General features: G+C 37.3%; 1 protein-coding gene across 2 annotated transcripts; it reads right to left on the bottom strand.

Annotated features, from left to right (window-relative positions):
• Positions 1–25136: 25136 nt before the first annotated feature.
• On the bottom strand, positions 25137–36826 carry LOC141724092 (ATP-dependent helicase BRM-like). Of its 2 annotated transcripts, XM_074526078.1 has the most exons (15): positions 36404–36826; positions 34313–35581; positions 32888–34195; positions 32664–32776; positions 32255–32342; positions 32058–32144; positions 31411–31503; positions 31251–31334; positions 30970–31173; positions 29827–30069; positions 28191–29753; positions 27555–28094; positions 26821–27066; positions 25433–26085; positions 25137–25313 (listed from the first exon to the last, which is right to left on the bottom strand). In XM_074526078.1, the coding sequence occupies exons 1-14, from the start codon at positions 36503–36505 to the stop codon at positions 25441–25443; spliced, it is 6585 nt and encodes a 2194-aa protein (XP_074382179.1). In that variant the 5' UTR covers positions 36506–36826; the 3' UTR covers positions 25137–25313; positions 25433–25440. The 2 variants fall into 2 exon arrangements, with proteins under 2 accessions (XP_074382179.1, XP_074382178.1); XM_074526077.1 differs by having other exon boundaries at positions 25137–26085.
• Between the last annotated feature and the right edge of the window lie 35263 nt (positions 36827–72089).

Here is a 72089-nt window from a genome sequence, read left to right on the forward strand (position 1 = left end):
GAGGAGGAATGAGGTGGAGAGAATTGGGTTTTCCAAACTTTTTGGGTTTTCGGGTTCGATGTGGGTTAGAATAAAATAGGGTCTATAATAGTGTATTTATAGGCAAAATTTTCAGCTGAAATTTTCCTATAAATAATATTATTATTATCCCATTTATTATTCTCATTAATAATTAAAACACATTTTAATTATTAATCCTTTTTCTAAACACTTTAGTAATAATTCTCTCTCTTGATTTAATTTCCAAAAATTAAATCCTTAATTAATAATATTAAGAACTTTTCTTAATTAATTTATAATCAATTAAATCTCATTTAATCAATTATTAAATTTGCCAATTATTTATTTCACAAATAAATAATTATTAGCCATTATTAATTAATTCCTCCACCATTAAATCATTCTCTTTTTATGGTGTGACCCTGTAGGTTCAATATTAAGCCGGTAGTAGAAATAAATAATAATAAAACTATTTTATCATTATTTATATAAATTCTCTAATTTATTAAATATGATTAATTAATTAATCACATTTATTCTACATCGTGAGTGATGCTTCTCAACATATCGCGACTATCCGGATAATATGAATTCACTGCTTAGAATACCAAGAACCTGTCAGTGAATAGTTACCGTACAATAAACTCCTTCTACCCTACAATGTTCCGATTAAATACAAGGCATGGATCTCGTGTCAAGCCTATCTAATTCAATCACTTGCTTACCATTTACTATGCGTAGTTCTATGCAAATTAGAAACTCCTTTCTAATTTCATTCACTCTGGCCAGAGATTCCTGAACTAGCATAAGTGGATCAGTCTTGAACATTCGCTTCCTTCACTGGAAGGGGTAGATACTTTATTGATCATACACTATCTTCGTGTACAAATTCCTATACTCAGAAGAGCCCTAATAATTGTCCCTGGAGACTAAGAACTAAACCAAAGCATAGTTCAATGTACACAAGATGACTATGATGACCTCAAGTCTAAGGATACTTGTACAACTATCACTATGTGAACAACTGCTGACACGTGAGTGAACTCCATCAGTTGTTCAGCTGTGCGAGTCATGTTCAGTGAACTTATTCTATAATAAGCACCTACATACTAGCTATAGTGTCACCACACAAATGTCTATGAGAACAGACATCCTTCATAATGAAGCAAGCATAGTATGTACCGATCTTTACGGATTATTAATTACCAGTTAGTAATCCTATGACCAGGAACTATTTAAGTTTAGAGTTATCATCTTTTTAGGTCTCACTATTATGATCTCATCATAATTCATAAAAAGCTTTACTCTAAACTATGGTATATCTTATTTAAACACTTAAATAGATAGAGCCCGTAATAAAACAAAATAAGTCTTTTATTAATATCAATGAAATCAAAACAGACTACATAAAAGTTATTCCTAAATCCTAATACCTGATTGGACTTAGGACATATTCCTTTCACAAGCTGCCTATGAAAAGCAAGTTAAAGGTATTAAACTTCGTTTGATGTCTTAAAGTCTTAAAACATACACCACTTTTAATGTTTATATAACTATATGGTATGAAACATGATTGAAAATATTAGTATTGTTTAATGCTCATTTCCTGCACTTGAAAACAAAGTTCTGCTTAGCAGCTTGATAACTCCTGGTGGCGGGGTTGCTCCTTCGATGGCGTCCTGGATCCTTCTCCGTTGTAGAGGTGTAGCTGTGGTTGGGTTCCTACAAAACAACACCAGAAGGGGGGTTGGAGTCGCGCCTCCGGCGTGAGAGTAAGAACTAGCTTTTTGGGAGGATGAAGATGAATATGAATGCATGGTGGTTGTGGGTGTATGTGAGTTTGAAAGAATGATTAACCCCAAAACCTCACCTTCTTGGGATATTTATAGCCCAAGGATAGGGTTTTGGGGTTGACACCTTTGAATCGTAGCCATTGGTTCTGGGAGCGGAGGACACCTGGCGGGAGTGGATGTTTTACACGTGTCAGTGCGGGACTGGCCGAGGAATGTTCTGAGGATCCTCTGACACGTGCCCTGATTATTCCCATGATTGATGTGTGACAGTTGTCCCCGTCACGCGCTTGGGCCAACGTCTCACGTGCTGGGGTTTGTCAAGGTTATGCTTGCGGGACTGAGCTAGTTAGGAGTGGTAGTGTGCGGGACTACTCCTTCCCGGAGCTGCGTGAAGTTAGGGGCCTAGGAGTAGCCTTCCAAGGAGCTGCACGGAGTTAGGAGCTTAGGAGTAGTCCTTCTAGGAGCTGTATGGAGTTGAAGGCCTAGGAGTAGTCCTCCCAGGAGCTATATGTACTATCATGTTAGTCCTTCTAGGAGCTGTATGAAGTTGAAGGCCTAGGAGTAGTCCTCCCAGGAGCTATATGTACTATCATGTGGCCCCCACTCCCTTATGCAGATTTTCTGGATGGGGGAGTGAATTGGGGTATGTTTGTAGAACATGAGCTTTTGATTGTTTTGTTAAAAGAATTTGAGCTTTTCTTGGCCCCCAGTCTGGATTGTCATGAGTTCAGCAAATCAAGACTAAGGTGGTTGTCCTTAGCAGGAGTTGAGTTTTTTCTTGCCCCCCAGTCCGGAGTGTGCTGAGTTCAGCGAATCAGGACTAAGATGGTTGTCTTTACCAGGAGTTGAGCTTTTCTTGGCCCCCAGTCCGGATTGCGATGAGTTTAGCGAATCAGGACTAAGTTCATTGTCCTTGTCAGGAGTTAGGCTTTTCTTGCCCCCCAGTCCGGAGTGCGCTGAGTTCAGCGAATCAGGACTAAGGTGATTGTCCTTGTCAGGAGTTGAGCTTTTATTGCCTCCCGGTCCGGAGTGCGCTGAGTTCAGCGAATCAGGACTAAAGTGGTTGTCCTTGTCAGGAGTTGGGCTTTTCTTGCCCCCCAGTCCGGAGTGCGCTGAGTTCAGCGAATCAGGACTAAGGTGGTTGTCCTTGTGACTAAGGTGGTTGTCCTTGTCGGGAGTGTAAGTCCGGAGGGGCTCTGGGTTGAGAATCTCGGACGTCAATCATAAGCAGTAATTATTAAAGAGTAATTATTAAAGAAGGCAGCGCCTCCTTTTATAGGGGGTTAAAAACTAAACAGCCATGCCACGTGGCATGATCCTGGACGTCAATCATAAGCACTAATTATTAAAGAGTAATTATTACGGCACGTCTCTCCATATCCTTACAGCTATAATAATTCAAATAATTGGGGGGAAAACCCCAAAACCGTTTCAACTTCCAAGTCCGGACTCCTTCGCACTCAGCAATCCGGACTGGGGGCAAGAAAAGCTCAACTCCTGACAAGGACTACCACCTTAGTCCTGATTCGCCGAACTCAGCGCAATCCGGACTGGGGGCCAAGAAAAGCTCAACTCCCGACAAGGACAACCACCTTAGTCCTGATTCGCCGAACTCAGCGCAATCCGGACTGGGGGCAAGAAAAGCTCAACTCCTGGCAAGGACAACCACCTTAGTCCTGATTCGCCGAACTTAGCGCAATCCGGACTTCCAGGAAGGTACCATGTAGTCCGGAGGGGCTCTGGGTTGAGAATCTCAGATATTTCGTTACGAAGAATGAGGAGACTGAGGATAGTTTTTATTATAGGAGTATTATAGGGGCTCTGGGTCCGAACTCAAATGACACAGAAACACAAAACACCAACCAATTACAAACTCCAAATCCTAGACTATGAGTCCAGACTAGGTATCCAAGTCCGGACCCTAACAGAAAACCCTAATTCCAGAAACACAATTAACACAGATCAAAAACCAAAACATGCCCACAAACACGTATATATACACATACATACAGCAAAATAACAACAATAAAATGGAAGAACGCAGAAACACTACAACCAAACAATGAGGGTCAAGGAAGAATCAGAGTAAAGACAGAAACAGAGAAAGAGAGCAACACTTACGAGATTGATATAACGGAGCGACTGGGGACGACCAAGAATCAACCACAGGCCAAGCTACAGTGACGGCAATAACAGCAAAGAAAGACCTCGAGAGAAAGAAATAAAAAGAGAAGAATTAAAGAAGCAATAAAAAGAAAATAAAGAAGGCATCGCCTCCTTTTATAGGGGGGTTAAAAACTAAACAGCCATGCCACGTGGCATGATCCTGGACGTCAATCATAAGCAGTAATTATTAAAGAGTAATTATTACGGCACGTCTCTCCATATCCTTACAGCTGTAATAATTCAAATAATTGGGGGGGAAACCCCAAAACCGTTTCAACTTCCAAGTCCGGACTCCTTCGCACTCAGCAATCTGGACTGGGGGCAAGAAAAGCTCAACTCCTGACAAGGACTACCACCTTAGTCCTGATTCGCCGAACTCAGTGCAATCCGGACTGGGGGCCAAGAAAAGCTCAACTCCCGACAAGGACAACCACCTTAGTCCTGATTCGCCGAACTCAGCGCAATCCGGACTGGGGGCAAGAAAAGCTCAACTCCTGGCAAGGACAACCACCTTAGTCCTGATTCGCCGAACTCAGCGCAATCCGGACTTCCAGGAAGGTACCATGTAGTCCGGAGGGGCTCTGGGTTGAGAATCTCAGATATTTCGTTACGAAGAATGAGGAGATTGAGGATAGTTTTTATTATAGGAGTATTATAGGGGCTCTGGGTCCGAACTCAAATGACACAGAAACACAAAACACCAACCAATTACAAACTCCAAATCCTAGACTATGAGTCCAGACTAGGTATCCAAGTCCGGACCCTAACAGAAAACCCTAATTCCAGAAACACAATTAACACAGATCAAAAACCAAAACATGCCCACAAACACGTATATATACATATACATACAGCAAAACAACAACAATAAAATGGAAGAACACAGAAACACTACAACCAAACAATGAGGGTCAAGGAAGAATCAGAGTAAAGACATAAACAGAGAAAGAGAGCAACTCTTACGAGATTGATATAACGGAGCGACTGGGGATGACCAAGAATCAACCAAAGGCCAAGCTACAGCGACAGGAAACGACGACAATAACAGCAAAGAAAGACCTCGAGAGAAAGAAATAAAAAGAGAAGAATTGAAGAAGCAATAAAAAGAAAATAAAGAAGGCAGCGCCTCCTTTTATAGGGGGGTTAAAAACTAAACAGCCACGCCACGTGGCACGATCCTGGACGTCAATCATAAGCAGTAATTATTAAAGAGTAATTATTACGGCACGTCTCTCCATATCCTTACAGCTGTAATAATTCAAATAATTGGGGGGGAAAACCCCCAAAACCGTTTCAACTTCCAAGTCCGGACTCCTTCGCACTCAGCAATCCGGACTGGGGGTAAGAAAAGCTCAACTCCTGACAAGGACTACCACCTTAGTCCTGATTCGCCGAACTCAGCGCAATCCGGACTGGGGGCCAAGAAAAGCTCAACTCCCGACAAGGACAACCACCATAGTCCATATTCGCCGAACTCAGCGCAATCCGGACTGGGGGGCAAGAAAAGCTCAACTCATGGCAAGGACAACCACCTTAGTCCTGATTCACCGAACTCAGCGTAATCCGGACTGGGGGGCAAGAAAACCTCAACTCCCGACAAGGACAACCACCTTAGTCCTGATTTGCCGAACTCATCGCAATCCGGACTGGGGGGCAAGAAAAGCTCAACTCCTGACAAGGACAACCACCTTAGTCCTGATTCGCTGAACTCAGCGTACTCCGGACTGGGGGCAAGAAAAGCCCAACTCCTGACAAGGACAACCACCTTAGTCCTGATTCGCTGAACTCAGCGCACTCCGGACCGGGAGGCAAGAAAAGCTCAACTCCTGACAAGGACAACCACCTTAGTCCTGATTCGCTGAACTCAGCGCACTCCGGATTGGGGGGCAAGAAAAGCTTAACTCCTGAGAAGGACAACCAACTTAGTCCTGATTCGCTGAACTCATCGCAATCCGGACTGGGGGCCAAGAAAAGCTCAACTCCTGGTAAAGACAACCACCTTAGTCCTGATTCGCTGAACTCAGCACACTCCGGACTGGGGGGCAAGAAAAAAGTCAACTCCTGCTAAGGACAGCCACCTTAGTCTTGATTTGCTAAACTCATGACAATCCAGACTGCGGGCCAAGAAAAGCTCAAATTCTTTTAACAAAACAATTAAAAGCTCATGTTCTACAAACATACCCCAATTCACTCCCCCATCCAGAAAATCTGCATAAGGGAGTGGGGGGCACATGATAGTACATATAGCTCCTGGGAGGACTACTCCTAGGCCTTCAACTCCATACAGCTCCTAGAAGGACTAACATGATAGTACATATAGCTCCTGAGAGGACTACTCCTAGGCCTTCAACTTCATACAGCTCCTAGAAGGACTAACATGGTAGTACATATAGCTCCTGGGAGGACTACTCCCAGGCCTTCAACTCCATACAGCTCCTAGAAGGACTACTCCTAAGCTCCTAACTCCGTGCAGCTCCTGGGAGGGCTACTCCTAGGCCCCTAACTTCACGCAGATCCTGGAAGGAGTAGTCCCGCACATTACCACTCCTAACTAGCTCAGTCCCGCAAGCATAACCTTGACAAACCCCAGCACGTGAGACGTTGGCCCAAGCGCGTGACGGGGACAACTGTCACACATCAATCATGGGAATAATCAGGGCACGTGTCAGAGGATCCTCAGAACATTCATCGGCCAGTCCCGCACTGACACGTGTAAAGCATCCACTCCCGCCAGGTGTCCTCCGCTCCCAGAACCAATGGCTACGATTCAAAGGTACCAACCCCAAAACCCTATCCTTGGGCTATAAATAGCCCAAGAAGGTGAGGTTTTGGGGTTAATCATTCTTTCACACTCACATACACACACAGCCACCCTGCATTCATATTCATCTTCATTCTCCCAAAAAGCTAGTTCTTACTCTCACGCCGGAGGCGCCGCGAGACTCCAACCCCCCTTCCGGTGTTGTTTTGTAGAAACCCAACCACAGCTACACCTCTACAGCGGAGAAGGATCTAGGACGCCGTCGAAGGAGCAGCCCCGCCACCAGGAGTTATCAGAACTCTTTTTTTTTACTCAGACTTAACTTAATTTTAAGTCAGTCGTACTTTCATCCGTTATCAATGCATAGAGTTTAATTCTTGTTTGGATAACCCTCAATGAATAATAGCTACTAGTTCATAATAAAGCTATTGATTCTAATCCCTTATCAACCCTTTGAAATGATTCACTAGATTCGTTTCACCTCTCTTGCTCAGGCAAGTTGTTTTCTGTAAGACATCTTTGTTTGATTATATAGCTCATTTAGATCCAGTACCACATTATTCCTTCTTCAATTAGTAAGATCTGTATTGGAATTATAAAATTTTACTATGTTACCGTCATCAAGACGAGAGAGGACCTCTTCTGCCCCATGTGCTGGGACCATATCTTTTAGGGAAATCGTGTCTCACTTAGCTAACATACACAACTATCATATTTACAGCCTATTAAGGACCTCTCGTGTCTTCGCACCATATGGACACATCTCTGTGTTTGGCATTTCCACATCGCACACTTGTACTATATCCTTCTGCAACAGGTTTAAACTCCTTCACAGATTTGTAATTAAAAATCCGTTATCATTTCTTTGACCTTCAGAAAATTGCAGACTTTCGCCCCAATCCCTCCATAGAAGTTTGATCCCTAACATTTTATTATCTAGAAAAGAGGGGTATTCTTGATACACAGTGATGGTTCTTCAATCTGACAAAAAAAATTGATGGTTCAACTTTTCGTGCCAACAGAAGTAAATGCTCAGTTACCCTCTTTTATCCAAGTTATTTCTTAATAATATTGTACTGACTTTTACCGACATTGCCTCTCCCATTTGTATGCTTCTCGAGGTCCTCCTATTTTAGACTATTTGCTTAGGCAATGTGGAGCTTACTCATTGACACTTGCTTTCTATATATTGAGAATATTAAGCTCCGTCCAACCATAATTATCTTAATAATATCTATTATCTTATCTTGCTATGCTGTCATGTTTTGCAGAATAGTTTATTATTTTAAATTTTGTTGCTAATATTGCAGAATGAAATATTAGTATAACAACCGGAGTAATCTAAACATTGTTAACATGTTCAATGTGAACTTAACCAATGTATAAGTCTCAACTCATGGCACTTTATAACCAGATCTTATGTGACAGTACATCTGTATACAACCAAAAAATTTTAGACTTTAATCCTTGTCCAGAATACTGTGATAAATATGCCAAGGCGGAAGATGTGGGAGAGGCCCCAGAAGAGAGTTCGAGTGATGAAGAACTGAGTGATACTGAATCCTACTCGAGCGATGAAGCCATGGCTGGTCCAGTTCTTCCTTAGCTACTTAGCTACTTGTTTTGGGGTCATGTATTTATACATTCTGTCCGGGCTCCAGCTCAAGCCACAAACTTAGAAAATATGTGTAATAGTATTATTTAGCAAATGTAGATTTTACACTTGGTTATGTTCTGTATATGCCCCTTTTTCTAATTTCTATTATGGGAAAATTTTTATTATCTCAAGTTTTAGTATAACGATGTGCATTTTTTGTCAATATTGTTTGGATTGTATTAGGGTTAAGTTTTGTTACCTTTTGTTTAGATTACTAACTGATATGCCTTAATAATATTATTAATAACTAACACTAACTTTGATGAGCCGTTTTTTTACTTAATTTGTCAACCCCTTTAAATGAGATTGTTGTCTTATATTTATACCAAGTCCCAAATGGGCTTTATCTTACAAAATGGGCCTTCTTGGGCTTTACATTATATTCCAAAATTATCCTAATTATAACTCCTTTAGGCCGTATTGTCTTGTTCCAACATTTGTCCCCCTCCTGGTTCGAGCAATTATCTTTTAGATTTGCGCTTTATTTGTTTCGAGACCCGGGGATTGGTTCAGATGGGAATCTGAGCAAAATTTTGAAATAAACACATATATAAAAAAAAGTGTTAGGAAAAAGCGGGAAAATAAAGACGAAGATAAAAAAAATAAGAGTGAATTTTTATTTTCGTTGTCTGTTGTTTTTTATTTATTTTTATTTTATTATTTTTAAAATGTATAAGTACTTGAGAAAAAGTCTTTTTGACTTGTTTTGCTTTTATTTTCTGGGAATTATTGATTGGAAACTTGGCTGTTCAACTTCTTCCCCCTTTATCAAAACTGCAGCGTTTGCCCGGAGAACTTCACTCAGCCTCTAAAACCCGGTTACTGTAGCAAGTATCTGTAAGTTCATCCTCTTACTTAACTGTATTACTTTCTGTTTTTGCGTTTTATTCTTGATTAGCTGCTTCGATTTCCACTTTCATTTATCCATGGATCAATCTAGTTCATCTTCAATTCGTACTGTTTCTGATCGAGATCCTGGTAAGCGGCCCCTCGAGGAAGGTGATCAAGAATCCTTCTTAAAATCTGAATAATTTGGCGATTCCTGACTTAAAGCGGTGTGGGTCTTTTGACTTTATAAACGAAGACGAGTTCTTGGGGGGTATTCCTATGGGACCCCTTTCCTCGCCTCCTTTGAGCCCTGGAACATTAGAGAAGAGGCGACGAGTTGTTGAGGATAGTCTTCGTTTGGGTATGGAAGAGTTTGGGGGTAAGACAAGTCTGAACTATTTAAGCTATTATATTACGAAGGACCCTCTGCTGAGGAAGTTGAAGTCGTATGTGGATTTGTCGAATGGTTACCGTTATCGAGTGCCGACAGCTGATGAGCGGGTGCGGATGATGCCAGAATTTGGGATGCACGGGATACCGATAATACTTTTCCTTTTCGGCCTCTGGTTGCCTATGCATCCGTTTTTCTTGGCGATGTTCGAGGCTATTGGATGTGGGGTTAATGTTATTCCTAGTGGACTAACAATGAGATTTACAGAAGGGGGGTTGAATGTAAATCTCAAAACTTTTTCAAGTTTTGAGCAGTTTATGAAAGTTGTGTGTTCAAGAAGAACAAGTGTGTGAATTGCTTTAAGCTAATACAGACAGATATATATTCAAGCACAAATGTAAAGAACACAACAGACCTTAAAAACTTTTCTGGTGGATTTGTTGTTCCACCAGAGATGGTATTTTAGAAAATCTGTGATTAAACAATGTTGATCACAGCTGCATCCTAGTACAAACTAGATGAATTTTCTCTCAATATTTTTCTAAACAGCTCTGGAAAATCTCTCATCTGATTACTAGCTTCTACTTGGTTTTTATATTACCAAGTGTACAAGTGAAGAACAATATAAAATACAGTAATAAAATAAGATCTTCACTTGCTTCTTTTCCTGTTCACTCCAGTACTTTGTTGACTATTGCATCTTTGTACTAGAGAAGAACGGCTGCTTTTTCTGTTGTTCCTGAAATTCGGCTACCACATCTCAGTTGTCTCTATCAACCCATGTGCCTCTGTTTGTAGGTACAACTACCCCTTATCAACGGCTAATCATCAGAACATCCGTTGAAGCTTTCATCCGTTGATGCACTCATCCGTTGAAGGATGTTATCCGTTGAAGCTTTCATCCGTTGATGCACTCATCCGTTGAAGGATGTTATCCGTTGATGACTTTATCCATTGAAGCTTTAGAGACATCCGTTGAAGCTTAGCTTCTCATCCGTTGAAGGTCTTTAAGTCATCCGTTGATACCACTTCACTTATACAAAATTACAAGGCATGAAGTATTTACAATTGGCCTTCCTATCTGCATATCATCTAGTAGTCAACATGACTCATAGTTTCTCTCAACTTCCAAGAATTACATTTTAAATACAGAGACTGAAATATGCTACAACACTAGACTTATTTCTAAGTAAAGCTACACCATCAACGGATAGCCAAAGTGGTCTTATCCGTTGAGGCTACAGACACTAAATTTCTACTTAAGGATTTTGTTAAACATATCATCAAACTAATGCACATACATTCCTAACAATCTCCCCCTATTTATGTCTATAAGAATTGTAGGCATAAATTCAGGGTTAACTTGATGATAACAAAACACTTAACAGATATATGAATTGAAACTAAGTAGAAATTTAAAAATGCTGCAAAAGTGTATGTACTAGGAGATAATTGAAGATTTACAGTGTTTCCAAGGACACTCCTTTAGTCTGAGCAAATCATCTTTTTCTTCTTTGTTCCCTGGTTTTCTTTCCTAGCCTTTTGTCATTTTCCTCAATTTGGAGTTGGAGTTGTCTGAAGAATTCAGCTTCATCTTCAACACTGACATCCAACTTAGATTGCATTTCTTTGAGAGTTTCATTGCTGGCAATCTTGAGTTGGTCTTCAAGTCTGAAAAATCTTCTGACTCCTTTATCATCTCTAAATTCCATCAACCAATGAGGTGATTTGAGAATTTTCATTTCCCTTTCTTGAATGAGTAAAGTCCTGGGTAAAGCATTGGGCTCCCTCCAAGTTTTCCTTATATTGGCTATTTTGTTGAGAATTTCAGTCTTGGCAGTTCTGGTAAAGCCAGAATCCTTTTGTATAGCTGAATAGACTCTAATCAAGGTAGAGTAGCCTTCATCCAGAATCCTGTGGAGAGGCCATGTTCTTTCCCCAGCTCCTTTATATCTGAACACTAATCTCTCTGGTAACTGTCTGTAGGCAGCTATTCCCCTTACATCCTCCAGCTCATCCAGATAGAGTTCAATGTCTGAAATTTCTTTTATGTCACAGATGTGAACATAATCATCTTTAGAAATGGGTGACTTAGGCTTAGGTTTTTGTTTTTGAGTGAATTTCTTAGAGGTTAAGGGAGGTGTAGATTTTGGTTTTCTTTTCTGTTTCTTTGGTAGTGGAAGAGTGGTTAGAAAGGTAGGCAATTTGATAGTGTCCCAATCAATAGGTTCCTCTTTTGGAATGATTGGTTCACCATGGATGTTTATTGTGGGATCAGCAACAAGGGGTTCAGGTATGGAAGGTAGTGGTTTAGATATAGATTTGGTTATTTCAGTGTTATCTCCACTCCTTTTATGTGCCTTGGCCTTTCTTCTGTTTCCCTTCTGCCATTCCTCTCTTTCTTCCACACTCTCACCAAATATACTCCCTAAAACCTCATCTAGGTTTGTAGTCTTGTCTTCACCCCTGACTTCAATCCCTTTTTCTTTTTCAACTAGACTTGACTTTAGCTGTTGTTCAAGCTTTGCTTGTGCTCTTTTGTCAGCCTTTAATTGCTTGTCTTCTTCCTTCTTGGCTATTGAGAATTTGGGATGTCCTTGCATCACACATATGCTCTTTCCCTCTCTAATGATAATAGCTCTATTTCTCCTTACAGCCTCATCCATGGTCTTTTTGAGATAAGCAATACTTCTGCCTAAAATCTTGTTCTCATCAGCTTTTGGAGGAGGAAAGTCCACTTCTTTTAAAGGATTCTTTGTTGAGTCCTTATTGGATCTTTCATTGGGCTTGAGAATTATAGCTTGTAGTTCTTTGGAAGAAGCTTCTCCATCCTTATGACTCCCTACTGGCATGAGCTCCATGTTGATTGGTTCAATTTTTGTGCTGTATTTCACAGATGTTGATTTGTCTTGTGTAGAACCAAACAACAGTTGCAACCTTTCATCAATTCTCCTCCTTTGCTCTTTCACTTGAATTTCAGCTGCTGCTAGCTGAATCAAATCAATTCCATCAGGCTTGCCCTTGATTTGAATGATTGGAGAAGTAGTGATGGCAGGAACTAGCACTTTAGATATGTTGACTTTTGTAGATGGCTCTCCTTCCCCTTCCCTTTTACTCTCCCCCTTTTTGTTATCATCAAGGAGAGGGGTCAAGCCTTGTGCTTTTGCCAGCTGCATTAGGAGACTGGTTTGAGATTGTTGATTGTGAAGAATGGTGGCCACAGAATTTTCAATAACTTGAACTCTGTCTTCTAACTTGGCCAACCGTTTTTCAGTAACAGATTCTTTCTTCAATCTCAAAACCAAGTCCTGCAATGTACCATAGGGCATGACTGAATCCAATTTTTCTGAAGTATAGGTTTTCAAGTCAGCAATATCCTTCCTGAGATCATCCATACTCAGATTCTGCTTCACTTGCTGCAGCTTCATGAGATGCAGTGAGTCCAGGTGAGCTTGAAGGATAGCCTTGATACTTGCATGTGAAGTATTCTGAATGGCCTGTTGAATAGTGTTGATTTGTTTGACTAAAGAGACATTGAATTCCCCTGATCTGTACTCCTTAGTCAAGGCCCATTCAGGTAGATTTGGAATTGAACTAGGGCCTTCATCTCCCCCTAAGTTCATGCTTCCATAAAAAGAAATAGAGTCATCATCATCAGAATTTGCTCCAAATTCCTCAGATGGCTCACCAGCTGTAGAAGGCATTTTGTTAATGGCAGCTTTATCCCTTTGAAGAGATTCTGTTGTGTGCACTAGATGTAGTGACCTTTCTGCTTTCTCATTGCCCTGAGCAGCCAACAGTTGATAGGCTGTCACAGGATGAGTAAAAGTGTCAGCATCCAAGGAAATGTTATCAATTACAGCTTTGTAATGTTGCTGAAATTGTCTTTCCTTTTCAGCATCATCCACAATCATTGACTCATTAGCAATGGCTGGTTCCACCCTTGTATCTACTGTACCTGCTTTTCTCTCTTTTTCTCTATGTTCTTGCATCAGGGGCTCCCCCTGGCTCACACAACTCACTCCCTCACCTTCACCTACTAAGGTGGTACTCCACTCACTTACTTTTGCCATTCTGGAAGAAATAGCATGCATTTTTGAGCTCTCAATCTCTCCTTTTGCCTGGGAGCAACCCAGCCTCTCACTCAAATTGTCACTCCCTTCCCTCAATCCTAAGAGTGATTGCACAGTATTCATGTCTTCTACACTTGGGATTAATTCAGTTATTTGTGTAGAGACTGTCAACGGATGTGGAATATCCGTTGAAGGTGAAACTGATGTTATCAACGGATAACTGCTGTTAAGCTTATCCGTTGAAGAACAACCACTTGTCAACGGATGAGTGATATCCGTTGAAGAAGGAAAAGAAGTTGAAATTGAAAGTGATATAACTGTTGAATCTGTGTAGATTGATTTGAGATGTGGTGACACAGATCCTTCAATTATATCTGAAAGAATTTGCGGGTGATCCAACAAATCATCCAAGAGATGATGATCACCTGTATTTGAGTGGGGCTTCTCCCTGAGTTGTAAAGAGGGAGAATCAGGAATTGATGGGAATAACATATCCACATCCAGAGATGGTGATGAAGTGTTTGGTGATTGATGTGTGTTTATTGTGAGAGAATGGGGCTGTGACTCCACATTTATTGGAGTCACATCAAACTGAGTTTGAGAAGGCATAGATACAGATGGATGTATCTGTGCAGTGTGTGCACCCTGTGTAGAAGATTGGGTTCTAGCCTTCTTTCTTCTAATAAAGGCTTTTGTTGGTGAGTGTTTGGCTTTAGTGTCCCTCCCTCGTTTGTTCTGTGTTCCTGGTTTGGAACTATTTTCAATAGTAACATCCTTTTGGGAGGATGCTACTAGGGATGTGCTAGATACCTTTTCAACCACCACAGCTTTTTGAGAAACTGTGGCTTGGCTAGCTTGGGAAGCACTCAACTTTCCTTCCTTATCCTGGGGGTTTCTTTGATGTTCACCCCTCCCCTCACCACTCACACCCTGTTCACTCACCTCAGGGTTAATAGTTGGTGTTACAACTGTTGTCTTTTGAGAAACAACAGAGGTGGATTTCTTTGTCTTTGATTTTGAAAGTTTAGTTTTGGTGACCTTGGTAGAAATCTGTTGGGGCATCACAGATTTCATGGCCATACTAGAAGATAAAGAAATAGAGGGGTTGGAAGAAGTAGGAGTTGTAGAAGCAATTACCTCACCTACCTGAGGTGCATTCATGATTGGTAAATATACCAATGATACACTGCTGTTAAGATCCATTCTCATCAAGTCTGCAAGAACTCTTTTCTCTTGTGCCCAGCACTTGAGTTTATTATTCTCATTGATTATGACTAAACCTTCAGCAACATGGTTAGCCAATAACATAAAGAATCTAGCATAATAGATGTTATTAGGTCTATTAGCTTTGTTACCTAATCTAGTACCTAATTCTAGCATCACATAGTTGCTAAAGTTAAAATACCTATCAGAAACAAGCATATAGAGCATATTAACCAGAGATGAAGTTATGGCATCAAAATTACTAATTTTCCCAGAGAAAACCTTTATAAAGGCATCCCCAAGGAAACTCCATTCTTTCCTAAGGCCTTTTCTTCTAATACTCCCTAAATTAGCAGAGTTAAGAGAATAACCTATGGAATCTAACATGCTGGATACATCACTATCAGTGTGTGGTGTCATGGCATTGTTCTCAGGCAATTTAAAATATGCTTGTAAATCATCACAGTTAATACAGTGAGTTTTACCTTTGAGAGTGAAGGAGATAGTCATATCCATGGAGTTGAACTCAGCAGTTGTCCAAATCTCCTCAACTACTTCACAGAAAATTGTTGGGGCTTCCAGCATTGCATAGCTAAGTTTACAGTTTTTGATGAAGTCCATCATTTTGTGATAGTCTGAGTGGGCTTCATTCTTTTCTACCAAAGCTATGAAATTGTTCTTTTCATAGATGAACCCAGATTGAGACATAATCTTCACGACTGGTGCCATTGTTGTGAGTAGAAATTGCAGAGAATAACTTGAAGTTTTTGCAGAGAGAAAATGGTAAATGCTTGAAATTTTAAGAAAGCGTAAAGTAAAAATGAACAATCAGAAGGACTTATATGCTTTCTCAAATTAATAAACAAAAATATAAAATAAAGATTTATCAATAAATATGCGTTAGTGAATTTCAGCCGTTTTAAGAATAAACTGTAAGTATTCTAAAAACTACCTTTAAAACCAATACATACAGATGTATGTATGAGTATCAACGGTTAAGAGAATAGAATCAACGGCTGTTAAACACCTGAATTGATTGATGTGACATTTCAACGGATAAGGCAAATTGTCATCCGTTGAAAGGTACTTCAGTTTTATCCGTTGACGGATAAAAATTCCAGAAATGTATTTGTCTTTCAACGGATAATGATTATCCGTTGATAGAGCAATTTTGACTTTCAACGGATAGGGAACATCCGTTGATGGAATAAACTATGTTAAAAGTCAAATTTGTTCTTAGCAACTAATATATTTCAGGCTTCAATTCAAATTGCAATAAAGACATGAATTTTAAGAGTAAATAAGCATACCTAGCTCACTTACCAATCTTGTGAATGTTGATTCATCAAGTGGCTAGGTAAATATGTCAGCAATTTGTTGTTCACTTGGAACAAAATGTAGTTCCACTGTACCATTCATGACATGCTCCCTAATGAAGTGGTACTTGATATCAATGTGCTTGGTCCTTGAGTGCTGCACAGGATTCTCTGTTATGGCTATGGCACTTGTGTTGTCACAAAAGATAGGAATTCTATCAACATGAAGTCCATAGTCAAGGAGTTGGTTCCTCATCCATAACACTTGAGAACAGCAACTTCCAGCAGCAATGTATTCAGCCTCAGCTGTAGAAGTAGAGACTGAATTTTGCTTTTTGCTAAACCATGATACAAGCTTGTTTCCCAGGAATTGGAAGGAGCCTGTTGTACTTTTCCTATCTATTTTGCAACCTGCATAGTCTGCATCTGAATAACCAATTAGATCAAAGCCAGATTCTCTAGGATACCAAATACCTAAATTTGGTGTACCCTTGAGATATCTGAAAATCCTTTTGATAGCAATTAAGTGAGACTCCTTAGGATCAGCTTGGAATCTAGCACATAGACATGTAGCAAACATTATATCTGGTCTGCTAGCAGTTAAATATAAAAGTGAACCAACCATGCCTCTATAACTTGTAATATCCACAGACCTTTCAGTCTTATTTAATTCAAGTTTGGTGGCAGTGGCCATGGGAGTTTTTGTAGATGAACATTCCATTAAGTCAAACTTCTTTAAAAGATCATAAATATATTTAGTTTGACTAATGAAAATCCCATCACTAACTTGTTTAACTTGTAAACCAAGAAAATAGGTTAGTTCTCCCATTAGGCTCATTTCATAATTACTTTGCATTAGCTTAGCAAACTTTTTGCAAAGTTTATCATCTATAGAGCCAAATATTATGTCATCTACATAAATTTGAACAAGTATACTAGAGCCATTAACATCCCTAAAGAAGAGAGTTTTATCAACAGTACCTCTAGTGAAGTGATTCTCCAAAAGAAATTTTGATAAGGTTTCATACCAGGCTCTAGGTGCTTGCTTCAGTCCATAGAGTGCTTTCAACAGATAATACACATAGTCTGGAAAATTTGGATCTTCAAATCCTGGAGGTTGACTTACATAGACTTCTTCCTCTAATTTCCCATTTAGAAATGCACTCTTGACATCCATTTGATAGACTTTGAAATTGGCATGGGCTGCATGGGCTAGAAATATTCTGATGGCTTCAAGTCTTGCAACAGGAGCATATGTTTCATCAAAATCTATTCCCTCTTGCTGAGAATAGCCTTTAGCAACCAGTCTGGCTTTATTCCTTACGATAATGCCATTTTCATCCATCTTGTTTCTGAATACCCACTTTGTGTCAATAGGACTCTTGTTCTTTGGTTTGGGTACTAGCTTCCATACTTGGTTTCTCTCAAATTGGTTCAGCTCTTCCTGCATAGCTAATATCCAATCTGGATCCAATAGAGCTTCTTCCACTTTCTTAGGTTCCTCCTGAGATAGAAAACTACTATACAGACATTCATCTTGAGTGGCTTTTCTTGTTTGCACTTTAGATGATGCATCACCAATGATCAGTTCAAAGGGATGATTCTTGGTCCATTTCCTTTGTGGTGGAAGATGTGCTCTAGATGAGGTGGCCTCAGTATTGTCATGATGTGAGACAGAGTGTTGACTAGTTGAAACTCCCCCTGAGTTGTTGGTCCTTTGCAGGGAACTTGGAGTTCTATCAACTGATGATGTAAATCGATTATCCGTTGATGAACTATGATCAACGGATGCTTCATTTTGTACTTCAACGGATGATGCACTATGTCTTTCAACGGATACTGCATTATTTTGTGCATTATCCAAGGGCATGTTTTGAATCCCTTTTGAAGTGTCATCTCCATCAGTCTCTTCTTCACTATCATCACAATATATCTCAATGTTGTCAAATTTGAGTCTCTCATTATGTCCCTCATCTGTTAGTCCATCAATCTTTTTATCATCAAACACAACATGCACAGATTCCATAACAATGTTGGTTCTTAGATTGTAGACCCTATAAGATTTTCCAGCTGAGTAACCAACAAATATCCCTTCATCAGCCTTTGCATCAAACTTCCTTTTATGGTCAGATTGATTCCTCAGTATAAAGCATTTACATCCAAAGACATGAAGAAAGTTTAGAGTTGGTTTTCTTCTCTTGAACAACTGATAAGGAGTCATGCCTTTAGCTTGATTGATCAAAGAAATATTCTGAGTGAAGCAGGCACAATTAACAGCTTCAGCCCAGAAATATGTTGGTAACTTTGATTCTTCAAGCATTGTTCTGGCAGCTTCAATTAAAGATCTGTTCTTTCTTTCAACAACCCCATTTTGCTGAGGTGTTCTTGGAGCTGAGAACTCATGCATGATTCCATTTTCTTCACAGAACAGCCTTAATATTAAATTCTTGAATTCAGTTCCATTGTCACTCCTGATATTTCTAACCTTCATGTCAGGATGATTGTTGACTTGCCTGATGTGATTGATAATGATTTCACTTGCTTCATCCTTTGATCCAAGAAAATAGACCCATGAGAACTTTGAGAAATCATCTACAATCACTAAGCAATATCTTTTTCTTGCAATAGACAATACATTGACTGGTCCAAACAAATCCATATGTAGCAGCTGTAATGGTTCATCAATTGTTGTTTCAAGCTTCTTTTTGAATGATGCTTTCCTTTGTTTGCCTTTCTGACAAGCATCACACAAACCATCCCTTGAGAATTCAACTAGAGGGATTCCTCTAACTAAGTCCTTTTTGACTAGATCATTCATTGTCTTGAAATTCAAGTGAGATAGCTTCTTGTGCCATAGCCAACTTTCAACTGTGCTTGCTTTGCTGAAGAGACAAGTAATGGATTCTGCATCTGTAGAGTTGAAGTCAGCTATGTACACATTTCCTTTTCTAACTCCAGTTAGAACCACTTTGTTGTCTTTCTTACTAGTGACAACACAGGCTTCAGAATTGAAGGAAACTGTATTCCCTCTATCACATAGTTGACTGATGCTCAGTAAATTATGCTTGAGACCATCAACTAATGCAACTTCATTAATGATGACATTCCTTGTTGAAATCAAGCCATATCCCATAGTAAACCCTTTGCTGTCATCTCCAAAGGTTATGCTAGGGCCAGCTCTCTCCTTGAACTCTGTGAGCAGGGAGAAATCTCCTGTCATGTGTCTTGAACAACCACTGTCCAAGTACCATAGATTTCTTCCATTTCCCTGCACACCATAAAATCAATCAATTTGATTTTGGTACCCAAGTTTCCTTGGGTCCATTCTTGTTAGCCTTTCTCCTAGACTTCATTCCTCCTGCATCTTTAGACTTAGGTAAGTTTGAGTCAACCTTGGTCTTAGATGTAGTTGGTTGAGGTGTAGGGTTAGTCACAGAATCATTTAGCACATTTGTAAAATTATTAGGCATTGATTGTGCAAACATGTTATTCCATATGGGCATATTGTATGGCATTTGAGGCATACTAAATGCAGCAAGATAAGGATTGTTAAAATATGGCATGTTTACAAAATGTGCATAAGGATTTTGTTGAGACATAACAGGCATAGCATGCAGAGGTGATGCAGACATATTAGGCATAGAAGAGGGTACATTTATGGGAGTCTTCTTAATGGATTTACAACTAGCAGATAGATGATTAACACTACTACAATGCACACAGCTTTTTCTAGGAGCATACCTATCAGGTGTGTAATTGTTGTGTTTATTAACTCCTACCTTCCCATTTCTGTTGGATTTTCTTTTAGATTCCTTTTTATCCTCAACCATCTTGAGCCTATTATTTAACTGTTCTAAGGTCATGTGCCCTACATTCACCTTACTGACATCTTTGGATGTGCTTGCTTCTTCTTTGACAAAGTTCTTTGAAGTTGAACCAAACTTTTTGTTGAGTTTCTTTAGATTCTCTCTTTTAGAAACATCTGCCTGTTTTGATTGAGGAACCTTCAACGGATGCTCCTTTTCTTCCTTCAACGGATAACTTTCATCATCCGTTGATTCCACATCCGTTGATAGCCCATCAATTAATTCCAGTTTCTTTTTATTTTTATCCCAGGCAGTTTCACAGAATGATTCAATTCCTTGGACCTTAGCAATTTGAGCACTTACATCCCTAGATGTCTTCCAGGCTTTAATCACCTCTTGCTCTTTCTCTAATTGATTGGAAAGTATTTCTACTTTCTTAACAGATTCAGCTAGTTCATTTTCAACAGATATACAATGCAACTTTGTTTTCTCTAGGTCAATCATCTTATCTTCTAACAAAGCATTTCTATTACTTAAAAACAGATTGTTCTCTCTAATCCTACTATTTTCTTTAGCAAGAGATTTAAGAGACACACGCAAATGATACAATTCGGTAGACATGTCATTAAAAGCATCATTGCACTCTTCTTTAGTAAGCTGTGTTAAGTCAGTAGTGATTACCTGATTGCTTGATGAACTAACTTCATTTTCTTCAGAATCAGCCATGAGAGCAAGGTTGACATACTCCACATCTTCATCCTCTTCATCTCCATTAGCTGCCCAGTCCCTTTCTTGAGTAATGAAAGCCCTCTCCTTTTGCTTGAGTAGATCAAAATATTTCTTTTTGTAATCTACTTGTTCAAATTTCTTCTTTTCAGAAGTTGGCTTTCTGCACTCACCTGCAAAGTGTCCACTTATACCACAATTGAAACACTTGAACTTGGATTTGTCCACAGTGTTTTTGTGAGGTTTAGTGGCTCTAGTGTTTTTCTTTAATTTCATCTTTGCAAATCTTCTGGACAGAAATGCAAGATGCTCATCAATACCATCTGAGTCATCTTGGATGGAGTTGTCTTCATTTTCAGCAACTTGCTCTTTCCCCTTGCTTGATTCCTGATTTCTTATACCATCTTTGGAGTTTGATGTAGATCTCGCAGTTTCTTGTCTGCATTTCCTCTCATCTTCAGCTACCAATGCAACTGAACTTCCTTTCTTTCTCCCCTTCTCCAATACCTCATCCTGTTCCAGCTCTAGTTCATAAGTCTTCAAGATTCCATACAATCTTTCAAGAGTGAAGTCCTTATAATCTTGAGAGTTTCTTAAGGAGACAGTCATGGGTTTCCATTCCTTTGGCAAGGATCTTAAAAATTTAAGATTTGAATCCTTCACCTGGTACACTCTTCCATACAGCTTCAGTCCATTCAACAGCTTTTGGAACCTATTGAATGTTTCATTTAAAGATTCATTTTCTTCAAAATGAAAGTATTCATACTGTTGAATGAGAAGCTGCATTTTGTTTTCTTTCACTTGTTCTGTACCTTCACACAGTAGTTGAACTGTGTCCCAAACCTCTTTGGCAGTTGTGCAATTTATCACATTATCAAACATATCCATGTTAAGACCATTAAACAAAATGTTCATAGCCTTCTTATCCTTGTGGACTTCTTCTGTGTCTTCCATTGTCCATTCTGCTCTAGGTTTTGGAATGGATTGACCAACAGCAACTGTGGCTGTAGCAACTGTTGCTACTTTGTGGGGAATGTGAGGACCATTCTCAATGCAGTTTACATAACCTTCATCTTGGGAGAGTAGATGAAGGTGCATTTTCACCTTCCAATGGTGATAACAGTCTTTGTCAAGAACTGGGATCTTTACTCCAATATCCTTCTTACTCATCTTTGTTAGATTCCAAGATCTTTAAACTCTTTGTATGTCAAGAGCCCGCTCTGATACCAATTGTTATTCCTAGTGGACTAACAATGAGATTTACAGAAGGGGGGTTGAATGTAAATCTCAAAACTTTTTCAAGTTTTGAGCAGTTTATGAAAGTTGTGTGTTCAAGAAGAACAAGTGTGTGAATTGCTTTAAGCTAATACAGACAGATATATATTCAAGCACAAATGTAAAGAACACAACAGACCTTAAAAACTTTTCTGGTGGATTTGTTGTTCCACCAGAGATGGTATTTTAGAAAATCTGTGATTAAACAATGTTGATCACAGCTGCATCCTAGTACAAACTAGATGAATTTTCTCTCAATATTTTTCTAAACAGCTCTGGAAAATCTCTCATCTGATTACTAGCTTCTACTTGGTTTTTATATTACCAAGTGTACAAGTGAAGAACAATATAAAATACAGTAATAAAATAAGATCTTCACTTGCTTCTTTTCCTGTTCACTCCAGTACTTTGTTGACTATTGCATCTTTGTACTAGAGAAGAACGGCTGCTTTTTCTGTTGTTCCTGAAATTCGGCTACCACATCTCAGTTGTCTCTATCAACCCATGTGCCTCTGTTTGTAGGTACAACTACCCCTTATCAACGGCTAATCATCAGAACATCCGTTGAAGCTTTCATCCGTTGATGCACTCATCCGTTGAAGGATGTTATCCGTTGAAGCTTTCATCCGTTGATGCACTCATCCATTGAAGGATGTTATCCGTTGATGACTTTATCCGTTGAAGCTTTAGAGACATCCGTTGAAGCTTAGCTTCTCATCCGTTGAAGGTCTTTAAGTCATCCGTTGATACCACTTCACTTATACAAAATTACAAGGCATGAAGTATTTACAATTGGCCTTCCTATCTGCATATCATCTAGTAGTCAACATGACTCATAGTTTCTCTCAACTTCCAAGAATTACATTTTAAATACAGAGACTGAAATATGCTACAACACTAGACTTATTTCTAAGTAAAGCTACACCATCAACGGATAGCCAAAGTGGTCTTATCCGTTGAGGCTACAGACACTAAATTTCTACTTAAGGATTTTGTTAAACATATCATCAAACTAATGCACATACATTCCTAACAGTTAGTCAATTGACGCCCAATTCCCTTGCCCAGCTTAGTGGGTTCGTCGCTTTATGTTATGACAGAAACCCGGTTCCCTCTTTTAAACTTTTCTTCTCGATCTATGCTGTTAGGTATCACGACGGACAGGTTTATTTCGATTGTCCTTACAAAAGGATTTAGATCGTCAGTGTTCGATCCTCTAATTCGGGATATCATTCTAAGTGGTTGTATTTTGGAGGACCAGATTTAGAATTTGTAAAGCCATGTGGGAAAGTAAATCAGCTTACTATCGATTACTTAAATAACCTCGAAAAGTGCGATGCGGGGTATTTGAACAGGTTTCACGGATTGAGGTCGATGTATACTCATTTACAGTTAAAGGAACCTGATTTTTTGGAAATGTATGATTGTAAGGGGGGATTTCCAATGATTGATCTTTTTTGTTATCTCTTATTATCATTACATTATTTTATCTCTCCCCCCTTCTCTCTTCTTCTCTTTTTTTTTATATTTTTTTTTGTTGTTTCTTGTGTCGATACTTGTTTATTTCACTATTTATTTACTTGCACTGAGCTTTTCTTTTCATTTGTTTTGCATTAGTGGCGGGAGCCTCGTTGCAGAAGATTTTGAACAGCGGGGTTAAGGAGGAGATGGATAAAGCTATGTTGTTGCTCCTTCAACGTGCGTCGAGGAAAAATGCCGACGGCACACATGCCGGACCCTCGAGAGCTGGGGCATCGGGTGTTGGTCATTCTGTGTCGATTGAACTGTTAGAAGATCAAGGAAATAAAGTTATGGAAGACTGTTATTCCCTAACAATGCAACAAGAATTACAGAAGGGGGGTTGAATGGAATTCTTGAAACTTTTTCTGAATTATAAAATGTTCTAACTCAAAATATATATGTGAGTGTTTTGATTTGCAAAGTGCGGAATGATAAGTTAAAGTGAATCAAAACATAAAGTAATAAAAACACAAGTCTTTAAAACTTTCTGGTGGATTTGAATGTATCCACCAGATATATATATATATATATATAAATATATATATATAAATATATATATATATATATATATATATCGAGAGAACCCTGTGAAGCTTGAATAGCTCACAGCTGCTTACAAGTATAAACAACTAAACTTACAGAGAAATGCTAAGGATACAGCTTACAGTTGTTTCTCTGAGAAAAATACTTGCTTAGTCTTATTTTTGTTCTACTTGCTACTCTTGGTTTATATATCACCAAGATTACACAGTAATAAGACAAGATAATAAAACAAAACCTATCAAGTCTAATACTATGCTGCTTCATTACTCTATTGTAGTATCTTTGAATATCTTTATTATAGCATGGAAATGGCAATGATTCTTAGTTCTCAAACACAATTATCCTAATTATAACTCCTTTGGGCCATATTGTCTTGGTCCAACACTAACGATACTAATCAATTGACATTTCAGTTCATGATCAAACCACCTTCGATCCTTTATGATAATTATATATAGAATAAAATATAATATAGTCTGGTCTAGAATGTCTATAATTTAACTAGATATTAAAAAATAATTTCAAAATTCTTCACAAATGAACGTGGTAAGACAGAATTAAAATTGAAGTCTAGCCTTTTCCGGTGAAATAAGTCTAACAATATGAGGGTGGTGTGACTAAATGTCACTTGGGGGTTAAAAATGGCCCTAAATGTCACTTCAAAACGGTACATCGTGTACCATTTACGTAAAACACCCAACACGGAACTTCGTGTAACGTTTTGACATTTTGAATTTTTTTATGCGCAAAACGGTAGATGAAGTTCCGTTTTGATACAAAACGCTATATGATGTACCGTTTTGAGCCAAAATGCTACTTCAACCACCGTTTTGCACATTAAAAAAAATAAAAAAATAAAATAAAATACCAAAACGGAACACTATGTATCATTTTACATTAAAAATACAAAACAGAAGACGAAATACCGTTTTGAAATGATATTTTGGGCTATTAGAACTCAAAAGTGACATTTTGGACAATTTAGTCCATTGTTCACAATACGACATATCTAACACATCATAACATATACGAAATATTTTACAAGCAACCAGTAAGTTCGATTTTCCGTATAAAGGGTGATACAAATTCATTATTACATAACACAAAAGGTATATTTGTACAAGCCTTGCCATCTCCCGGGACACTGTCATTGGATTGTAAAATTACAAATCAAAATAATACAGACATGAAACTAGGACTAGATTCTCAGTAGACAGCCTGAAAGATCTTCCAAAATTCGAAGAATTATAATCACTGACAAAGGCATAATACTATATATTAGTATATTGACATATGACTGGAGGATTGAGCCGATTTTATTCACCATCGGAAACAAATAACAACATTTATTTTCTTTTACAACGAAAACTAACCTATCAAGTTACAAATGGCTTGGGCGCCTTTTTCCAGCATCGGTTCTCATTTTTTTCACAGGATTTGCCCAGACAATTCCTCCGCTACTACTGCCATTTGTCTGTTGAGGGTGCTGATTAGACTTTCCTTGCTGTTGGGAAGTCCACTGAATCAATCTGGTGTCCTTTGACAGTGAGCCTGAGCCCGGGCTTCTAATATTACCACCAACACTAACAGGTGACGCTGGGCCAGCAGATCCATGTCCTGGCTTCACGGCAGACATTTCCCTATCTTTCCTCTTCTTTTTACATTTGATGAGTTCTCCTGGATGAGCCAAGAGACTAGAATCTTCCTGCTGGCCCAACTCCCTGTTGCTATTTCCGAACCTCGTCTCCCTATGAAGCGCCTGGCTTCTAACCTGGATTTCTTCATTACTACGGGGTACACGAGAAAGTGACTTCTGTTTAGGGCTAAGATCAGGGACCACCTCATTACATTGTTTAGTTCGCTTGCCTTGACCAGCAAGAATTTGTCTTGAAGGTGGAACTGAAGTAGAAGCTACGTGCCCCGAAAAAGAGACAGCACCCCTGGCTTCTAGGAAATCCATTTCTGGAAAAATCATCTTTAATATATCAAAGAAGAGACCGTGTACCTTTCTTGCTTCAGTCCGAACCTGTTCATGAAATAGAAAAACTTAGAATCAAATTACGACTTTGTTGGGAGTGAGCTAAAGAGATGTATTATTTATAAATTCACTTTTTAATCAGAAAAAATGTTCTGTGGGAGCGAGAAAACCCTTAGACCTATACTTAACCAAGACAGTTATCTAATAGTGTTAAGAAACACTCATTAAATCCGGAATGAATTATATTTCTCCATGGAACTCAATACCCAGAAAAAACAATTGCAATTCAATTTTCTAAGGTTTTTCAATCTTCCAAACATAAAAGCAGCACCAAGGGATATTTACTGTAACATGCCAGATTTAAAAAGAAACAGTACTGGACCAATACAGAAGAATTTGAAATCAGTGTTAAACATGAGTTCAGATTAAACAATGAATTGCTTAGTTGCTAAGCCTGATGCTCTTTCTTGTTTGCTACATCAGAGCCTGTTCTGATACTAGTATAATCAGGGTAAGCCTCATTTAATTACGTTCTTTCCTTTTCTTGATAAAATTACTTATACAGCAAAGAACACTTATTTTATATACTATTCAAGAATAAACTTGATAGAAGATTTCTTAAATATTGACTTATTACAACACTGCATACTATATCATCATCAGAACATATTTTATCTCTCTTCAAGATATGCATTTAATGTTCCTAAACGCTAAAAAGAAAAATAGGCCACAAAAACTCAAACAAGAAAATGCATGCACAAATGTCAAGTCCAGAAAACAAACCTCATGAGAGAACCCATAATACTGAACGGAACCTTTTAACATAAGCTGCAAATCGGAAACAAACTCCATTACTCCATTATAACCAAAGTTTTCAAGCCGCTGGTCAATCTTTCTTATATGAAGCTGACAGTTCCCACTCATGTAACCAGAACTTTCACTTTTCTTCCAGAGTTCTGTTAGAAGTGGTACTATTCGATGACCTTCCTTATCAATTCTCCTCTGGAACTTGTTCATCACATTCTTGCACTATTAGATGAAACACACGTAATTATGAGTAACAGACAACATAAAAAGCGCAATAGATTAAGCTACAAATATTTGCAAAGCACACACGTGCACATAAGCACAGCACCCAAATTTTGAGTACGAATAAGTACATAACTAAACCTGGTCCACAAAACTAGCATTCACTTAATGGATAGGATGCAGAAGAGAAATAATTCATTGAAAAACAAGTTGAAGCATGACAGAAGAACAGAAGATCAAGTGAAGGAAAATAATAGAGGATCAAAGAAAGAAAACATATAGTCATATTGAGAATATATGCAAGGTAATTCTACCCCAAAACCTTGAGAAACAAATGCAAAACTGATATTCAATGGTCCCTTCACTTAACAACAGAGAAAGGCAATGCGCTGTGTAAAAGATATTTATGCAATACAAAAGAAAAAATGCAAGCAATCAAATTGTACGACTTCGAAATAATTTCATTAATTGCTATTTAAAAGGCATACCCTGCGCTGAACTCCATCAGACATTCTATGGCCAACTAAATTGCCAGCTCCATATGTTGCTTTGCTATCCCTACTTTCTGTATAGTGTTCAGTGGCATCTTCTGATGGCGCAGACAAGACATTGACTTTGCTAGGTTTTTGCGATGCGTGCACTTTTCCAGAATTTGATTTTTCCAATATATGTGAATCCCTACTACTTTTCAATGATATATCACTATTTTCCAGCTTCTGAGAACTGGGCTCTACAGTCAGTTTTTGTTCCCTGTCATTCTTAAACTGAGACTTATATTTATGATCCATCTGTGATGGTACCTGAGATGAATCACCGCGGCGTAGAGATAATTTCTCACTGGATTTCCCTTCAGGCTTCTCTGTTGCAAGACGTGGTCGAATTCTGATGCTTCGCTTTCGTTTTATTTTAGGTTGCACAACCTGTTCATCCTCGCCTTCATTACGATCATGATTCCAACTACCAGAATGCTGGCGGCCCATAAGAGAATCTCCGGAGAGGGCAATCTCTCCTTCCTCCAAGTCATCAGGCTGAAAGTTCAAAGTAAAACAAACAAATAGATAAAAAGATGGTGCAAATTGCATAGACCATTGTGCTAGTACAAATTTTAATAATGAACAACATACCAGCCTTCCGGAAACAGATCCTGGCCTTGCATCTAGCGCAGAGAGTGAGGCAAACTTTTGAGCAGAGATAGAAGGCGAATCCATTTGAATTAATCTTTGACTGCCTGAAGACGACCCTGATGAACCGGCTTCTTCTGGTGTAAGATCAGTTTTACGACTTCTTAAAGGTCGAGGATCCTCAGAGACCTCAGTGGTAAGTGGACCATCTTCCAAGGGATCCTCATCTCCAAGAGGTGAGTCAACAGAATCAACAAATTCATCATCTTCCAGATCGCCAATTCCTCCTTCATTACCGGAGTGTCCATTCTTCTCTTCTGAACTAGCCTCTAAAAAATCATCATTTTCGTCATCCAATTCTGTGTATACAGGAAACTTTTTACCCTTAGTCCTTCCCCTTTTACTCTTAAGTTGAGTAGATACTTCAGAAGTAATTTCATTGGATTCCCCTCCTATGTTGCCCCCAAATAATGACTTTTTCTTGGAAGATTTTGTAGCAATTGTATCATTCACTTCTTTACTACTAGCATGAAGCCACTTAGGAACCTGGTCATATCTAGTCATCTCTTCTTCCCAATCAAATTCCTCGTCCATCTGATCAAAGATTTCTACCTCTTCTTCACTTCTTGCTATCATACGATTAACCTCCTGAAGTGAAGGAACATCATGAACAGTTTCTTGATATCTCTCCTCATCATGTAACATCGACTCTAAGGTTAATCGTCTCTCTTCATGTGTTGTCCTCTGGTCAAATCTCCCAGCATTGATGACTTCATCAGCCATGTCAATCTTATACTGTTGAATATTATTCCGTATGAGACCCTCAATAGATCCTATATATCGATCCTTCCCAGCAAGGTCATCCTCTGAATCAACCATACCTCCTCTCCTGTATTCATCTTCTTTCTGATAGCTTGAAATTTTATCAACCACGGCTTCTAAATAAATTACTTTCACTTCTCGCTGCTGCCCAATGCGGTGAGCTCTGGCAACTGCTTGCTCCTCATTCTTAGGGTTTGGATCTGGATCATATATGACAACGGTGTCAGCAGTCTGAAGATTCAACCCTCTCCCAGCAGCACGAATGCTTAGTAAGAAGATAAAGCAATCAGTTTCAGGACTATTAAAGTCCACAATAGCTGACTCTCGATCTTCTAAGCTAGTTGTCCCGTCTATTCGGCGGTAAACAAGTCTCCTCCACTGTAAATATTCTTCTAAAATGTCTAGGAGTTTCGTCATGGTACTAAAAAGCAATACCCGGTGCCCTGTCCTCTGAAGCTTTATTAGGATCCTGTCCAGGACAAACAATTTCCCACATGATCTGACAAGAAAGTCCTTGGAGAGATCATTATAATATGGGTAATTGAGTAAAGGGTGATTGCAAGTTTTACGAAGTTCCATACACCTATTAGCTAACGTTTTAAATACTTTAGCTTGATACATAGGTTTTCTCTGACTCATCAGCTTTTCATCTTCAGGGTCAACACGTAGAGTACCAGTAGCTTTGATCCAATCATAAATGGCACCTTGCATAGCTGACATTTTACATCTTAATATAATTGACACCTGCAATCAATAATATCATCAGTAAAACTACACATTCAGAAGTTGACCAGCACAGCCTGCCATAATTTCATACCTTTGGGGGAAGTGAACCTTCCACGTCTTCAACACGGCGTCTGAGCATAAAAGGCTCAAGTATTTGATGAAGCCGATGAATAATGATTACCTTCTTCTCTGTCTCAAGCCAGTCATCCTCAACATTATGTCCAGGGCCTTCTCGTTGAAAAGGTTTTGAGAACCAATCATGAAATGCTTTCCGATTATCAAACACTTCAGGAAGGAGTAGATTCAAAAGTGACCACAGCTCTTTAAGATCGTTCTGCAAAATGATAAGAAATTCACCACACAAAATTGGAATAAAAAATAGAGGACAAATAATTAAAGAGTTGACCATAAAATAAAACACACATCTTAGTAAACAAGTAGTAACTTTAACCTCATGTTATCAGTGGCACAAACTAACATCCTTGGTATTAGCATAATTCACAAACAGAGCTATTGTCCAAAAACTATAATTCAAAGATTGAGACCCTAGCCAAAAGACGTTTCAATACAGTCTGGAGTATTAGAAGGTACTTGTTTTTCTATATATAGGTTAATGGAAATGCGATATTACTTCTCCTGTTCCCAGTGATCCTGACAAGATTGATCTCCAGTACATAACTACCTCTTGTTGTCTCGCACACCCTTGCCAAAGTGGTTTAATGCCAATAAAATAATTTCAAAATATAAATGTGAGGTAAGGATTTAATAACCATGGTAACGGTATGGTACTAAGTCAATTTTGAGACGATGATAATTTCTACTATGAGTTTGTAACATGGAATGAGCATGAAAATTTCTATTAATTTTTAACTTCCTAAGTATTGGCGTAGGCATACCGGTTACCAGTAATTACAGCAGAAAAAAGAAACAACCTTTTCAGGCCCCTCTCTTACTCCTATGTTCTTTTTCCAGAACTCAAAACAAAAAATATCGAGAATATAATGTTTTCAAATCACTACGAAGCAATGTCTAAATCATTAAAAAAACCAAAATATTACACTGGCAACATGGATAATCAAATAAGACTTATATGTTTGTCCATAATAACCAAGTACAAGTAGAAAAAATAGTTATTTGTACATATTGCAAATCCAACTTTATTTACACAGCATAAGCTAGAGCCAAACAAGACCGTAAATAGGTTCTGAATGAAAAGTATAGCAACATAACAGACCTGCAAGGGCGTTCCTGTGAGGAGCAAGCGCCTTTGGCAGCGATATTTATCAAGATCACGGGCAAGAACAGATTCTCTGTCCTTCATACGTTGTGCTTCATCAATTATAATGTATTTCCAATCAACCTTCGAGAGTTTTGAACGATCATGCATGACAAACTCATAGGTCGTCACAAGCACATTAAACTTCATAGCACAGACCTCCTAATTGTACATAATAAAAACAATTACTCAGACATTACAAATTTACATGGTCAGAATATAATGTTGAGAAATCTTACTTGTGAAAATAGTTTTATGCGCTGATCCTTGTTACCAACGTAGTAAATACAGGATACTGATGGTAGCCAACTGTGAAGCTCGCTCTGTTAAAGAAAGAAAGTTAGCCAGTTCCAGAAATAGGAACAAGGTACTCTATATAGTTTAATAAAAAAGTTAAACCTTCCAGTTGACCAACACAGCATTAGGAACAATAATGAGATGTGGGCCATAGTTCCCTTTGAACTCCATCAGATAAGCAATCAATGCCATGACCTGTATATCAAAGATCAAAAACTTGAGATAACAAGTTTAACATTATTTTTGCTAATAATTTCAGAGCTTGAAGGCTTACCACAGCGTAAAAACTCAAAAAATAAAGATAAACATGGAAGTATTCAGAACTATTTGTTTTATAAACATATTTAGGTTAACAAATTGAAGAAACAGAAAAGGATTTGGATATCAGGTCTTGTAAAAACGAAGTAGCAAGAGAAGGCACTTTAGCTTCAAAAAAAGTGTATAATTTGTACCTCTACATTAAATTAAAACCATTTTTGTCACTTTAGGAAGAAATACATAAGAATTACAGACAGTTACTGCTTTCACTACCAATGTCGCGACTCACCCATCAGAACAACAATACCGAGCTAACTTTTTTCTTATTCAAGCAAAAATGTCAGCCACCAGTCATCAACACACTTTTTGATGTGACTGGAGGCTGCTTATCATTAATGTCAGATGATTTCCTCTTAACAAGCAGTGCACTTTTTGAGTGAACATAGAGTGCATAAATAAACCAATAAGCTGCCAAAGTGGTAATGATCTACCTGTACCGTCTTCCCTAGACCCATCTCATCTGCTAAAATTCCATTGAGCTTGTTGTTGTACAAAGAAAGCATCCATTGCAAACCAACCTGGATTGTCAATCACCATATTAACAAAAAAGAGCTACTTACAAAGAAATAGACAAGAAATTAATGAAAAAATTTAGTCAGACAAGCCTTCTCAAAAGAACACAACATACAATCTGATAATCTCGTAAAGTCCCAACACGTAGCATTGATGGCTGCCTGAAAACTTTTTCGTTCACCGCGTGTGCAAGATTGTAATACCTGTAACCACAAATAATGCATTTAGGTACATACCAAAGAAGTGTAAGAAAAATCCCAATATTAATTTGGAAGAGTACAAATATAGTATACATATATGCATGTTTATGTGTATTTACAACTAGTAAATTGCATACTCGCATACTGTAAACTAGTGGAGTAACTTCCTATTATTTGGTACTTAAAAATGATTTCTACATCTCGAATAGCTACAGCCCAGAAAATTACAAAATTCCGGAATTCAAAATTGCGATGTTTTTTATAACCAACATCAGTAACCCAAATAGTGAATCTAAACATCTGAGAATACAGTAATGAGCTTACTTGTTGACAGATGAGCTATCTCTTGGCGCATTCATCTCAGTAAAACGATTTCTTATTGCTACTTCCTCTCCAGCACAAGCTGCTGCAGCTCTTGCTTCTTCTTCTGAGAGACCCTGTTAGCAGCAAACATTCTAAGAAAATAGTGATAAATGAAAGCAACAGAATACACACACACACACACACACACACACACACACAGAGAGAGAGAGAGAGAGAGAGAGTGCCTGAGCCCTTGCAGCAGCTGCAGCAACGCTTGCTGCCTCCTCAACCTCCTGCTGACTCTTTGTCGCGGTTATTTTACTACCAAGTTTGTGAAGGTACTCTTCTGTCTGTGACAAAAATGATGAAAGGACAGCGTATCGCTCTGCACCATCACCAGGAATACTAGTTTGTTTCTCCAGTAGCATCTCCCTATACCTTTCAACGTCATTATTCTTCAGAGCCTCCATTCTTTTACTGCGATCATCATCCTTCTGTTTTGAAAACTCCCTCAACATTCTCTCATGATACTTGGCAACTCCCCTATTACGAGCAGTTCGAGCATCACGAATGCCCCAGTGAGCCTCAAGTAACTTCTTACGCCAATGGAATATTGCTTTCAGTTGCTTCTCCCTATTGGCTTTTCGAGAGGCATGAACTTGCCTGCTGAGATCTGCACGTTGACGCTCACAGAGCCGTACAAATTTCCGATATGGCCTGTCGGGCATTGCCATTATTTCCTGCTGTTGTTGATCAACTTCATCCCTCAAGCGTGCCTGCACATCCAAGAGCCTTAGCTTCTTCTCCTCAATTTGCAATCGTAACACAAGATCACGTCTGATTCTTTTCCTTTCTAAGTTTACTGCAAGTAGATCACCGATCTTCTTTATATTCTTTGTCCTTTTTTTGTTAAGAACCTCCTTTCCTTCCTCCAAAAGAAGATCCTTCAAATCATATGCTAAGGTCATATTGTTATTGCTGTTCACTTTTGCTGCTGATCCATATGAGTCATGTTTTCGAGTGAAGAAGGGAAAATCGAACAGTGGTCCGTGATACTTTCTAGTAGTTCCAGCATCTTTAGGTTGAGGTGTGGGGCTTACTTGTAGGGGTTTTCTCACCTGCACTGTCTCGTGGAGAGAAGCTGCTGTAGAAACCGCCTTACCCTTATTCATATGCATATCACTTCTTGTAATAGTATCTTCTTGAATCCCATGATCTTCCGCTTCCATTTTAGCAGCAGGAGTAGTTTGATACTCTTCTTCCCGAAAAGGTTCTGATGATAATGGCTCTTTCAGTACAGCTGGTACAATTTGCCTAGATGAAATTTTTTTCTCATCTTCTGCAACAGCTTCTCTTTTCACATTATTAAGTCCAGCATTAGTAAGCAGATCTTTCTCACTGCAATCCAAACTTTTAATATGATCTTCCGTATCTACATTTTTCCCAGCAGACGCATCTGTTAGCCCAGGTTGTGATGCCTGCAACATCTGTTCCTCAAGAGTTGGGGGAGCAATAGCCTGTAGTAATTCATGTGGAAGCGTTCCATCTCCTTTCTGCAAGCAAGCAAGAAAAAGCTTACATTAAAAAATAAATTTAACAAACAGGAATAATTCACCAATGCTGAGAGGGATTTTATTAAACAAAAATAATTATAGTAATAATAATAACACCTTTATACGCCTAAAAGCCAGTATTTGAGCTTTGAGAACATGTAATTGCTGTTTGGTAAATCCTGATTGTTGTGGCAAGTGAGGGAGCATACCACCCTGAGATGATGAAGGATTTATTACACCCCCTTCACTCAGTGATGCTGCTGAGAGTAAAGAAGATCGTTGGATTGGCTTAGTATATTGCATCTGAAAAGCTTCTGGACCAGATAATTTGCTTTTACCAAGTACTGAATGATCTACACCTTGGTTCAGGCTTACAGATGTCTGTGGAGGATGCATGGAAGGAACTTTATTACCTGTCATGGTAGGCTTTTTTAATAGCAACTGACTATCACTACTACAACCAGAAAATGGTTGCGCTGGATGGTGGTCGACATTGGGTACTAGGGAAGCAGTTGATGCACCAAATAAGCCAGGTTGACTTGTTTGTCTCATTACTCTACCCAGAGAAAAATTCCCTGACACATCACTGGAAGAGTTACCACATGGAGAATTTTCATTTGCAACTTGTGGGGAAGTCACCTGCTGCTTCGGCATTGTAACGGATGAAGACTGTGCATCGATATTGGTTTCACTTGGCATATGCTGTGCAACCATCCTGGATTGCATGAGTGGAATAAGTTGTGCCATCAAATTTGCATTTGCAGGAGCAGATAGATCAATATTACGATCAAGTGCCAAAGCCTGCATTGCCTGCATCTGTGCGGCCATTGCGAGCTGGTTACCTATATTTTGGATGTTTTGCTGAGATTGTGGTATCTGCATAGGCCTTGACATGTTCCCAGGCATCAATTGTCCGAGTGCTGTTTGAACAGGGGGTTTTGAATCACTTCGCTGATCAATAATCTGTTGATGTTCTTCAGTTATCTTCTCGCCATGACCAAAATGCTCTGGCTGCTTGTTTGATAGCAATGCTGAAGCCTGGGTAGCCTGAATGGACATAAGATCCTGCATCTGTATATTTCCCATCCGCATGTCATGGTCTTGCACAGAAGGCATTTTGTTCGGGTGCTGAGACTGCATTTCTGGAGCTGACTTCTGTTGTGCCGAATGATATTGCAAGTAGGCTTGCTGTGCTCGGTTCAGCATTTGTTGGTCAAATCCATGACTCCTAATTTGTGCTTCCTCCCTACTTCTAGGCTGTACAGGAAGTTGCATAGAGCCAGAATTTGACCCAAAGTTTCCTCCCAACACTCCATGAAGCCCGCCCTGGAATGTTAACATGGCTTCATTCCCATCGGGTTTCCTAAGCAACTGTTGATGGAAGGGCTACGCCATGATATACAAAGGTAAGTATACAATAATTAGTAGTAAGAATTTTGGGCTATGAAGCTGTCTGTATTGAAGCCTCTAACTCTTTGAGTCCAACTACAGTTATAAATATTACATTACTCCTCCATATTGACATTTTAATAATTTTTAGTAACCAATGTTATAAGTTAAACAAATCTACTTTCAATGCCCCGAGATCAGTCAAATAATGCATTTCACAGTAACTGTAAACAATATAAGTCCAAATATACAGCCAATGAAGACTACAGTAAAGGCACAATGGACATAAACTAAAATTAAAAGCACAGAGTCGCTAAAGAAACGTCTTTTTTCTTTAATTAACATAATTTTCGATACAGTTTAGCTATATAGTATAAGCACTCCCTACCTAAGTGACAACCGAAATATGACTAAATTAATCAGAATCTAATAAAATCACCAAAACTACTTCTACATAGATTTTCCGCAAATAAATAAAGTTCCTTATCATCAATTACAACAGTAGAAATAATACGTTTAAAAATCAGCAACAGAATTTGTTATCCGTACTTACGAGTGCAGAATCATCTCAATTGCCATCTACATAACTAATAAGTACCTACTCTACTCTATCCGCAACACGAAAAACTAATCCTATATACTAACGTCCGCAATTAAACAACTAAAAAAATCAAAACATTTCTCCGAAACTTCCACAATTACAGCGCTTACACATTTCTACTTGAACTCAATTCGCATAAAACTATCTCAACAATTCAAACATACAACAGTAATACAGGCACTCTTAACATAAATTTGATTCTCTAAAATACAACTAACCTGCTGATGTATCTGTTGATCCGGAACGGCGGAGGACGGATGCGACGGCGATTGGGAGTCAGACGCCGCCGCGTGGCGTCCATGTCCACCACCGGATTGCATAATTGAGCTCAAATCAAACAAAATAATAAAAATTAACACCAATTGTGAATTTCTGGAATTAATTTTAAATAATTAAATAACCTAGAACCGGTAAATTTGAAAAAAAGGCAGTGCGATCTGGAAAAGTTTGAAAATAATAAAAGGGAGGGAGGGGGGTTTATGTATTATTTAAGGAGGGAATAGTGGGGCCATCGATCTGGGTGTCGCCGGAGAGGTAACGAAATTGGTGGGATCATATAGGTTCAAGGACACGCGCGATAAGCATGCACGCTCTCCACTTATTTCTCTCTCATCTCTCTCTCAATCTCTCTCTGTTCTGTGTGTGGGAGAGATTTTTTTATACGTATTTTTAGTCAAACTTCTGCCTTTATTTATGTTTCAATTTCAATGGATGAATTCCAAAAATTCTTAGATTTTGCTAATTAATTCCCTATTAATTTTCTATTATTTTTTTATAAGTTAAGTGATCGATCTGATTTATTTAAAATTTTAGGATTTAAAATTTTAAATTTAGGGTTTAGGATTTGGGGTTTGATATTTAATTTTTGATTTTGGCTTTCAGATTTCGGGGTTTAGGGTTGCAGGGGTCCATCGAATAACTTCATGTTAAATTTGAGATTAATATAATTTTTAATGTCAAAATTTAAATTTAATATAGTTCTATTCGAATTTAATAAGATTTGAACTGAATTCAAATCATTATTATATATTTTCTTGTCCAAACAAAATAGTATGTTATATAGTTAGAATATTATCCGGTTAAAATTTAATTCAGCCATAAGGTTTCATAATCTACATGATAACTAAGTAAATTTATTGGTCTCTACTTTGGGTATTTGATCGAATCTAAACACAAACTAAGTCCAAGAGGGGTTCATTTTATTAAAATAATAAGAAATCTGATAGAAGACTTTTAAATAAGTAAAGAAAATAAATAAATAATATTTATTTTTAGTATTCAATAGTTTTTCAATATTTTATATAAAAACTATCGACAATACAAGAAGGAGATTACGAGGTTTGATAATAAATCTTCGATGCTTCTATTCTCTAATTCCCACTGTATCTCATCTCACTCTCTTTAAATTCCTGCAATTTTAGTTTAATTCTAAAATCTTATTATTCCTCTATCATTGATATCAAAGCATCACCCATCCACACTTCCTCACCGACGACGCTAATACTTTGATTTTCTTTTACATTCTCAAAAATCCTAAAAAACATATATAAGAATCCGATCGGACAAATTAGTTATGACTCATTTGACACGGAAAGCCGTATCTACAGAGTATCAAATCAAAATCTTAGAAAAGAAACTAGAACAGAAAACTAGTGTACCTAACAAAAAATTTGATGCACCGATAGCTATGATGATAAAATTGAAGGAATTAAATATATTTCAAAAAGATAACACAGTTTCGGGGAATCTTACCGAGAATCAAATAACAAAGGTTCAACTCACAACAAAAATTATCTCGGTTATGTGCCTAAGTTGAAATTTCCAAGAACTGAGGGTTCTAATCCACGATTATGAGTTAAAAAATGTTACACGTATTTTTATTTGTGCAAAATTCCAGAGGATCTGCGTATTGATTTGGATTCCCTATATATGATTGATAAGGCTGAAAACTGGATCTCTGGCTATTTTTTAGTAAGGAAATTTATGAATTGGAATGATTTTGTAATAGATTATATTCATGGATGAAACTAGAACCAACATGATTGCGCAGTTCAGTAAGCTACTACAGCATGACTTTATTGAATCATATCTTGATGAATTTTAAAATTTAAGCGTCACAATGCTGCAAAACAACAATGTATTTCCCGATGCATATGTATTGAAGATCTTTATTGGGGGGTTAAACCAGTTGTTAAACCCTTGGTGAGAGCCGTTTAGCCAGCTTTCATGGCTAATGCTGTAGAAATTGCTAGATCACAAAAGGGATCACTTAACATTGTCAATATAAAAACTGTCAGGGCAGCTATGCACATCAGTTATACCCTAAAACCTCCACAGTATACAACCTTGTTAGCTAACACTAAACCACCATTATTGCTAACACCTAGACCCAAACAAGTCATTACACCTTTCACCAATCAAACTTCAACTCCTCCTAAAAATTTTAAACACATACATGTTAATGTGAGAGCCGAAAAGATTACAAAGGGACTGTCTTACTACTGTGATCACCCTTATGACGGGAATCATAATTATAAATTCAGAGAACCTCAATTGTTTACGGTAGAAATTTCGGGAACAGATTCAGATAAGTGTGAAGATATGACAAATCAGGAAGAAGATAGTAATATGTAGGGTGATCTTTTCCTCTCAGTTAATGCTCTAACAGATAGTCAAACTTTCCAAATAATGAGAATTCAAGGTGCAATGAACGGAAAATCATACATATTTTAATAGACTGGGGAAGTACTCATAACTTCTTGGACTTATGACTTGCTAAACAATTGGGTTGCGAATTGAAACAAATTAGCCATCAGTCTCTCAATGTAGTTGATCATAGTCATCTTCCTTGTCAACATGTCTACAAAAACTTCATAGAGAGATACAAGGGTCTGAATTCAGCATGGATGTGATGCTCATACCTCTAGGAAGTTGTGATATTTGTGTTGGATATCCAGTGGTTGAGTAAACTTGGACCTATATTATGGGATTTTAAGAATTTGGTGATGCAATTTAAAATAGGGGAAATGGTTCATCCTTAAGGGAAGTTGACAGACCTAACATTAAGTTGTATGATAATTAATATTTTTATTTTGTAATTGTATTCCTTGAGTCTGTAAATATGTTTAGTAGATTAGACTAGGGGATTTTTCTGCGAATAATTTTCAATCTAAGGAATAAACTCTGGAAGAAGATCAAATCATGATCATGCCTCAGAGAAAATTATAGCAACTTGGAGTTGAATAATGCTATTTTAGGAAAAATGTTCTAAGTCAACATATTGACAACATAGAGCAATGGATATCGAGAAGTCTGTCGAGAAGTCCAAAGTGACATGTAGAGAAGTCCCAAGAGATATCGACAAGTCATTTATGTATGTAGAGATCTCAGAGATATTGTGACGGCCTCAACCTCGGGGTCAGGAGTTGACGTCACCAACACAATTACCAAAATATAAACAACAAGATTATTATTAATATCTACTAACTTGATCCCAACCAAGATCCGATCCAGGTTCAAGTATGATTCAGGTTCATATTATTACAACCCATTTATTCAATATCTAATGCACTCTAACTTTATTCAACAACTCGTTAGACCGCATGTGGCCTGACAAACACTACCTCAGAGGAGTCGGGTCCTGAAGGGGCGGAAACACGGGTATGTCTGACTGGTCTTCTAGGCATCTGCGATACATATATTACAGTTTGCAAGGGTGAGCATAATCGTTCAGCGGTACCAATATATGAATAATAGAATAAAAACAGTAATATAAACAATAATAGGAACAGAGCTGTAATCATGTCAACAACATTATATAATGAAAAACTGAGATAACTGGATATCACTGTCTAGCATGCTTTCGATAAAACAACATAGTATTGTGTTGTATAAGTACCAGAGTCCAATTTTAGCATGCTATGCACATTTATAAAACCGTTGTATCAACTACGTATACCCTTATAGGAATCACAAATCCAAATCAGATAAATAACGGATATGTGAAGACAGCTGATCAGGCTATCAACACCAGACGTGTGGCGCCCTCCAAACCCGGGTCAGAAGTTTGGGGTCCACACACACACCTTAATTATAACCTACTTATAGCAATAATAAAGATAATAATAATATATGCAATGACCCTACTTACCAATCACCACGGACCGCAACAGGTTAAAGTATGCACACAAGCCAAACACACTAATATATTACAAACCGTTCAAATCCCAACTATTTCAAATTTAAACTGAGTATTAAACATTATTAAAACTTTTACAAACTTAAATTATTCTAAAAGAAGCCTACTAGCTCAGCTTTCTCAACCTGAACCCCTAGCTCTCGCGCTGGACTGGGGATCCTCTTTACCAACTGGTTCCTTTTTAACTGGAAAGAATATAAACAACATCGCACGAATGAGCTAACTAGCTCAGCAAGTCACAATGACAAAACTGAGAATAATGATCATCAGGTGAATATGTTTATGATATCAAGTGAACAATGGATTAGGATTTAGAATTGGATATTATATTTTTAATTTAAAAACCAAGGTTAGGCTGCTGATCAGTCACGCACTAACCCCGAGCAAGGCACACAGCATTGCTCTAACTACTGGATCCAAGGCACACATTGGCCTAACTTGACCATTATATGGTCTGACCACGAATCTGGTCCACAATTTTATAAAAACAATCCAATTCTAACATAATAACAGAATATGCAATAGTAAACAATAACCGAAATCATTAACAACAATAAATGTTTAACAATGAAAGGGTTTCAATCCTTGTAAGGATCAATAAGGCAATTTAAAAGCTTGAATGCTGGGTAATGAAAGAATTGGATAACAAAGGAATCAACGTTTCAAGGTTTCAAGGATTCGATCTTTCAAAGTATAAGATACCATGGGTTGAGTATATAATAGTTCATTTCAGTGTTTGGTATTTAGTTTGTATGTATTTGTAGAGTAGTATCGTAGATTTGTGGTTCTTGTTTGGGTATACAATAATCAATGGATTAGAAAGAATATGATTCATGGCTCAAGGACAATAACTGAAATCAGGATTTAGGTTTTTGTGCTTCAAAGCACTTGCAATATCACAGGATTATCAAGTACTACAATATCTCGAGAAAGTTCAGAACACTTGCCTGGTATTAGCTTACTACACTGCACTCGCTTCCAATCACAACCGTTTTACTCCTCAACTACCTGTTTCCCTTTCCTACGTCTTGCCTCTTCTACTCACATATCATAAGCATCTATCAATAATTTACTCATGGAATTCTATTAAACACATACTTCTATCTACCCTTCATTTTACCCAAATCCGATTAACGGATTGAAAGTTATGCAATAATCAAGTAAACACCGAATATATAGACCGATAGTCAATTAACAAATCACATGTAGCACATAATACATCACGTAATCAATGATATATTATTTATAAAGAAGTTTCGGGGTCATAAATAGGCTTTCTGGTATTTAAAATGATTTTTAAAACATTTTTCGGAATTAAAACAGGTCGTTGGATCAATTTCGGGTTAATAAACAGGGTTCGGTTGGCCCATTCTGGCTCCGAAATAATTTTAGAATAATTATCAAGCCTTGGAAATAATTTAGAATAATATTTTAAAGCTCGAAACTATTTTTCAGAATTTTTAAATCATTTTTAAATAATTAAATCTAATTAAATAACTAATTAAAATCAATTATTAATTAATTAAATCAATTAATCAATTAATTTTCGAATTAATTGACCAATTAATCAATTATAAATTAACTGAAATTAATTAACTAATTAATTTAGATTTATTTGTGAATTAAAAATAATTTTCAGAATTAAAATAATAATTTTTAGAATTTTCAAAAATTAAAAACGAATTTTTATAATAAAAATAAATAGGAAATATGATTTTTAAACATTTTATAAACAGGAATCCTAAATTTGCAAAGTCTGGAAACTTCAGGGACCTAACTGTATCGTCCCCAAAAGTCCAGGGACCAAACTGCAATTTTACACCCCGTCGCCGGAAAACAGTCGGGTTCGCCGGAGAACACGATTCCGACCTCCTCACCTTACCACAAGCTCCAGATCACATCTACAAATTACCAGGAATACAATTATGCAATCAAAACAACCTAACAATCCCTGAGTTGGCCAGAATTTGGCCGTGAAGTTTTCCAGTTTCCGGCGAACATCGGAAAACTTCAAAACACAACTCCCTTCTCTACAGACCTCGTTGGTTCATGAAACTTATACGACTAGATTGCAAATTTCACAGGGAACACAACCCACTATAACACAACATCAATCTATCACAGAATAAGAAACCCCCAAATTTCAATTAAGAACATTCATACGAGTTATAAACCCTAATTTTGAAGTAATAATTGGGATAGTTTAATAAAAAGCTCCCGTTTATCGAAAATACGGGTTTTATTGATTTACCGAAACGAATATTGTATCGAAAATGTTGCGCCGGGACCCGCGCAGGACAAACCGTACGCCGGATCGAAAAAGTCGAAACATGGAATATGCTCAGAATATTACAATTAGGTTAGGAAGGAGTTCTCGAAAGAGTTTCGGGTTCCAAAAACGTAACAACGGTTGACGTCGGTTGGTTCCCGTTTTTATAAAATAGATTTTAATTACCCGGAAAAAGATTTTAGAAATTTCATATGATTCTTATAAATCCATAAACCAACATAAAAATAATTAGGAAGATATGACAATTATCTATATTTTATTTTGGACATATAAAAATTAAAATACTCAATTAATATTATTTTTGAATATTCAAGTACAGATAACACTTAACAATTAGCTCACAGAATAGATACTGAACACACATAATAATTATATAATAGCCAAAAATAATTACACGATATATCCCGGATATTACATCCTTCCCCCCTTAAAAGGATTCTGTCCTCAGAATCTCTAAGAAAATAAATGAGGGTATTTTTCTCTCATATCACTTTCTAACTCCCAGGTTGACTCTTCAACCTTTGGGTTTCTCCACAATACTCTTACTAACTTTACCACTTTATTTCTCAATACTTTCTCTCTTTCCTCTAGAATCTCTATCGGACTCTCTACATATGATAAATCTGCTTGAAGTTCTATTAGCTCATATTATATTATATGCCTGGAGTCTGGATTATATTTCTTAAGCATTGATATGTGAAAAACATTGTAAATGTGCTCCATGTACGGAGGTAACGCCAACTCATAAGCTACCTTGCCAATACGCTTTAGGATTTCAAAAGGTCCGACATATCTTGGGTTTAGCTTCCCTTTCTTCCCAAACCTCGTTAGTCCTTTCCACGGTGATACTTTCAATAATACCAAGCTTCCTTCTTCAAATTCCATGTCTTTTCTTGACTGGTCCGCATATTTCCTTTGACGATCTTGTGCAGCTATTAATCTTTTCTGGATAATTTCAACAACTTCCTTTGTCTGTTGCACCAATTCAGGTCCGAGTATTTTGCGTTCTCCTACTTCGTCCCAATATACTGGAGATCTACATTTGCGTCCATAAAGGGCTTCATAAGGTGGCATCCCAATACTGGCGTGATAACTGTTGTTATAAGCAAACTCTACTAGGGGTAAATGCTCGTCCCAACTTCCTTTGAAATCAATAGCACAAACACGTAGCATGTCCTCGATTGTCTGGATCGTTCTTTCACTTTGACCATCCGTTTGGGGGTGATAGGCCGTACTCATATTCAATCTTGTTCCCAAACATTCTTGAAAACTCTTCCAAAATCTTGAATTAAATCTTGGATCTCGATCAGATACAATAGACACTGGAACTCCATGACGAACTACGATCGCTTTCAAGTACATATGAACTAACTTATCGAGCAAAAATCTTTCATTTATAGGCAGAAAATGAGCTGACTTGGTAAGTCTATCTACTATAACCCAAATGGCATCATGATTAGCCCTTGTCCTTGGTAATCCAACTATGAAATCCATGGCAATATGTTCCCACTTCCACTCTGGAATCTCCAATGGCTGTAGCAATCCGCTTGGTCTTTGATGCTCCGCCTTAACTTTCTGACAGGTATAGCATTTGCTAACCCATTCCGCAATTTCCCTCTTCATATTTGGCCACCAATAATTCTTCTTTAAATCTCTGTACATTTTGGTACTCCCTGGATGGATGGAATATCTTGAACTATGTGCTTCTTGTAAAATTTCATTTTTCAGCTCCGTTACTGGTGGAATCCAAATTCTTGAAGAAAACCTAAGAATACCTTGATCATCTCGTTGCGTGCATAATTCCTCACCTACCAAACTATTTATATCTTGATCCATTACCTCTTTTTGGCATTTCTTTATTTTCTCCAATAACTCCAGTTGGAAAATCATACTGTACACTTTTGCTTCCTCAGGCTTGCAAATTCTAATCTCCAATTCCAATTTTTGAAATTCTTTATATATCTCTTCAGGTACGGATAATATATTTAACTTTTCCTTCCGACTTAACGCATCTGCTACAACGTTCGCCTTACCGGGATGATAATTAATCGAGCAATCATAATCTTTGATCAATTCTAACCATCTCCTTTGTCTCATATTAAGTTCCTTCTGGGTAAATATATATTTCAAACTTTTGTGATCCGTGAAAATTTCACACTTTTCTCCATACAAATAATGTCTCCAAATCTTCAAAGCGAAAATTATAGCTGCTAACTCCAAATCATGAGTAGGGTACTTCTGTTCGTGTGGTTTCAATTGCCTTGACGCATACGCAATCACCTTGTCGTGCTGCATAAGAACACATCCTAATCCTTTGTAGGAAGCATCGCTATAAATTACGAAATTCCCTTGATCGTCTGGAAGTGAAAAAACATGTGTTGTGATTAATCTCCGCTTCAATTCTTGAAAACTTCCTTCGCACTTGTCATTCCATATAAACTTTTCATTCTTTCGTGTAAGCTTTGTCAATGGTGTTGCAATTCTTGAGAAATTCTGAACGAATCGTCGATAATATCCTGCCAATCCCAAGAAACTTCTTACCTCAATGGGTGTTCTCGGTCTTTCCCAATTCGTAATTGCCTCGATCTTTGCCGGGTCCACTTTGATCCCTTCGTTACTGACTATGTGTCCTAAGAACTGAACTTCCTGTAGCCAAAACTCACACTTCGATAATTTAGCATATAACTTCTTTTTCCTTAAAATCTCCAAAGCTGTCCTTAAATGTTCCGCATGATCCTCCTCCGTCTTTGAATAGATCAAAATATCGTCTATAAATACTATAACGAACTTGTCCAAATATTCTTTGAAAATTCTGTTCATCAGGTCCATAAACGCTGCTGGGGCGTTGGTCAATCCAAAAGACATCGCTAAAAACTCGTAATGCCCATACCTTGTTCTGAAAACTGTCTTTGGTATATCTTCTGGTTTGATCTTTAGTTGATGATATCCCGATCTTAAATCGATTTGGAGAAATACTTGGCTCCCTTCAATTGGTCAAACAAATCATCAATTCTGGGTAACAGATATTTATTCTTGATCGTCAACTTATTGAGCTCCCTATAGTCGATGCACAGTCTCATGCTTCCATCTTTCTTCTTAACAAATAATACCGGTGCACCCCACCGGGATACACTGGGTCTAATTACTCCTTTCTCTAACAGCTCTCGCAATTGTTTTGCTAATTCTTTCATCTCAACGGGCGCCATTCTATACGGGGCCTTGGATACTGGTTCGGTTCCAGGTGCTAAGTCGATTGCAAATTCAATTTCTCTATCTGGAGGAAGTCCTTGTAACTCGTCGGGAAATACGTCTGGAAATTCCATCACAACTGGAATATTTTCAAGTTTTGCTGGCTCCTGATTTCTGTCGATCACATATGCTACGAAATGCTCACATCCTTGTCGTAGTAACTTCTTAGCTTGAATCATCGTTAAGAACTTCTTTACCTGCTCCTGTCCCTTGAACGTTACTATTCTTTCGTCTGGCGTTTTCACCATTACTTTCTTATTTCGACAATCTATCTGAGCATCATGCTTAGATAACCAATCCATTCCTAATATAACGTCAAATTCTCCTAACTTAAACGGTATCAAATCTACACAAAATTTACTACCAGAAATCTCAATCTCACAATTCCCACAAACTTGATTAACAGTTACACGTTCTTGATTTGCTAATTCCACAGCCATTATTTCATTTAAATATCCAACTGGACAATTTAACTTACTAACAAAATCTTGTGAAACAAACGATCGAGTTGCTCCCGAATCTATTAACACTTTGGCACATAAAGAATTCACATTAAGCGTACCTGCCACGACATCCGTATCCTGGATCGGATCCTTCACCGACATGTCAAAAACTCTAGCCCTCGGAGTCTTATTCACTGTTGGGGTGGATCCCATAATCCTTAATGCATTACTGACTGGGGCTGGTGTCTTGCAATCCCTGGCCATATGTCCTGGATTCCCATATTTAAAGCATGTAAATCCAATGGCTGGAACCTTCACTGCTGGATTCCGGATAGGCTGATCCTTATTTGCTGGCTCTCTTGCTGGCTGATTTCGGCACTCCCTCGAGTAGTGCCCTTTCTGGTTGCATTTAAAACATACCACATTCAACTTGTTACAAACTCCTCCATGCTTCTTTCCACATGCTTGACAATCTGGAAAAGTTAATCTCAACTGATTCGGCTGATTCACATTAGCTGAACGATTGCCCTGGCCTCCGTCTCCTACATTTTGTCTCCTGAAATTAAAATTTCTCCCTGGCTGAAACTTGCCCTTCTTAAAATTTGGAAACTTCCCTGTTTGTGACTGACCCTCACTTCCCTCAACTTTCCTTTTCTTGCTTTCCTTTTCTTTATGGAACATCTCACTCTCTGTCTCTACGATCATAGCTTTCTGTACAACCCCGACATAGGTATCCAATTCAAAAATAGCTACCTTCCCTCTGATCCATGGCTTCAAGCCTTGCTGGAATCTCTTAGCTTTCTTTCTATCAGTATCAATATACGACGGCACATACCTTGACAATTCCTCAAACTTCCCCTCATAATCTGTTACCGACATGTTCCCTTGCTTTAATTCTAAAAACTTCAGTTCCATTTGATCCTGAACAAACTGAGGAAAATACTTTTCTAAAAACAACTCCTTAAACCTTTCACAAGTAATAACATCTGTACTTTCCAATGTTTTCACCATTTCCCACCAATAGGTGGCCTCATTCTTCAGATAGTAACTTGCAAATTCAACCTTCTGCTCCTCTTTCACTTTTACCAAGGCAAAAGCCTTCTCTATTTCCTTTAACCACACATTTACTTCAATTGGCTCTAAGGAACCCTTGAATTCTGGTAGGTTTACTGCCTGAAAAGTTTTGAAAGTTACCTGGGGATTGGTCTGTCTTTGCTGTTGTTGTGCCAGGTGAACTGTTTGTTGGGCCAAGGTTTGAAGAATCTGGGCTATTGATGGGTCCATGGGTCCTGGGTTCACATTCTGGTTTATATCATTTTGGTTGTTATTGTTGTTGTTGTTGGTTTCTTTATTCTGGGTGTTGGTATGGGTATTTCTTCTGGGAGGCATTTTCTGTAAAGAATCAATCAATTTATTTAGCTTTTGAATCAAATCTTTGTATAAAAGAAAAGTTTTTATGAAATAGAAATATCTTTTTTTTAAAAACAGTTTTAACTAAGTAAATTGCATGCTTCTTTACAGAATATAAACAGTTATGGAAAACAGAGTACATGGTATCACATGATATACTGGTGCAATAAATAAGGTAAAGTAAAACAGGTGCAATAAAATAAAATAAATGACAGTGTTGGAAAGGAAAAGGTACTGATATATAGATCAAAAGTTTTAGGTAGTACAAGCGTAAAGACGCTTCGAAAGTAAAAGTAAAAAGGGTACAACAACCTACTCACTAGTCAGCATCGTTAGTCTACAAATACAACTCAAAAGTCTACTAATACACACTACACACTACTGTCCATACTACATAACCATAACAACACTGCTCAGCATCTCCATCTCAAAATCTCTAACTCAGCTCCAAGGAAACTCTGGTCCTGCCAGCCTCTCAAAGTCCTCCATTACCTCAGTAGCCCAGCCCAGCAGTGCATCAGGGCCTCTGCCAGGTAGTGTAGCTCCATGTAGCCTAGCCTCAAGAACCCTCCGTGTCACATGAATCTCCTCTCGAAGCTCCCTCACACCACGATCAACATCTGTAGTCCTAATGATATGCTGTAACTCTCTAATCTGAGCCAACAAGGAATCACGCTCCAATAGAAGAGCCTCATACCGGTAATAAGGAACTGGGGGCAATGTAGACTGGAATGGGGCACTCACTACTGAATGCCCAGTGGAATCTGACTCAGCTGGTGGGGGTCCTCTGACAGGTGGCCTCATGCCTGGAGGTGGAATAGCCTGCAATGGTACGGGCTGCAACACCGGTGGAGGTAGAATAGCCAATGCAGGTGGAATCACAGGACGTGGATCCGATGCTGGTGCTCCAACTGAAGGCTCTGAGTGATCAGCTGATACGGGAATAAAAGAGTCGGCCATCTCTGCTATCTGAAATCATATCGTAATATAAGAATCTCGTACCACGACGCAAACTATACTAATACCGGTTATACCATAACACTCAACCTCTCGACGTTCTATCATCCTATACCTTACTTCTAATCCTATCCCTCTACCCATTCCCGTCAACCTAGGCTTGTGTCAGTGACTTATAACCTGTGGCTCTGATACCAAACCTGTGGCGCCCTCCAAACCTGGGTCAGAAGTTTGGGGTCCACACACACACCTTAATTATAACCTGCTTATAGCAATAATAAAGATAATAATAATATATGCAATGACCCTACTTACCAATCACCACGGACCGTAACAGGTTAAAGTATGCACACAAGCCAAACACACTAATATATTACAAACCGTTCAAATCCCAACTATTTCAAATTCAAACTGAGTATTAAACATTATTACAAACTTTTACAAACTTAAATTATTCCAAAAGAAGCCTACTAGCTCAGCTTTCTCAACCTGAACCCCTAGCTCTCGCGCTGGACTGGGGATCCTCTTTACCAACTGGTTCCTTTTTAACTGGAAAGAATATAAACAACATCGCACGAATGAGCTAACTAGCTCAGCAAGTCACAATGACAAAACTGAGAATAATGATCATCAGGTGAATATGTTTATGATATCAAGTGAACAATGGATTAGGATTTAGAATTGGATATTATACTTTTAATTTAAAAACCAAGGTTAGGCTGCTGATCAGTCACGCACTAACCCCGAGCAAGGCACACAGCATTGCTCTAACTACTGGATCCAAGGCACACATTGGCCTAACTTGACCATTATATGGTCTGACCACGAATCTGGTCCATAATTTTATAAAAACAATCCAATTCTAACATAATAACAGAATATGCAATAGTAAACAATAACCGAAATTATTAACAACAATAAATGTTTAACAATGAAAGGGTTTCAATCCTTGTAAGGATCAATAAGGCAATTTAAAAGCTTGAATGCTGGGTAATGAAAGAATTGGATAACAAAGGAATCAACGTTTCAAGGTTTCAAGGATTCGATCTTTCAAAGTATAAGATACCATGGGTTGAGTATATAATAGTTCATTTCAGTGTTTGGTATTTAGTTTGTATGTATTTGTAGAGTAGTATCGTAGATTTGTGGTTCTTATTTGGGTATACAATAATCAATGGATTAGAAAGAATATGATTCATGGCTCAAGGACAATAACTGAAATCAGGATTTAGGTTTTTGTGCTTCAAAGCACTTGCAATATCACAGGATTATCAAGTACTACAATATCTCGAGAAAGTTCAGAACACTTGCCTGGTATTAGCTTACTACACTGCACTCGCTTCCAATCACAACCGTTTTACTCCTCAACTACCTGTTTCCCTTTCCTACGTCTTGCCTCTTCTACTCACATATCATAAGCATCTATCAATAATTTACTCATGGAATTCTATTCAACACATACTTCTATCTACCCTTCATTTTACCCAAATCCGATTAACGGATTGAAAGTTATGCAATAATCAAGTAAACACCGAATATATAGACCGATAGTCAATTAACAAATCACATGTAGCACATAATACATCACGTAATCAATGATATATTATTTATAAAGAAGTTTCGGGTCATAAATAGGCTTTATGGTATTTAAAATGATTTTTAAAACATTTTTCGGAATTAAAACAGGTCGTTGGATCAATTTCGGGTTAATAAACAGGGTTCGGTTGGCCCATTCTGGCTCCGAAATAATTTTAGAATAATTATCAAGCCTTGGAAATAATTTAGAATAATATTTTAAAGCTCAAAACTATTTTTCAGAATTTTTAAATCATTTTTAAATAATTAAATCTAATTAAATAACTAATTAAAATCAATTAATAATTAATTAAATCAATTAATCAATTAATTTTCGAATTAATTGACCAATTAATCAATTATAAATTAACTGAAATTAATTAACTAATTAATTTAGATTTATTTGTGAATTAAAAATAATTTTCAGAATTAAAATAATAATTTTTAGAATTTTCAAAAATTAAAAACGAATTTTTATAATAAAAATAAATAGGAAATATGATTTTTAAACATTTTATAAACAGGAATCCTAAATTTGCAAAGTCTGGAAACTTAAGGGACCTAACTGTATCGTCCCCAAAAGTCCAGGGACCAAACTGCAATTTTACACCCCGTCGCCGGAAAACAGTCGGGTTCGCCGGAGAACACGATTCCGACCTCCTCACCTTACCACAAGCTCCAGATCACATCTACAAATTACCAGGAATACAATCATGCAATCAAAACAACCTAACAATCCCTGAGTTGGCCGGAATTTGGCCGTGAAGTTTTCCAGTTTCCGGCGAACATCAGAAAACTTCAAAACACAACTCCCTTCTCTACAGACCTCGTTGGTTCATGAAACTTATACGACTAGATTGCAAATTTCACAGAGAACACAACCCACTATAACACAACATCAATCTATCACAGAATAAGAAACCCCCAAATTTCAATTAAGAACATTCATACGGGTTATAAACCCTAATTTTGAAATTCGAAAATTAAACCCACTTTTGAGCATGTTATTGAACTCCAAATCAGACGTATGACATATGAAAATCATCAGGAAAACAAGCTCTACAACATGCAATCATCAAATCATACTAACAATCATCCGAACAAAAATTCATATTTTTAATAAAATAAATTCGAAAATAAATAAATTTTTAGAAAAATAACCTTGATTTCTGCAGTGAAACAAAGCTCAGAATCTGATAGAACACCTCAAATCCTTCGTTTTGGTTACTCAAGCTTTGAAAACAGAGATCGGTAACGCCTTCGTTTTGCTGTTTGATTCTTAGAACAGTTTATGTAATTAGGGCTTTTCTCTGAAAATTATATAATTATCTGTCTGCAAATGATTTTGATACGAAATAAAATACGGTAAAAGGCTATTTATAATTACGGAAAATTAGTATCCCGTTGGATCATTCCCGATATAAAACGGTACGTTTATTTGTAAAAACTGATCCAAACGGTATCGGTTTTCGGGATAATTATCCAAATCAGTACAATTTGTACTGCGGTCTTGGTCTCAGCGCCTGGTTACACGTATTACGAAGTGATAATTGGGATAGTTTAATAAAAAGCTTCCGTTTATCGAAAATATGGGTTTTATTGATTTACCGAAATGAATATTGTATCGAAAATGTTGCGCCGGGACCCACGCAGGACAAACCGTACGCCGGATCGAAAAAGTCGAAACATGGAATATGCTCGGAATATTACAATTAGGTTAGGAAGGAGTTCTCGAAAGAGTTTTGGGTTCCAAAAACGTAACAACGGTTGACGTCGGTTGGTTCCCGTTTTTATAAAATAGATTTTAATTACCCGGAAAAAGATTTTAGAAATTTCATATGATTCTTATAAATCCATAAACCAACATAAAAATAATTAGGAAGATATGACAATTATCTATATTTTATTTTGGACATATAAAAATTAAAATACTCAATTAATATTATTTTTGAATATTCAAGTACAGATAACACTTAACAATTAGCTCACAGAATAGATACTGAACACACATAATAATTATATAATAGCCAAAAATAATTACACGATATATCCCGGATATTACAAGACGGCTCTAACTGCCATCCCATTTACCTGTTCCGGAACTCAGAGACTAGCTAGGTCTCTGACATGCTGGACTAATCGGTTATATAATGCGCGCAACTGAATTAGCCTCTTACGCCACCTCAATAGGCCTACTCTGGCCCTTATGTATCCCATATCTGATCGTTTTATCCAGTTTTCAAAACACTTGTACCTATCTCATTTTCAAAACCATTCGTTTTACCAGCACACCTAAAAATCCAGTTCGCAAATCATTTCATTCGAGATAGGTACCTTTCGAAGTTACTTTTCCCCAAAACAATTTGAAAACAGTGATTTATAACTACGGGGGATACGTAACTTAAATTGTTTCTGTTCCATTACGAGAATAAAACATTTAGCTATTCATATATACTGAACCATAAAAGAATAGTCAGGGGTATTTGCCTTGCAACGCTTTCGAGACTCTAAGTAACTCTTACACGGACATCGAATCAAGTGGAACTCGACTGAAACCTATGAACACGAAATACCCTAATCAGTTATATTGACATGCTTGATATCCTCAAACCCTAATAATCTAACCCGATACCCCGACTCGTATAGTTATTATACACATAATCACATAATCCGAACACAAATAGGGATAACACGTATAACATAAGTACACACGTTTACATATATATTTTTAGAAAATTTTGGCAGCAATTCCTTTGTTTATAAGCCTACCCATCGATTACAATCGACGTCAACAGTCACAACAATCCACAATATCAATTCCACCATTTTATACAACGTACACCACATTACAATTCGTAATTAATTATTTAAGTCCGAAAGTAATCATTTTATTTATTTATAAAATTTAGGACTCAGAGCAACATCATCACCGTCCACCGTTGACTCACCGAAGTTCATCGTCAACGGCGGTATAATTTATTGGTGCCCGTTATGTTACAGGTTTCCAAATAAATTACACCGATTTATTCGACTAAAATTAATAGCACAAAATTATTTATATCACGAACTGTAATCATAATTTCCTGAAATTAATCAAGTAATACGAATTAATTCAAACCAATTGAACCAAATGCAAGTAACAGAACAGGGCAGCACGCGCGGAACGCGCCACCACTGAACAACAGCAAACAACCAGCAAAACACAGGGATGGCCGGAAAAGACACAGCCACACCACACACAACACCAACGCGCACACACACACAGTCACTACACATATCACATACATATATACACAAGGTATATATACATATATATGCATGCAACAAAATAAACATCCAAGCCAAGTATAAGCGGCGGCTCACCGGAAATAAGCCGGAAACAAACGACCGGAAACGAGCAACGGGAAGAAGAACGAAGAGAGGAGGAGGGGAATCGAGACAAGAGAGAGAGAGAGACAACACAGCCGAGGAACAAAAGGGGAAACCCCCCTGTGGTTTATTTTTATTTTTTTGTTAACTCCCCTCCTGACACGTATCAAAAGAAATGGAATACGTGTCAATTTGAGACATATCCAAACAGTATTCAAGGCCAATTTCGAAGTTATCGAACCGCTGTGACTTTTAAAATAGTCTCAATAAATCATGAAATTCACCTAGAATATTATAAATATCCTGAAAATAACGAAAATGTAAATTTTAGAATTTTTTTGAACAAACTTTGGGGCGCAACAAATACCTGCAATTTAACGAATAACGAAACAACGCGCAGGTAAAAATAATCCAGAAAATTTCCAAAATAATTTTAAAATTTTTAGAATAATACGAACTTAATAAAATATGAGTTTCATGATTTTTGAAAATTTTCGGAATTAAATATGGATTTTACAAATAAACGCAATCAGAAAATCATTTAAAAATAAATAATCAGTGAAATATTGATTTCTAAATTTTATAAAGTTCTAAAATTAATTATTGAAATTATAAAATTATAAAACCAATTTTAGAAACAATCCAATATTTATGGAATTAAAATTATAATAAAAATCACTTTTACAGGTAAAATTAAAATCGTATAACTCACTAATAAATCGCACAATCCAACCCTCATATCAACATCTCACAAATATATAAATAACGACCAACAACTGCTGCCAAAAATCTATACACACATTTATTTAATTATTTATTCCACTATTACACTTTTAAATATTAGAATAAAAAGAAAAATACACGAGTCGTTATATCCTTTCCCCCTTAAAAAAATTATGTCCTCAGAATCTGACTTAACTAAACAAATGAGGATATTTATCAAGTATGTCTGACTCTAATTCCCAAGTAGACTCTTCTACCCGAGTATTTCTCCACAAAACTTTTACTATAGGGATTGACTTATTCCTAAGGACTCGTTCTTTACGGTCTAGGATTTGGATCGGTTGCTCCACATAGGATAAATCTGGTTACAGTTCAATCGGTTCATATTCTATGACCTGATTCGAATCGGGAACATAAGGCTTCAACATAGATATGTGGAACATATTATGGATATGCTGCAGCTGTGGCGGTAATGCAATCTCATAGGCACCGTTACCTATCTCCTTCAACACTTCAAATGGTCCAATAAATCTAGGACTCAGCTTACCTTTCTTTCCGAATCTAACCAATCCTTTCCAGGGAGATACTTTTAGCAATACTAATGACCCTACTTTGAAATTCATATCTTTTCTATGCAAATCTGCATTCTTTCTTTATCTATTTTGGGCTGCTTCTAACCTTTTTCGAATCAACACTATTGCATCTCTGGTTTGTTGTACCAATTCGGGACCTAACACTTTTTTCTCTTCTACCTCATCCCAATATAACGGTGATCTACACTTACGCCCATACAAAGCTTCGTAAGGCGACATTCCAATATCGGCGTAGTAACTGTTATTATACGAGAACTCAATCAAAGGTAAATGTTCATCCCAATTACCCTTAAAATCCAAAACAACATATCCTCTATGGTCTGAATCATTCTTTCACTTTGGCCATCTGTCTGAGGATAATAAGCGGTCCTCATATTCAACTTTGTTCCTAGGCACTCTTGGAATTTAGTCCAGAACCCGGAATTAAATCTCAGGTCTTGATCTGACACTATAAACACAGGCACTCCATGTTTGGTAACTATCTCATCCAAGTATAACTTAACTAGATTTTCCAATGAATATATTTCATTGATCGTAAAAAAATGCGTTGACTTAGTCAATCTGTCAATGATTACCCAAATAGCATCATGATTTGCTCTCTTCTTTGGCAATCCTACTACAAAATCCATAGCAATCTCTTCCCACTTCCACTGAGAAATCTCCAAAGGTTGTAACAATCTTCTTGGTCGTTGATGCTCTTCTTTCACTGTTTGACATACATGACACTTGCTAACTCAATTGGCAATATCCTTTTCACTCCTGGCCACCAAAAGTTTCTCTTCAAGTCTTGGTACATCTTAGTACTTCCAGGGTGAATAGAAAACTTAGAGTTGTGCGCTTCTTGTAATACCTCATTCTTCAATTCCGTTACATTAGGGATCTAAACTCTGGATGAGAATCTATACAAACCTTGATTATCTTTTTAAGTACACAACTCTTCTCCCGTCACAGTATCCAACTCTTGTTCCATAACTCCTTCTTGACACCTTTTGATCTTTTCCATTAATGCTGGTTGGAAGGTAACTTCATATAGTTGCTCTTGACTTCCACTAGGTACTCGAACCTCAATCTCCATTCTTTCCAAGTCTTGTGCTAGTTCTTCCGCGATCTTAATCATACTCAACCTTTCTTTTCTGCTCAAGGCATCAGTCACCATATTAGCTTTACCTGGGTGATAATTAATCGAACAATCATAATCCTTGATCAGTTCCAACCACCTTCTCTGTCTCATGTTCAAATCCTTCTGCGTGAATATGTACTTCAGGCTCTTATGGTCCGTATAAATATCACATTTCTCTCCATATAAGTAATGACGCCATAACTTTAGAGCAAACACTATAGCCGCCAACTCAAGGTCATTAACTGGATATTTCTGCTCGTGAGGCTTTAATTGTCTGGAGGCATATGCGATAACTTTATCATGTTGCATTAGTACACAACCCAATCCTTTCAAAGAAGCGTCGCTATAGATCACAAAGTTTCCATTCTCATCTGGCAATGCTAATACTGGAGCCGTCACTAATCTCCGTTTCAATTCTTGGAAACTTTCTTCACACTTTTCTGTCCAAATAAACTTCTCATTCTTCCTGGTCAACTTGGTTAATGGGGATGCAATCTTCGAGAAATCTTTTACAAACCTTCGATTATATCCAGCTAATTCAAGAAAACTTCTTATTTCAGTCGGAGTCTTCCGTTGCTCCCACCAGGATACGGCTTCAATCTTTACTGGGTCTACTTTAATACCTTCCTTACTCACTACATGTCCAAGAAACTGTACTTCTGTCAGCCAAAAATCACACTTAGAAAACTTCGCATATAATTGCTTTTCTCTCAATTTATGAAGGGCAATCTGTAGATGCTTTGCGTGATCTTCTGGATTCTTTGAATATATGAGGATGTCATCAATAAATACAATAACAAACTTATCCAGATACTCCTTATACACCCTATACATTAAATCTATAAAAGCTGTTGGCGCATTTGTCAATCCAAACGACATTACTAGAAACTCATAATGGCCATACCTTGTTCAGAATACGGTCTTGGGGATATCTTCAGGCTTTATCTTCAATTGGTGGTAGCCAGAGCTTAAGTCAATCTTTGAGAAATAACACGCTCCCTTAAGCTGATGAAACAAGTCGTCGATGTGTGGCAAGGGATACTTGTTCTTTACTGTCAACTTATTCAACTCTCTGTAGTCAATGCACAATCTCATACTTCCATCTTTCTTCTTTACGAATAGTACTGGAGCACCCCACGGAGAAACACTAGGTCGAATCACTCCCTTATCCAATAATTCCTGAAGTTGCTTAGCCAATTCTTTCATTTCCATTAGGGTCATCCTATATGGGGCCTTAGAAACTGGTTCAGCTCCAGGTATCAAATCAATGGAGAACTTTGTCTCTCGATCAGGTGGCAATCCTGGTAATTCTTCTGGGAAAATGTCAGGAAATTCTCTCACTATGGGAATCTCATTCAAAGTAGGGGTCTCTTTCTTCGTATCCACCACATGAGCCAATTATGCTTCACATCCTTGCCGCAACCATCTCTTTGCTTGCATTACTGAAATGAACTTTTTATCTTGCCTCTGTCCTTGATAGCTGATTCTTTTATTATCTGGGGTGTACATAACAACTCTCTTTTTCTTACAGTCAATATTCGCCTTATATAGAGACAACCAATCCAGCCTAAAATAACATCAAAGTCTCCCAACTCGAAAGGTATTAGGTCAACAGGGAACATATATCCTGAAATCTTTAGGGAGCATTTAGGACAAACTTGACTTACGGGCACTTTATCTTTATTAGCCACTTATATGCTCAAAGGTTCACCTAGATCTTCCAGCATTAATTTCATTTTATTCACACAATTCACAAATATAAAGATTTGGACGCTCCCGAATCAAACAAAACGTTAACATGTACGGAATTAAGAGAAAGCGTACCTGCAACCATATCGGAATCATGAACTGGAGATTTCTTGGTCATCTTAAAAGTCCTAGCTCTAGCAGTACTGGTTGTTGGTCCTTGGGACACGCTCCTTCCAACATTACCTTGGGTCACCGACTTGCAATTCCTAGCTATATGTCCCACTTTGCCGCAACTAAAACAAGTTACTCCTTGAGTCTCAGACTTACATTCCGTGGAATAATGACCCTTCTGGCCACACTTAAAACAGTTGATATTTTCTCAGCACTGTCCACTGTGCTTTTTCCCACATGTCTTACAGTCAACCACTGGCTTACTAACCCTCTTCGGGGTAGAATTAACTGGAGTAGTACTGGGTCTAGCCTGGGGGAAATTCTGCCTCTTGAACTTCTTATTCTTATTCTTTCCAAACCAACGCTAGAACTTCTGATTAGCTATACCTGATTCTGACCTAGCAGGTCCACTTTCAAACTTCCTTTTCCTCTCACCCTGCTCCTTTGCAGCTAACCTCTGGTCACTTTCTATTACTAAGGTAGCTTGAACTACCGAAGTATATGTCTTGAGTTGTAAAGCTACAACTCCACTCCTTATTTCTGGCTTCAACCCTTGTTCAAACCGCTTCGCTTTCTAAGTTTTCGAGCTCACATATTCGGGTGCTATACGGGCTAATTCGGTAAACTTTGCTTCATACTCCGTGACACTCCTATCTCCTTGTTTCAATTCCAAAAATTCCATTTCCATCTAACTCTGGAGACAGTCCGGAAAGTATTTCTCCAAAAATAACTTTATGAATCTGGTCCATGGAACAAGACCTTCTCTTTCTAGGGCTCGCGTAGATTCCCACCAATAATTCGAATCATTCTTCAGAAAATAACTAGCATAATCCGTCTTTAAATCCTCACTCACCTTGGTGAGCGCAAACACCTTTTCCATCTCCTTCAACCATATCCTGGAAGCAACAGGATCTACCTCTCCTTTAAACTCTGGGGCTTCACTGCCTGAAAAGACTTAAAACTAACACCCTGATTTGTCCCCCTCATCTCATACTGCTGCTGGATATGCAGTGGCTGCTGTTGGATTTGTTGCTGTTGTTGCTGTATGAGCTGTTGTTGTTGTTGCTGCAATTGTTGTTGTTGTTGCTGCAATTGTTGTTGTTGTTGGGCCAGTTGTGTAGAATGCTGACGCAACAAGTTCATCAATTCACTCATGGAAGGATCCCCAGCAGATCCGTTATTGGATTGAGAGTTCCGCTTTAGTGGCATCTCATGAAACATAACAGTCATATATAAGAAAATGGATTGCTCCAGGCAGTTTATAATTATGCATCAGGAGAGCGTTGCCACTAAGACAATATCCTCATTCCCAGTTTAATTGGATCCATCTTGAGTGAATAATCATAATCTAATAAAATGCCAGCAACAAAAGCAACAATAATAGTAACAACAATAATAACAACGCACAATATATAAAAGCTGAACAACGAAATAAAGCAGCTACAATACAATAACCAACAAGAATCCAACTAGTATAACTGAAATCCAACTGAAAGAAAACTATCCGAATACACATCAAAATTGGTTGTCATAGCAGCCTCCGCCTACTACAAACTATCACAACATAATATACATATACATGGTAAACAACTACAGAACTCCTGGAGGTCCACTCTGAGCTCTGTACCTCTCTGCTGCACTCCTGGTCTAGCCATTACCACTGCCACCGATGGAACCTAGCTCAAACACTAGCCAGTTCACTAGGTCCTGATATTGCACAGCTCTGAACTCTGAGCTAATAAAATGGTCAATGGATCTAGCCCTCTCAACATCCATCTAGGTCAATGCTCGCACACGGGCCTGCACCTCAGGGGAAAGAACATAAATGCCCTGGAAAGGTGCAATAGGTATCTGATCAAACTGAGCAGCCAATCCCGGACTCTGGTCACTGATAAGGGAGGTATTCACCGCTCGGTGAACATGATAAGGGATCGGTGAAGAAGTACCACTAGGGGCCACAGGAGGTACTGGAGGTCTCGTCGAGGAAGAACTGGGACCACAGTCGGGAGGAAAATCCCTAACGGCACATACCTACGTACCCAACGGGGACGAGTACCAGGTCCAGGGATGTCTCTCGGCACAAAGGAAGGAACTGGTGGAGGAGGCATATGGGTCTCCTCGGCAACAACATTCAGGGACCTCTCAGAATCCGAGCTATCCGGGTTTCTAAATAAATTACACCGATTTATTTGACTAAAATTAATAGCACGAAATTATTTATATCACGAACTGTAATCATAATTCCCTGAAATTAATCAAGTAATACGAATTAATTCAAACCAATTGAACCAAATGCAAGTAACAAAAATAGGGAAGCACGCGCGGAACGCGCCACCACCGAACAGCAGCAAACAACCAGCAAAACACAGGGATGGCCGGAAAAGACACAGCCACACCACACACAACACCAACGCACACACACACAGTCACTACACATATCACACACATATATACACAAGGTATATATACATATATATATATATATGCATGCAACAAAATAAACATCCAAGCCAAGCATAAGCGGCGGCTCACCGGAAATAAGTCAGAAATAAGCGACCGAAAACGAGCAACAGGAAGAAGAACGAAGAGAGGAGGAGGGGAATGGAGACAAGAGAGAGAGAGAGACAACACAGCCGAGGAACAAAAGGAAAAGGGGAAACCCCCCTGTGGTTTATTTTTATTTTTTTGTTAACTCCCCTCCTTACACGTATCAAAAGAAATGGGATACGTGTCAATTTGACACGTATCCAAACAGCATTCAGGGCCAATTTCGAAGTTATCGAACCGCTGCGACTTTTAAAATAGTCTAAATAAATCATGAAATTCACCTAGAATATTATAAATATCTTGAAAATAACGAAAATGTAAATTTTATAATTTTTTTGAACAAACTTTGGGGCGCAACAAATACCCGCAATTTAACGAATAACCAAATAACGCGCAGGTAAAAATAATCCAGAAAATTTCCAAAATAATTTTAAAATTTTCAGAATAATACGAACTTAATAAAATATGAGTTTCATGATTTTTAAAATTTCCAGAATTAAATATGGATTTTACAAATAAACGCAATCAGAAAATTATTTAAAAATAAATAATCAGTGAAATATTGATTTCTAAATTTTATAAAGTTCTAAAATTAATTATTGAAATTATAAAACCAATTTTAGAAACAATCCAAATATTTATGGAATTAAAACAATAATAAAAATCAGTTTTACAAGCAAAATAAAATCGTATAACTCACTAATAAATCGCGCAATCCAACCCTCATATCAACATCTCACAAATACATAAATAACGACAAGTATAATAAGTATAATGTCATACTTATTGATATGTCACTTCTCTACAGAACAAATAGATATCTCGACATATTATCTCAAATTCAGAATACTGACAAGTTCAAGATTCAAGATTATCAGTCAACAAATAATTCATTCACTGAATTGGAAAGACTATAAAAGCATCTTAAATAATACAAGTTCAAGGGTCAAGATTCACTGGACAAAGGATGGTCACAAACCTGCAAGATTCTGCACAGATTTGCTAACATCGAAAAAGGAAATAGACAAGGTTGCTTTAGAAATTGGTTTAGTATATTTTAGTGCAAGTTTTGTAAAACCGTGTTGCTAGTCTAGTAAGCATGCACGGGACCTTAGTTTAGTGGAAAACAAACAGATCTAAAAAATCTTATATTCTCTCAAGATAGTAGCCGAGTTCTTATTTTTAAGAACACAGATTTGTAGCAAGACAAACATAATTAATACAATTAAGTGAGTTTTTGATATATTGTGTTTTGTGTAATTTCTATTAAGCATAATATCACTACATTTTTTAACTACTTTGTTCAACCATAATATAAATAGTTTTGATAGCCAAGTAAAATCCAAGAAACACATTCATCCCCCCCCTATATGTTACATTTCTTTGCATTCAATATCTAATAAGTGGTATCAAAGCAAAATCTGAAAGAAAATAGATAAAGATCTTGGAAGAATGAGTACTCAGAAATTAAGCAGTATCAAGATACCTTCCTTTGACAAGATCAACTACACACTATGGAAAAAGAAAATGATATTGTTCATAAGGATGACCAGCCCTATTACATTCAGATTTTCAAGGATGGACCTTTCATTCCTATGGAAAGGGTTTCTGAATCTACAGATGGAGACATGGTCATACCAGCACATTTTGCTCCGAAAGATCCTGCAATCTACATAGAGCCTGAAAAAAAGGTTTCACTGAATAGCAGTTTACAACTCATATTAATTGAGTCTCTTAATAATGTAATGTACAACAACATTATCAACTGTGATTTTGCTAAACAGATTTAGGAGAAAATTGAAATACTGTGTGAGGGAACATAAGAAGTTATATCTAATCAAAGAAAAATCTCGGTGTCACAGTATGAGGGTTTTATGGCTAAACCTAAGGAAAATATAACTGATGTTTTTGAGAGGTTCAATAAGCTAATAAATAATTTACAGCTTCATGACAAGTACTATGAAGCTAAAGAGGTCAACCTTAAATTCTTGCTCACTCTTCGTGACCATTTGGAACAAAAAATACCTTCTATTAGAGAAGGAAGAGATCTAAGCAGAATGACATTGAAAGTCTTGTATGGGATCTTGAAAACTTATGAGCTGGAAATATTACAAAGAACGTCATTAAGAGCTGGTCAAAGACATGTTATTGATGGAACTAGTGCCTTGGTTGCCAATGACAGTAAGTCATCTGAAGATGAACTAAAAGCTCAAACTCCAGCTGTTCAAACTGTTGAGCAGAAAAATAAGAAACCACAGAAGCAAGTCTTACTGTAAATATAAGAGGATGAATTCTATACCCTTGATGAACTCGATGAGATGGACCAGTCAATGTCTTACCTTGTAAGAAAATTCTCTAACATAAGGGTTAAGAAGCCAAAGTTTTTCAAGAGCAAGGGTCAGACATCCAACAATAACAGTAACTGGAAAGAAAAAACAAAGTTCAACTCAGCTGGCAAAAGTGGTTACAGAATAGGATCGATTGACAGATCAAAAATAAGATGTTACAATTATGATGAGTTAGGTCACTTTGCTACTGAGTGTAGAAAGCCAAAGAAATTGAAGAAAGACAAAGCTTATTTGAAATTGGAAGCAAAGTATGAAGCACTATTGAGAAAGCAACAAGGAAAGGCTTATATTGCAGAAGGCAAGAGTTGGGATGATACAAATGAAGAGGATGACATTGAAGAATTTGGAAATTATACTCTCATGGCTCTAGAGAAAGGAGAATCATCTGCATCCAAATCAGGGGTACCAACTCTAACAAAAATTGATATAAATACAAGTCAATATTAAGAAACTGTTGAGAAAATGAGTGTAGAGATGTTTCATATCCATACAAGCATGATGGCAGTTACTGAGGAAGTGAGTAGGCTGTCAAAAATAAATGAAAAGCTTGAAATAGAAAAATAAGAGCTAGAACTGCAACTTGTTGGTCTTGAGACAGTTAGACAGGAAAATGAGTACCTCAAGAACAAGCTGAAGTGTGCTGGTAAAATAGAAGCAGTGTTAAGAGAGAAGATTGAGAAGAATGATTTGAAGCTCAAATCATACAAGAATGCATCCCAGTTGGTTGGAAAATATCATGAGAAAAATAAACCATGTGCTAACATAGCTATTGTTTTGGACTATGAGGCCTTGAATTCTCACAAGAAAGTTGAAGCTAACAAAGGAAAAGAAATAGTGAACCATGATGTTTCTGTAATGCTGAAAAATGTGAGTACACCTCTGTTCAAAGCCTGTGAGGTTAATTTCGGTAAAGTTGAGTTGGTCATCAAGCAAGAAATTGCAGATCAGGATAATGAGAAAAATAATGCAGAAACCACTCCTACAGCTGAAAATGAAAAGAAGCCCACAGTGAGTCAAGCTGCCAAGATACCAACCAAGGAGATCAAGACTGAGAACACAGGAAAAAAGAAAAAGAACAAGAATGGAAAAATAGGTGTAAACAAAAGCAATAATTATTCCTATGTTGCAAATGCTCCAAGGAAGCAATGTCAAAAATGTGGCTCAATAAATAATTTAACTCACTTTTGTAGTAAAGCTATTTGTGAGCTAAAAGAGGGAGCATGCAAGTACAATGAGGCTGTGGATGAAGATCCTTATTCCTTCTTTGATAATTTTGACTGCATTCCTTGCAATATGAAGGTTATGACAAGTTATCATAAATTGAGAAAAGATCTCAAGGAAGCTAATCTTGGATCTGAGATTAAGAAGGAAAATGCTAATCAAACTATGAACGATGTTCTTTTTGAAAATTCAAATTCTATTTCTGCAACTTCTGTGAAAAAAGAAGAGAGTGCCCAACACTGTTTAGGTAGCTAAACACATTTAATCCTCATTGTGTTCAGGGAAAGAAGAATAAAGTCATATGGATTATTGACACTTGGATGTTCCAGGCATATGACAGGTGATAAAGCCCTGTTATCACAGTTTGAGGAGATGGCTGGCCCATTGGTGACTTTTGGAGACAACAGTAAAGGATTCACAATGGGATATGACAAGTTGATTTTTAGAAATATTGTCATTGAAGATGTATCACTAGTTGCTGGTCCTAAATTAAATCTTCTAAGTGTCAGCAAGTTTACAGACAAAGGTTTTAAGGTGATATTTGATAAAGAAGTCTGCTCAATCACTAGCAAGAAAACTGGTGAAGTTGCTCTGAAAGGAGTAAGGAAGGGAAGCCTGTTTGTTGTAGACCTAAATTTAGCAAACAAAGATGGAATATGTTGCTTATATACCAAGGCATCCATTGAGCAAAACAAGTTGTGGCACAAGAAACTCTCCCACCTGAATTACAAAGCAATCAATACCTTGGTGAAAAAGGAATTAGTGAGAGACATGCCAAATCTAGAATTTACAAGATGAAGTTTATGAGGCTTGTCAAAAAGTCAAAATGAAGAGGTCCAATCACAAGAGCAAGACTGTAAATTCAATAAGTGCACCATTTCAGCTTATTTACATGAACCTGTTTGGATTAGTTAATGTCTTGTCTATTTCCAGGAAGAAATATGCACTGGTGATAATGGATGACTACTCAAGATACACTTGGGTGGAATTAATGCATTCAAACGATGAAACTCCACACATCATCATTGAACACATAAAGAAAGTTGAGAAATAGGTCGAGGATTAAAATTGTGTTAAAAGATTGAGGAGTGATAATGGCACATAATTCATGAACACATCTTTGAGTGAATTCTGCAAAGATAAGGGCATTGTTCAAGAGTTCTCAGCTGCAAGAACATCCCAGCAAAATGGTGTGGTTGAAAGGAAATATAGAACTCTAGTTGAAGCTACAAGAACAATGCTGCAAGATGCCAATTTGCCAATAAGTTTTTGGAAAGAAGCTGTCAATACTGCATGCTATACTCAAAATAGATATTTAATCAACAAAAACCTTGGAAAATTACCTTACTCAATTTTTTCAAAAAAAAGCCCACTGTAAAGCATCTTCATGTGTTTGGAAGCAAATGATTTATGCTCAAAGGCAACTCTGAATATGTTGTAAAATTTGACTCTAAAGTTTTTGAAGCTATTTTTCTGGGATATTCATTGGAAAGAACTACCTACAAAGATTATATACTTGAGCAAAAGAAAATTATGGAAAGCACTGATGTGACCTTTGATGATGATAAGTGTCCAGGCTTGGAATGCCTTGATGAAAATGAAGCTAAAGCCCTAAAATTTGAAAATATGAACATTGATAGTGATTTTAAAGATGATGTTGAGATCAACACAAATAATAGAATGGAGGAAGAAATAAATGAACCAGTGAACTGTGAAGATGAGGACTCATCTCAAAGTATAAGCTCATATGAATTTGATGGCACAAAATCAGGGGGAGAAAGGGATGATAGTTCTGCAAGTCATGCCAATAATGAAGAAAATGCAGGCAACTCTAGTCAACAAGATCACTCCATAAAATGGGATAGGAGTCACACAAGAGATGCAATAATTGGTGATTTAAATGCTGGAGTGAGAACTAGGAGTGTAACTGCAAATAAATACTTGCTTCCTTGCTTTCTGTCATAAATTGAGCCAAAAAAAACTGAGAAAGCTCTACTTGATCCTGACTGGATAACTGCCATACAAGAAGAGCTAAATCAATTTGAGAGAAATAAAGTTTGGGAATTGGTTCATGCACCAAAGAACAGAAGTATCACTGGAATAAAGGGGGTGTACAGAAATAAGATGGATGAAAATGAAATTGTAACAAAGAACAAAACAAGACTCATTTCCAATGGCTACTCATAAGAAGAAGGAAATGATTATGATGAAACTTTTGCTCTTGAAATAATAAGAATTTTTCTTGCATTTGTTGCACATTCAAATTTCAAGGTGTATCAAATGGATGTGAAAAGTGCATTCCTTAATAGTGAATTGGAAGAAAAGGTCTATGTGCAACAGCCACCTGGCTTTGAAGATCCATAATTTTCAGGCTTTGTTTATAAATTGTTAAAGGCTCTTTATGAATTGAAGCAAACATCTAGAGCATGGTATGACACACTGTTAGAATTTCTACTAAAATATGAATTCACTACAGGAACAATTGATAAGACTCTATTCTACAAGCAGCATGGTGATGATATTATCCTAGTTCAAATCTATGTGGATGATATCATTTTTGGTTCCACAAATAAAAAATTATGCCAAAAAATTTCAAGACTCGTGCAGAGTGAATATAATATGAGCATGATGGGAGAATTAAGTTACTTCCTTGGTCTTCAAGTTAGCCAAAGGAGTGATGGAATCTTTATTAGTCAAACCAAGTATGTCAAATATTTATTGAAAAAATTTGGAATGGTTGACTGATCACCTGCATGAACACCTATGTCTATAACTACTAAGTTAGATGAAGATAAGAAAGGAAAAAGTGTAGACATTTCAGTTATAGAGGAATGACTGGATATTTATTATACTTAACTAGTAGTAGACTAGACATCATGTTTGCAACATGTCTGTGTGCTAGATTTAAAGAAAATTCTAAAGAATCACATTTGATGGATGTCAAGAGGATTTTGAGATATTTGAAGGAGACACCAAACTTGGGATTGTAGTATCCTGAGAGAACTGGTTTTGAAGTTGTTGGATACACAGATGTAGATTTTACTGGATGCAGGGTACACAGGAAGAGTATAAGTGGAAGCTGTCAATTTCTTGGTCAAAGACTTGTATCTTGGTACAGTAAGAAACAACAATCTGTGTCAACTTCCACAGCTGAGGATGAATACATAGCTGCTGGAAGTTGTGCTCAAGTGCTTTGGATTAGAAATCAATTAATCGACTATGGCCTAGTGTTACACAAAATTCCCATCATATGTGACAATACTAGTGTCATATATATTATTGTTAATCCAGTTAATTTTTATAGAACTAAGCACATTGATGTAAGGTACCATTTTATTAGAGAACATGATGTAAATGGTACCACTGAGCTTTTTTTTTCAACAAAAACAATTAGCTGATATTTTTATTAAACCTTTTGATGAAGTAACTTTCACTATACTTGTGGGAGAAATTGGTATGCTAAATTTTTAATCTTTAAGGCAAGAACTCGGCTAATGTGTTGCAACAGATTAATTCTAATAAATCAAAATTTATTTGATTTAATTAGAAATTAACTGGAATATGATTTATAAATATTTCAGAATTATTTGTATATTTATTTTTCAAAATTAAAATTTAACTTGGAATTTTTCAAATTCTGAGAAGAACTGTCTAATTGTTAATTCACATTCTTAATATGTGAAATTAATATAAGACAAAACTGATATAGAACAAAAGAATGTAGAGAACTGAGTTCTCGATAAGTCTAAATGTCTTCTCGACAAGTCATTTTGAGACTTCTCGACAAAGTTTTTGATAAGTCTTTCTCATGACTTCTCGATGGACTTCTCGATAAGCCTCTTTATGACTTCTTGATAAGTATTGTACAGATCTCGACATATATTTATATATGGAGTTCTCTATAAGTATAAATTTTAGACTTCTCGATAAATTAGAACTGGAATAATTTAATTTAATAAATTATTTTAGTAAAATACTTTTGATACAAAATCAATTCTATTTTTGGTTTATTCAATATAAATTGGAATAACTCGGTCCCATTATGAAAAACTGGGTATTTATTCTACATCTCGATAAGTCACTATCTATTTCTCGATAAGAGTTAGGATAGTGATATCTCGACATGAGTTTTCTAATTCACGTGACTTCTTGATAAGCAAAATATCAACCGTTTATTCCTACTTCTCGACAAGTAACATCTCTAGCCTAAAAATACCCAGACATCTCAACATAACCCCTCTTTACGCTTTCGAGATCTCAATTGACCTAACTTTTGCAAATCTAAACCACTCTCACTCGTTTCAAACTCTTTCTTTCTTAAGTTTCTTACACATTCAAACTCAAACACTTTCAATGGATGCCAACAATGTTAGAGATGTTATCCCAAAGGATGGTACCAATTACCTGGCGTTTATTAATGCAAACCAAGCTCCTGACAGTTTCAAGTGTTTTGTCAAGTTTTTATCTGAATCTTATCTTGCAGGAGCTTTGACTGCTAATCATGTTTCATACCCGGATATGCTCAATGAGTTTTGGAACTCAACTGTTGTGAACACTGTTGTGCATGAGAATCAGGCAGTTTCTTTGGTGGTTAATTGCTCAATTCAGGGTAAGCCTGTGAAGTTTGATGCTAATGATGTCAACAAGACTTTGGGCATTCCTACAAATGGCATGGTGGAGGTATCAACAGCAAAGGAGATGGATGAGTTTATGGATTTCATAAACTACAGTGAGAAGATTAACCTGGCCAGCCTGAACAAGAAGCATCTAAGGAGGGAATGGTCTTTTATCTTTGACTCCATTGTTAGAGCTTTCACATGTAGGAAGACTGGGTATGACAATATATCCAGTATTGTACAAAAGTCGGTGTTCTCCATGGCATACAACAAGCACATTAATGTTGGTCTATTGATCCTGGAAGAGCTAAGCATCAGGCTAACAATGCCCTTGGTAAGTAGAGGTAAGGAAATTTTCTTCCCTAGATTCATAATGTCTAATTTAAATTATAAAGTTGCAGACATTCATTTGCTTGAAGGAATAGATAGAACTAAAATAGACAATTGTAAACAGGTGTCCAAAATTTTATTTGGGTCACTTATTACAAAGAATCAGGTGAGGTAGCTCTAAATGTCACCGACTTTATATTGGAGAGATTTAGGACATACCCTTATCCTATGCCTGGCATGAGGTCTAGTGCAATTTGTAGTACATTTATGGCTTCTACACATATAGAAGTACAAAAACAGGATAATCAACAGGAGCCTTCCATAACTGAGACCATTTCTTCAAAATCATTAGAAGCTAGGGAACCAACTACTTCATCCTCTCAACAGGGTGGAGATAGTAAAAAGAAAAGAAAGCAAACACCATTGGTTGTTATTACTGAGAGTAGTGAGGACCAAAAAAACATTGAGTCAAACCTGGTCAGAAAACCAAAGAATTCAAGGAAGGTTGAGTTTACTACTCAAATAGCCACCTCCGCAGCTTCTCAAAAAATGTAGTTGTAACAAAGGGGCATGAACAGATTCTAGGGGAACTTTTTCAACAAGGTGTCACTATTGAACAAAGCATTATCCTAAATGCATCATGTATATAGTCTGCACCACCTCTTGAGCACTCTCAAGAGGTTGAAAGAAGTAATTTGATTGGCCCACACCATGAGAGCACATCTGTTGAAACTCCCTCATCCATTCAGGGGGAGTTACCAAAAATTAATTCAGAAATCTCTAATCTTATTTCCTAAATTTTTTCTTCTTATAATGAAGGTCTTGAATCAATTTCGCAAGCCTCGCCAAACTCAAGTAACACAGTTGAAGAAACTGTGATCACTACTCAGACACTACATTTAGATGGTGAGAGGCTACATGCTGAGGTATACCTTGATGACACTATTGTGCAAGACATGCCTGTAACATAACAAGACTAAGTCAAATTGACAGCCCTAAAAATTAGTTGTATGATAATCTAAATTTGTATTCTGAATTGTATTACTTGAGTCTATAAAAATGTCAAAGATTAGTCTGGAGTATTTTCCTGTAAACAGTCTCAAGCCTAAGAATAAACTCTAGAAGAAGATCAAGAAGATCATGCCTTAGAAAAATTCTGAAGAAGCTTGGAGTTGAATAAATCTGTTTTAGGAAAAATATTCTAAGTCAAGATATCTATAAGTCACTGATCAAGTCATATAGAGACGTCATTCGATAACTCCAGAATGACTTATCGAGAAGTCCAAAATAGCTTATAGAGGAGTCTCAGAGATATAGACAAGTCAAAATGAAGATATGAAGATTGGAGATATCAACAAGTAAATTTATCATTAGAGATCTCAGAGATATCGACAATTCAAATTGTCTGTAGAGATCTCAGATATATCGACAAGTCATTTCTACATTAGAGAACACAGAGATATCGACAAGTCAAAATGAAGATATGAAGATTGGAGATATCGACAAGTCAATTCTCTCATTAGAGATCTCAGAGATATCGACAAGTTGAAATGCCTATAGAGATCTCAGAGATATCGACAAGTCATTTCTACATGCAGAAGTTTGGAGACCTCGATAAGCCAAGTTCACCTATAGAGAACTCAGAGACCTCGACAAGTCAAAAAAATTGTAGAGAACTAAGAGATCTCGATAAGCCATTATACTTATCGAGATGTCAGTTCTCTATACAATAAACTGGAGATCTCGATATGAAGCTCAAAGTACAGAATACAGACAAGTTGAATATTCAAGATTATCAATCAACAAAGGATCTAATCTGTTAGATTGAAAAGTCTACAAAAGCAGCTTGAAGAGTGAAAGATCAAAGGCCAAGATTAACTGATAAAGGAAAGTCACAGATTCACAGGATTTGCAAAGATACACTAAGCCAGAAATGGAAAGCTTTAAAGATAATTTAAATTGGGGTTTAGTACATTCTATTGCATGCTGTGTAAACCTGTGTTTACTAATCTATAAAGTGAACACTAGTCCTTTGCCTTTAAATTGTATCAAATAGATTCAGAATTTCTTGTAACTCTCTCAAGGAAGAAGTTGAGTTCCTTACTTACAAAGAACCCATGATTTGTAGCAAGACACTAGCTTAATTTTAATATAAAATTAAGTGAGTTTTGAAATATTGTGTGCACTGTTTTATTTCAGTTAACATAGTATAGCTGCATTTCTAATCTGCTTTGTTAACCAAGCAACTAACATTCAAAAAGTCTTAAAAATATCAATTACACATTCACCCCCCCTGTGTTGAATTCATTACCTAACAAGTGGTATCAGAGCAAAATCTGAAAGTAAACAGATTAAAGATCTTGGAAGAATGAATACATAGAAAATTAGCAGTATCAAAATTCCTGTCTTTGACAGATCTAACTATACATCATGGAAAAAGAAAATGTTGTTGTTTATAAAGATGGCCAACCCATTATATGTTCAGATTCTCAAGAATGGCCCTTTCACCCCCATGAAAAGAGTTGAGGAATCTACAGATGGAAAAATGGTAATTCCAGCTCATTATGCCCCTAAAGATCCCTCACAGTATAATGAACCTGAAAAGGAGAAAGTCTCTATGGATAGTGGCTTGCAACTGATTTTAATAGAGTCACTTGACAATGTAATTTATAATAACATTGTTAACTGTGACACAACCAAACAAATCTGGGAGAAGATAAAAATTATTTGTGAAAGAACAGAGGAAGTTAGGTCAAACCAAATGAGAATTTTGGTATCTCAGTATGAGGGTTTCATGGCTAAACCTAAAGAAAGTATAACTGATGTTTTTGAAAGATTCAATAAGTTGATTAATGACTTGCAGCTCCATGAAAAATACTATGAAGCTGAGGAGGTTAACTTGAAGTTCTTGCTCTCCCTTCCTGACCATTTAGAACAGAAGATCTCAGCCATAAGGGAAGAGAGAGACTTGAGCAAAATGACACTAGAGGTTTTATATGGTACCTTGAAAACCTATGAACTAGAAATGATTCAAAGAAAGTCTTTAAGAGCTATT

The sequence above is a fragment of the Apium graveolens genome, chromosome 5 (genome assembly GCF_009905375.1).
Source record: "Apium graveolens cultivar Ventura chromosome 5, ASM990537v1, whole genome shotgun sequence".
NCBI lineage: Eukaryota > Viridiplantae > Streptophyta > Magnoliopsida > Apiales > Apiaceae > Apium > Apium graveolens.

Excerpts from the sequence above, each read along its gene's own strand:
- LOC141724092 (XM_074526078.1), bottom strand. The coding sequence starts at position 36,505 with ATGCAATCCGGTGGTGGACATGGACGCCACGCGGCGGCGTCTGACTCC. Across the intron at positions 32,777-32,887 it reads CAGCTGCTGCAAGGGCTCAG|GGTCTCTCAGAAGAAGAAGC; the intron begins GCACTCTCTCTC and ends TGCTGCTAACAG. Across the intron at positions 31,504-32,057 it reads GTCTAGGGAAGACGGTACAG|GTCATGGCATTGATTGCTTA; the intron begins GTAGATCATTAC and ends TTTGATATACAG.